We start from the raw sequence: 60,948 nt of genomic DNA on the forward strand, positions 1-60,948 counted from the left end.
AATTTGAAGTAAAAGATTCAAAAAGGAAATAACATTAAAATAAAATAAAACCAAATCTAAATAAAACGATACTAAATAATGCAATAAAATAGACTATTCTATGACTCATCAAACTCCCCCACACTTGAATCTTTGCTTGTCCTCAAGCAAAAGGCAATGGACATAGCAGCAACTAAAAGATTATTATGGCAATATTAAGAACATAAGTCTCAAAGAAAGGTTTTTCTTCGAGTACACTAATTAAAATTTCAAATACTTCTCGTGAACCTATTCTACCCAACATCAACTCTCAAGTGAGTGTGTGTGTGCAGTCCAACCCTTTTCTTGCTCCTGTATAAGACAGATATTATGAGGAATATGTTCTATCCTTAGTGCTAAAGTAACCGAGAAAAGTCCTTTCTTCATTTCATATAAGAGTGATGGGAATTTAAGTTAAAATTAGATTAGATTAACAATTAAGCACAAGGGGCTGCAGATGCTTAGGGGCTATCTATCCTCGTAGGAAGTCTTCTCGGATGTAATTGTCCTTTCCCCCTAGATTCAAAATCACCCTAAGTAGTGCTGCAAAATTTTCTTTTATTTCATCTCCGCGTAGGAAGTCTTCTCGGATGTAATTGTCCTTTCCCCCTAGCATTGATGAATTTGTTTCACTTTAAGTTCAAATTAGGGAGTCACCACCACAATTAGGAAGTTAGGGATTGTCCTTTCCCCCACATGTTGGTGCCATTCTCCCGCCCCATTATAACTTTAACAATTTAGCATATAACAATGAAGCACAATTGATTAATTTCCCACACAAACTTATACTACTTTTACTCTAAAGACTTTAAAGGGTCTAAGTTAACAGGAAAGATAGAACGTGGTCCTTAAAATACCTATTCATACACTTGCTCAAAGATTACAACCGGGTGCTTTTCTCATTGGAGAATTTTCACAATAAAACAAGATGTGGGTATAGCAAGAACACAAGAAACACAAGAAACTGCTTTCATGTACATGAAACAACCTTTAAAGAAGAGACAAAACAAAAAAAATTATGCCATATTTTACATTGAAAACAAGCTACTAATCATGCCTCTTGCTATAAAAACAAAACAAAAGAATAAAGTTCAAGGGAGTTTGGGAACACTACGACTCTAGACACTTTATTAGGCCCCCCCCACACTTAGGAGAAGCATTGTCCTCAATGATTCAAAAAGAAAAATAAAAGAAGAAGAAGAAGAGGAAGGAGAAGAAGAAGAAGAAGGAGTAGAAGTAGAAGAAGAAGAGGAAGAAGAAAGAGTAAAGGAAGAGGAAAGCTCACAATTTTATTGAAGTTTATAAAGTAGACCTTTGGAGGTGAAGGTGTTGTATCATGTTGTGGAGCATTTGATTGTTTTCTTCATTTATTTGATTGCTCCTTTGGACATTGTTCCTTTCAACACCTTATCTTTGTTGCTCGGTGCTTATTCTTTGAACTTTGGTTTGCATCCATGCCCGCCGTTCATCATTATAGCTTCCACCGGTTTCTTGTTCATGGTGCAAGTTTGCACCTACCTCCTCTTCATTACCATCATCATCACGATCATTATGTACATGTGGGTTAGTACCAACATAAAGCAAATTTTCCACCACCTCTGGATTAGTTATGTTCGGATTAGGTAGAATAATCAAACAATAAGCTCTAATAATTCTCCATTCATATTGGTAATTGTGAGTAGGTTCATGGGTTCTAAGGACAAAGTAGTGATAGTATATAAGTCTAGACAAAAGTTTCCCTCTATCCTCTTGATCCCTTGATTCACACTCACCCCAAACTTCCTAGCAAGAAAAGTGATGATTCCACCTACCATTATATCACTCTTATCATCCAGTTTCTTTTTAACAATTGAAACAAGTTAATCAAGCAAATAATAGCAAATGTTATATGATGGTTATAAAGCATAGCCCACAACAGCTTATTAATCCTCATCATTCCTACCTATATCCTACTTTATATGGTGTCATGGTGCTCTTCCTCTTGGTGCAAGTTAGCACCTTCTCCTACATCATGGTGCAAGTTAGCATCGTCTCCCTCATCATCATCTTGCTCACTAAGAACCTGCACATCATCAACATACAACAAATTTGCTTCCACCTCGGTGGTAGTCCGAGATGAGTTAGGAAGTAAAAACATGATAGGCACATTAAACTTGAGTTGGTGATGGAGTGGTGGACGAGGTTTGATGAAATTTATAGCAATGAGGGTGTCCATGTTAAGTCTATTGTTTCCCTCAATTTGTTTGATCCCCTCATCCTCACCAATGCCAAAATGCCTACCTATGTATGTAATGATGCCACCCACCACTATATCTCCTTTACCAGCCGGTCTAGTACCGACAACGTCTAGGGTAATCAATCAGATAAAAGCAAGTGTTGACCGGGTGGTTGTAGAGCATTGCCCATAACATGGACTGCTCATCGGTTCTAGTGTTCCCAAAAGGCAGCTGGTTGGTAGTTATCCGGTTTTAGGCTAGGGTTCCAAGAATCATGAATATACCCCTCGTTTGCAAAACCTAAGGTATCACAAAAGTGCTGTAGAGACATATCATAATTAACATTCATTAACCAGAAAGGAACTCTATGCTTAGGGTTATCAAAATCCAACTTAATTTTAGTAAAAATAATTGAGTTGAGAAATTCATAAGTGAAATTTTCATAAACCCGCATAGGTTTCAACAAATCAGTCCAACCTAGCCTTCTTATAAGCCTATAAACATCAGCACTAAGCTCTAACATATTCAAAGTATGAGAATCGGGATATCGAGAAGGATGCAAGGGTTTAGAGATTAGAATTTTATACCTGTCCCGTTGCTTGTTGTCTCGAAATTGGATTCCATGATTATTTGCTTGTGCTTGCTTCTTTGAGGGAGGACCTCCGAAAGAGCTTGCTGGTTTCTTACCACTTCTTCTTGAAGCCATATGACCTTTGGTGTGGATTGGTTTTGAAGGTTTAGGGTTTGGGAAGATATTTGGTGGAAAGGATTGGTTTAGGGTTGGAGTTTATGTTTTAGTAAGGTTGATGGGTTTGGTTATAGAGATTTGTTGAGAATTTGTGGTTGTTAGGTTTAATGGAGAATAAGGTTTTGGTGAATTAATTGAGTGGATTGGTGAAGATTTGATGGAGATATGAAGGTTTGAGGTTTGAAGGTTATGAAGGTTTAGAGAGAGATTTAGGAGATGAAAGAGGTTTGTGTTGGAGAATGAATGGAGAAGAAGAGAAAAATTGGGTTTATAGAAGGCTAGAGGTCGGGCACGGCCGTGCCACCTTTGGCACGCGCCGTGCCAAATTTCTGTGGGTCTTAGCCAATTTTGCTTCAGAAACACTGGCACGGCCGTGCCAACCTTAGCACGGGCCGTGCCAACCTTCTGGTCAGGGGGCTTCAAAATTTTCAGTTTTTCTTGAATCATACTTGGATAATTACCTACAAAACAACTTAAAACAAAGAAAAACAAACAAAACAAAAGCAATTAAATGCGTGGGTTGCCTCCCACGAAGCGCTCGTTTAAAGTCATTAGCTTGACGATCAAAAGTTTTCTCTATCCGATACCTAATCTCTCACTAAGGGACAATGGCATCAAAATAATATTCTCTCCCAAATCACATGCTGTTCTTTCTATAGTCTTGGATCCTATGTCACATGGTATGGAAAAACTCTCGGGATCCTTAAGTTTAGATGACAATTTGCTTTGAATGATTGCAATAGATTTCCTAAACTGTTCATCTAACTTGGACTCATCAAACCCTTGTGGGAAATGAATTTTTGGCTCATATGGTGGTGATATGTGAGGCTTTCCACTTTCTACTACAACTTTCTCACTTTGTGGCTTTTCACTCTCTACCTCAACCTCAATTTTCTTGGTTTCCTCAACGGGGTCTTCTAATTGCTTACCATCCCTAGGTGTAATAGCATTTATTGGGCTTTTGGGGTTGGTTTCAGTTTGACTCGGGAAGACTCCGGAGGGTTGTGCGTAAGAGGTTACTTGTTGGGCTACTTGAGGGATTTGAGTCTCAAGCATTTTGTTGTGAGTAGAAAGAGAATCCACATTTGCGGAAAGCCTATTGAGAGAGTCATTCAAAATTCCAGCTTTGACTTTAAACTCTTGGTTATGCCTAATGTTATCTAATTCAAAATTTTCTATCAAAAGTTCCAAGTCGGATTTTTGAGAGACTCTTTGGTTGTTTGCAAAACCGGGTGGTGATATTTGTTGTCCAAAAAGATTTTGAGGGGTTTGAGAAAAAATTTGATCATTCCTAAACCCATAGTTTACCTGCTCGGGACTTCTAACAACACTACCTAGTTGACATTCAACACCGGTGTGACCAAAATTTCATAAGCTTTACAAGGTGGTGAAAGGGGAGAAAAGGTCCATTGATAAAGGTTTTGAGCCATGCCTGAAATCAAAACAGTTAGAGATAGAATAGAAAAAGAGAAAGAGAGAGAGAGAGAGAGAGAGAGAGAGAGAGAGAGATATTTTTTTATTTTTTTATAAATATATATATATTTTTTTTTGAAACAAATATAAAACGAAAATAAAATAAAATAGAATAAAATAAAGATTTTTTTTTTGGTCTAATCACTATTAAAAAGTTAATCAAATTACAACAACTCCCCGGCAACGGCGCCAAAAACTTGATAGAGCCAAACCGCAAGTGCACGGCCTATCGAAGTAATAGTAGTAAGAAGAGTATCGTTCCGCTAGGGAGTTGTGAATTCAATTAACTTTTAGAGAATGATTAGAAGAGAAGAAAGATTATGAAATAGGGGGTTAATTGCTGAAGATAAATAACAATAATAATAAAAGAGCCTTGAGATTATTGGTTTATCATAATAACAAACCCTTCACTAAACAAGACTTAAACATCTAATTTCATGGTTTACACCTTAATTTCTAAAGACCGGTTTCCCTTAGCCCCTCACCTTTCCGATGAAATTCCGATGAGATTTTACTTCTAGTAACCAAGCCTATTTCGCTGACATGATTACTAGAAGATGCATAGAGGATTGAAACTACTCTTTGTCTCAATAATTGCAAAGACTATTTCACTGTTTTGCAATTATTGTCTAGGTTCACTTGTTCCAACATCAAGACTCCGCTCTCGCTTTATGAATTGATGTTTGGGATGATGGATTAACGATTATCAAACCCTCCGCCTTTGCTTCCACAGTTTGATAATTGTTAATCCACGTTAAGACGGTGAATCTAGATTAGAAATTAGGGTTACATAGAAATTAGGGTTTAAGCTTGGTTTGTTTAGGATTATGTCATTAGACTTACCAACAATCCCAAGACAAAGAAGTGTCTACTCACTAACGTTCATTGTAGACATAGGGGAAGAAGAGAGAAAGCAATAAAGTAAAAGAACAATAATATAAAAGTGAACTTTTATTCCAAGAACAAAAGATGAATGTTTATGATGGAGTGCTACTCTATTTATAGCTGTACAATTGACTTAGAAACTAAGCTACTATAAGGGCAAAACAGTAAAGCTGCAACGGAGTAACTTGGGCTTGAAGAAAAGCAGCAAAAGTGGTCCTGGAGGGTGGCACGGCCGTGCCACATGTTGGCACGGGCCATGCCAAGCTTCTGACTTGGTAGAGACATATTTTTGTCTCATATCTTCGTATTCTTGTATTGTATTTGCTCCAGTCCTCTTTCTTTTGCTCCAAGACACCTTCCACCATATATTCGTTCCTAAAATATAATAAAATGCAATTTGAAGTAAAAGATTCAAAAAGGAAATAACATTAAAATAAAATAAAACCAAATCTAAATAAAACGATACTAAATAATGCAATAAAATAGACTATTCTATGACTCATCAATTTTAAGTCAATTGTAAAGCTATAAATAGAGTAGCTCTCCATCACAAATATTCATCTTTTGTTCTTGGAATAAAAGTTCACTTTTATATTATTGTTCTTTTATATTACTATTTTCTCTCTTCTTCCCCCATGTCTACAATGAACGTTAGTGAGTAGACTTCTTCGTCTTAGGATTGTTGGGGAGTCTAATGACGTAATCCTAAACAAACCAAGCTTAAACCCTAATTTCTATGTAACCCTAATTTCTAATCTAGATTCACCGTCTTAACGTGGATTAACAATTATCAAACTGTGGAAGCGAAAGCGGAGGGTTTGATAATCGTTAATCCATCATCCCAAACATCAATTCATAAAGCGAGAGCGGAGTCTTGATGTTGGAACAAGTGAATCTAGACAATAATTGCAAAACAGTGAAATAGTCTTTGCAATTATTGAGACAAAGAGTAGTTTCAATCCTCTATGCATCTTCTAGTAATCATGTCAGCGAAATAGGCTTGGTTGCTAGAAGTAAACTCTCACCGGACTTTCATCGGAAAGGTGAGGGGCTAAGGGAAACCGGTCTTTAGAAATTAGTGTGTAAACCATGAAATTAGATGTTTAGGTCTTGCCTAGTGAAGGATTTGTCATTATGATGAACCAATGATCCCAAGGCTCTTTTATATTATTGTTATTTACTTTCAGCAATTAAACCCCTTTTTTTATAAACTTTTCTCTTCTAATCATTCTCTAAAAGTTAATTGAATTCACAACTCCCTAGCGGAACGATACTCTTCTTACTACTATTACTTCGATAGGCCGTGCACTTGCGGTTTGGCCCTATCAAGTTTTTGGCGCCGCTGCCGGGGAGTTGTTGTAATTTGATTAACTTTTTAATAGTGGTTAGACCAAAAAAAAAAATCTTTATTTTATTCTATTTTATTTTATTTTCGTTTTATATTTGTTTCAAAAAAAATATATATATATATATATATATATATATTTATAAAAAGTAAAAATATCTCTCTCTCTCTCTCTCTCTCTCTCTCTCTCTCTCTCTCTTTCTCTTTTTCCATTCTATCTCTAACTGTTTTGATTTCAGGCATGGCTCAAAACCTTTATCAATGCACCTTTTCCCCCCTTCACCACCTTGTAAAGCTTATGAAATTTTTGGTCACACTGGTGTTGAATGTCAACTAGGTAGTGTTGTTAGAAGTCCCGAGCAGGTAAACTATGGGTTTAGGAATAGTCAAATTTTTTTTCAAACCCCTCAAAATCTTTTTGGACAACAAACATCACCACCCGGTTTTGAAAACAACCAAAGAGTCTCTCAAAAATCCGACTTGGAACTTTTGATAGAAAATTTTGAATTAGATAACATTAGGCATAACCAAGAGTTTAAAGTCAAAGCTGAAATTTTGAATGACTCTCTCAATAGGCTTTCCGCAAAAGTGGATTCTCTTTCTACTCACAACAAAATGCTTGAGACTCAAATCCCTCAAGTAGCCCAACAAGTAACCTCTTCCCCACAACCCTCCGGAGTCTTCCCGAGTCAAACTGAAACCAACCCCAAAAGCCTAATAAATGCTATTACACCTAGGGATGGTAAGCAATTAGAAGACCCCGTTGTGGAAACCAAGAAAATTGAGGTTGAGGTAGAGAGTGAAAAGCCACAAAGTGAGAAAGTTGTAGTAGAAAGTGGAGAGCCTCACATATCACCACCATATGATCCAAAAATTCATTTCCCACAAGGGTTTGATGAGTCCAAGTTAGATGAGCAGTTTAGGAAATCCATTGCAATCATTCAAAGCAAATTGTCATCTAAACTTAAGGATCCAGAGAGTTTTTCCATACCATATGTCATAGGATCCAAGACTATAGAAAGAACCACATGTGATTTGGGGGAGAATATTAGTTTGATGCCATTGTCCCTTAGTGAGAGATTAGGTATCGGATAGAGAAACCTTTTGATCGTCAAGCTAATGACATTAAACGAGCGCTTCGTGGGAGGCAACCCACGCATTTAATTGCTTTCGTTTTGTTCGTTTTTCTTTGTTTTAAGTTGTTTTGTAGGTAATTGTCCAAGTATGATTCAAGAAAAACTGAAAATTTTGAAGCCCCCGTGACCAGAATGTTGGCACGGCCGTGCTAACCCAAAACCACCCAAAACTAAAAAACTGGCAGAATGTTGGCACTTCCCGTGCCAATGTTGGCACTGCCCGTGCCAAGCTTCTACACCACATACCTTCAAAAAAATTTCTTCTCCTTCCCCATTCACTCACTTCTCTCTAAAAACTCCATTAACCCCCAACCTCCAAACCTCCATAACTCCACCAAATCCAACAAATTCTTAACCAAATTATCCCAATTCATCATTCCAAACTTAACCACCGATCAAAAACAACCTTCATCCAACCAAACACCAAATTCATACTCCATTAACCCCCAACCCTTAACCAATCCTTTCCACCAAATATCTTCCCAAACCCTAAACCTTCAAAACCAATCCACACCCAAGGTCATATGGCTTCAAGAAGAAGTGGTAAGGAACCAACAAGCTCTTTCGGAGGTCCTCCCTCAAAGAAGCAAGCACAAGTAAAGAATCATGGAATCCAATTCCGAGACAACAAGCAACGGGACAGGTATACAATTCTAATATCTAATTCCTTGCATCCTTCTCGATATCCCGATTCTCATACTTTGAATATGCTAGAGCTTAGTGCTGATGTTTATAGGCTTATAGGAAGGCTAGGTTGGACTGATTTGTTGAAACCTATGCGCGGTTATAAAAATTTCACTTATGAATTTTTAAGCTCAATTATTTTTTTTTTTACTAAAGATAAGTTGGATTTTGATAACCCTAAGCATAGAGTTTCTTTCCAGTTAATGAATGATAATTATGATATGTCTCTACAGCACTTTTGTGGTACCATAGGTTTTGCAAATGAGGGGTATATTCATGATTCTTGGGACCCTAGCCTAAAACCGGATAACTACCAACCAGCTGCCTTTTGGGAACGCATCACCGGTCTAACCCAATTTGTCTCTAGAGCCAACAAAGCTAGCAACATTCACAACCCCGTACTTAGGTACCTTCAAAGGGTAATGGCTTGCACTATTTGGGGTAGAACCGAGCTTGGAAACACTAGAACCGATGAGTTGTTCATGTTATAGGCAATGCTCTACAACCACCCAGTCAACACTTGCTTTTATTTGATTGATTACCTAGACTTTCTCGGTACTAGACCGGCCGGTAAAGGAGATATAGTAGTGGGTGGCATCATTACATACATAGCTAGGCATTTTGGAATTGGTGAGGATGAGGGGATCAAACAAATTGAGGGAAACAATAGACTTAACATGGACACCCTCATTGCTATAAATTTCATCAAACCTCGTCCACCACTCCATCACCAACTCAAAGCTTAATGTGCCTATTATGCTTTTACTTCCTAACCCATCTCGGACTACCACCGAGGTGGAAGCAAATTTGTTGTATGTTGATGATGTGCAGGTTCTTAGTGAGCAAGATGATGATGAGGGAGACGATGCTAACTTGCACTATGATGTGGGAGAAGGTGCTAACTTGCACCAAGAGGAAGAATATCATGGCCATGAAGCCGGTGAGTTTAATGAAAACCAAAGATGGGCATGGATGCATAATAGAGTCGGAAAGAGGTAGGAATGATGAGGATTAATGAGTTTTTTTTTATGTTGTGGACTATGCTTTATAACCATCATATTAACATTTGCTATTATTTGCTTGATTATCTTGTTTCAATTGTTAAAAAGAAACCGAATGATAAGGGTGATATAATGGTAGGTGGAATCATCACTTTTCTTGCTAGGAAGTTTGGGGTGAGTGTGAATCAAGGGATCAAGAGGATAGAGGGGAACTATTATCTAGACTTATATACTATTTTGTCCTTCCTTAGAACCCATGGCCATACTCACAATTACCAATATGAATGGAGAATTTGTTTGACTATTCTATCTAATTCGGAAATAACTAATCCGGAGGTGGTGGAAAATTTGTTTTATGTTGGTACTAACCCACAGGTACATAATGATGGAGATGATGGTGGTAATGAAGAGGAGGTAGGTGCAAACTTGCATCATAAGTTGTTTTAAGTTGTTTTGTAGGTAATTGTCCAAGTATGATTCAAGAAAAACTGAAAATTTTGAAGCCCCCGTGACCAGAATGTTGGCACGGCCGTGCTAACCCAAAACCACCCAAAACTAAAAAACTGGCAGAATGTTGGCACTTCCCGTGCCAATGTTGGCACTGCCCGTGCCAAGCTTCTACACCACATACCTTCAAAAAAATTTCTTCTCCTTCCCCATTCACTCACTTCTCTCTAAAAACTCCATTAACCCCCAACCTCCAAACCTCCATAACTCCACCAAATCCAACAAATTCTTAACCAAATTATCCCAATTCATCATTCCAAACTTAACCACCGATCAAAAACAACCTTCATCCAACCAAACACCAAATTCATACTCCATTAACCCCCAACCCTTAACCAATCCTTTCCACAAAATATCTTCCCAAACCCTAAACCTTCAAAACCAATCCACACCCAAGGTCATATGGCTTCAAGAAGAAGTGGTAAGGAACCAACAAGCTCTTTCGGAGGTCCTCCCTCAAAGAAGCAAGCACAAGTAAAGAATCATGGAATCCAATTCCGAGACAACAAGCAACGGGACAGGTATACAATTCTAATATCTAATTCCTTGCATCCTTCTCGATATCCCGATTCTCATACTTTGAATATGCTAGAGCTTAGTGCTGATGTTTATAGGCTTATAGGAAGGCTAGGTTGGACTGATTTGTTGAAACCTATGCGCGGTTATAAAAATTTCACTTATGAATTTTTAAGCTCAATTATTTTTTTTTTTACTAAAGATAAGTTGGATTTTGATAACCCTAAGCATAGAGTTTCTTTCCGGTTAATGAATGATAATTATGATATGTCTCTACAGCACTTTTGTGGTACCATAGGTTTTGCAAATGAGGGGTATATTCATGATTCTTGGGACCCTAGCCTAAAACCGGATAACTACCAACCAGCTGCCTTTTGGGAACGCATCACCGGTCTAACCCAATTTGTCTCTAGAGCCAACAAAGCTAGCAACATTCACAACCCCGTACTTAGGTACCTTCAAAGGGTAATGACTTGCACTATTTGGGGTAGAACCGAGCTTGGAAACACTAGAACCGATGAGTTGTTCATGTTATAGGCAATGCTCTACAACCACCCAGTCAACACTTGCTTTTATTTGATTGATTACCTAGACTTTCTCGGTACTAGACCGGCCGGTAAAGGAGATATAGTAGTGGGTGGCATCATTACATACATAGCTAGGCATTTTGGAATTGGTGAGGATGAGGGGATCAAACAAATTGAGGGAAACAATAGACTTAACATGGACACCCTCATTGCTATAAATTTCATCAAACCTCGTCCACCACTCCATCACCAACTCAAAGCTTAATGTGCCTATTATGCTTTTACTTCCTAACCCATCTCGGACTACCACCGAGGTGGAAGCAAATTTGTTGTATGTTGATGATGTGCAGGTTCTTAGTGAGCAAGATGATGATGAGGGAGACGATGCTAACTTGCACTATGATGTGGGAGAAGGTGCTAACTTGCACCAAGAGGAAGAATATCATGGCCATGAAGCCGGTGAGTTTAATGAAAACCAAAGATGGGCATGGATGCATAATAGAGTCGGAAAGAGGTAGGAATGATGAGGATTAATGAGTTTTTTTTTATGTTGTGGACTATGCTTTATAACCATCATATTAACATTTGCTATTATTTGCTTGATTATCTTGTTTCAATTGTTAAAAAGAAACCGAATGATAAGGGTGATATAATGGTAGGTGGAATCATCACTTTTCTTGCTAGGAAGTTTGGGGTGAGTGTGAATCAAGGGATCAAGAGGATAGAGGGGAACTATTATCTAGACTTATATACTATTTTGTCCTTCCTTAGAACCCATGGCCATACTCACAATTACCAATATGAATGGAGAATTTGTTTGACTATTCTATCTAATTCGGAAATAACTAATCCGGAGGTGGTGGAAAATTTGTTTTATGTTGGTACTAACCCACAGGTACATAATGATGGAGATGATGGTGGTAATGAAGAGGAGGTAGGTGCAAACTTGCATCATAAGTTGTTTTAAGTTGTTTTGTAGGTAATTGTCCAAGTATGATTCAAGAAAAACTGAAAATTTTGAAGCCCCCGTGACCAGAATGTTGGCACGGCCGTGCTAACCCAAAACCACCCAAAACTAAAAAACTGGCAGAATGTTGGCACTTCCCGTGCCAATGTTGGCACTGCCCGTGCCAAGCTTCTACACCACATACCTTCAAAAAAATTTCTTCTCCTTCCCCATTCACTCACTTCTCTCTAAAAACTCCATTAACCCCCAACCTCCAAACCTCCATAACTCCACCAAATCCAACAAATTCTTAACCAAATTATCCCAATTCATCATTCCAAACTTAACCACCGATCAAAAACAACCTTCATCCAACCAAACACCAAATTCATACTCCATTAACCCCCAACCCTTAACCAATCCTTTCCACAAAATATCTTCCCAAACCCTAAACCTTCAAAACCAATCCACACCCAAGGTCATATGGCTTCAAGAAGAAGTGGTAAGGAACCAACAAGCTCTTTCGGAGGTCCTCCCTCAAAGAAGCAAGCACAAGTAAAGAATCATGGAATCCAATTCCGAGACAACAAGCAACGGGACAGGTATACAATTCTAATATCTAATTCCTTGCATCCTTCTCGATATCCCGATTCTCATACTTTGAATATGCTAGAGCTTAGTGCTGATGTTTATAGGCTTATAGGAAGGCTAGGTTGGACTGATTTGTTGAAACCTATGCGCGGTTATAAAAATTTCACTTATGAATTTTTAAGCTCAATTATTTTTTTTTTTACTAAAGATAAGTTGGATTTTGATAACCCTAAGCATAGAGTTTCTTTCCGGTTAATGAATGATAATTATGATATGTCTCTACAGCACTTTTGTGGTACCATAGGTTTTGCAAATGAGGGGTATATTCATGATTCTTGGGACCCTAGCCTAAAACCGGATAACTACCAACCAGCTGCCTTTTGGGAACGCATCACCGGTCTAACCCAATTTGTCTCTAGAGCCAACAAAGCTAGCAACATTCACAACCCCGTACTTAGGTACCTTCAAAGGGTAATGACTTGCACTATTTGGGGTAGAACCGAGCTTGGAAACACTAGAACCGATGAGTTGTTCATGTTATAGGCAATGCTCTACAACCACCCAGTCAACACTTGCTTTTATTTGATTGATTACCTAGACTTTCTCGGTACTAGACCGGCCGGTAAAGGAGATATAGTAGTGGGTGGCATCATTACATACATAGCTAGGCATTTTGGAATTGGTGAGGATGAGGGGATCAAACAAATTGAGGGAAACAATAGACTTAACATGGACACCCTCATTGCTATAAATTTCATCAAACCTCGTCCACCACTCCATCACCAACTCAAAGCTTAATGTGCCTATTATGCTTTTACTTCCTAACCCATCTCGGACTACCACCGAGGTGGAAGCAAATTTGTTGTATGTTGATGATGTGCAGGTTCTTAGTGAGCAAGATGATGATGAGGGAGACGATGCTAACTTGCACTATGATGTGGGAGAAGGTGCTAACTTGCACCAAGAGGAAGAATATCATGGCCATGAAGCCGGTGAGTTTAATGAAAACCAAAGATGGGCATGGATGCATAATAGAGTCGGAAAGAGGTAGGAATGATGAGGATTAATGAGTTTTTTTTTATGTTGTGGACTATGCTTTATAACCATCATATTAACATTTGCTATTATTTGCTTGATTATCTTGTTTCAATTGTTAAAAAGAAACCGAATGATAAGGGTGATATAATGGTAGGTGGAATCATCACTTTTCTTGCTAGGAAGTTTGGGGTGAGTGTGAATCAAGGGATCAAGAGGATAGAGGGGAACTATTATCTAGACTTATATACTATTTTGTCCTTCCTTAGAACCCATGGCCATACTCACAATTACCAATATGAATGGAGAATTTGTTTGACTATTCTATCTAATTCGGAAATAACTAATCCGGAGGTGGTGGAAAATTTGTTTTATGTTGGTACTAACCCACAGGTACATAATGATGGAGATGATGGTGGTAATGAAGAGGAGGTAGGTGCAAACTTGCATCATAAGTTGTTTTAAGTTGTTTTGTAGGTAATTGTCCAAGTATGATTCAAGAAAAACTGAAAATTTTGAAGCCCCCGTGACCAGAATGTTGGCACGGCCGTGCTAACCCAAAACCACCCAAAACTAAAAAACTGGCAGAATGTTGGCACTTCCCGTGCCAATGTTGGCACTGCCCGTGCCAAGCTTCTACACCACATACCTTCAAAAAAATTTCTTCTCCTTCCCCATTCACTCACTTCTCTCTAAAAACTCCATTAACCCCCAACCTCCAAACCTCCATAACTCCACCAAATCCAACAAATTCTTAACCAAATTATCCCAATTCATCATTCCAAACTTAACCACCGATCAAAAACAACCTTCATCCAACCAAACACCAAATTCATACTCCATTAACCCCCAACCCTTAACCAATCCTTTCCACCAAATATCTTCCCAAACCCTAAACCTTCAAAACCAATCCACACCCAAGGTCATATGGCTTCAAGAAGAAGTGGTAAGGAACCAACAAGCTCTTTCGGAGGTCCTCCCTCAAAGAAGCAAGCACAAGTAAAGAATCATGGAATCCAATTCCGAGACAACAAGCAACGGGACAGGTATACAATTCTAATATCTAATTCCTTGCATCCTTCTCGATATCCCGATTCTCATACTTTGAATATGCTAGAGCTTAGTGCTGATGTTTATAGGCTTATAGGAAGGCTAGGTTGGACTGATTTGTTGAAACCTATGCGCGGTTATAAAAATTTCACTTATGAATTTTTAAGCTCAATTATTTTTTTTTACTAAAGATAAGTTGGATTTTGATAACCCTAAGCATAGAGTTTCTTTCCGGTTAATGAATGATAATTATGATATGTCTCTACAGCACTTTTGTGGTACCATAGGTTTTGCAAATGAGGGGTATATTCATGATTCTTGGGACCCTAGCCTAAAACCGGATAACTACCAACCAGCTGCCTTTTGGGAACGCATCACAGGTCTAACCCAATTTGTCTCTAGAGCCAACAAAGCTAGCAACATTCACAACCCCGTACTTAGGTACCTTCAAAGGGTAATGGCTTGCACTATTTGGGGTAGAACCGAGCTTGGAAACACTAGAACCGATGAGTTGTTCATGTTATAGGCAATGCTCTACAACCACCCAGTCAACACTTGCTTTTATTTGATTGATTACCTAGACTTTCTCGGTACTAGACCGGCCGGTAAAGGAGATATAGTAGTGGGTGGCATCATTACATACATAGCTAGGCATTTTGGAATTGGTGAGGATGAGGGGATCAAACAAATTGAGGGAAACAATAGACTTAACATGGACACCCTCATTGCTATAAATTTCATCAAACCTCGTCCACCACTCCATCACCAACTCAAAGCTTAATGTGCCTATTATGCTTTTACTTCCTAACCCATCTCGGACTACCACCGAGGTGGAAGCAAATTTGTTGTATGTTGATGATGTGCAGGTTCTTAGTGAGCAAGATGATGATGAGGGAGACGATGCTAACTTGCACTATGATGTGGGAGAAGGTGCTAACTTGCACCAAGAGGAAGAATATCATGGCCATGAAGCCGGTGAGTTTAATGAAAACCAAAGATGGGCATGGATGCATAATAGAGTCGGAAAGAGGTAGGAATGATGAGGATTAATGAGTTTTTTTTTATGTTGTGGACTATGCTTTATAACCATCATATTAACATTTGCTATTATTTGCTTGATTATCTTGTTTCAATTGTTAAAAAGAAACCGAATGATAAGGGTGATATAATGGTAGGTGGAATCATCACTTTTCTTGCTAGGAAGTTTGGGGTGAGTGTGAATCAAGGGATCAAGAGGATAGAGGGGAACTATTATCTAGACTTATATACTATTTTGTCCTTCCTTAGAACCCATGGCCATACTCACAATTACCAATATGAATGGAGAATTTGTTTGACTATTCTATCTAATTCGGAAATAACTAATCCGGAGGTGGTGGAAAATTTGTTTTATGTTGGTACTAACCCACAGGTACATAATGATGGAGATGATGGTGGTAATGAAGAGGAGGTAGGTGCAAACTTGCATCATAAGTTGTTTTAAGTTGTTTTGTAGGTAATTGTCCAAGTATGATTCAAGAAAAACTGAAAATTTTGAAGCCCCCGTGACCAGAATGTTGGCACGGCCGTGCTAACCCAAAACCACCCAAAACTAAAAAACTGGCAGAATGTTGGCACTTCCCGTGCCAATGTTGGCACTGCCCGTGCCAAGCTTCTACACCACATACCTTCAAAAAAATTTCTTCTCCTTCCCCATTCACTCACTTCTCTCTAAAAACTCCATTAACCCCCAACCTCCAAACCTCCATAACTCCACCATATCCAACAAATTCTTAACCAAATTATCCCAATTCATCATTCCAAACTTAACCACCGATCAAAACCAACCTTCATCCAACCAAACACCAAATTCATACTCCATTAACCCCCAACCCTTAACCAATCCTTTCCACCAAATATCTTCCCAAACCCTAAACCTTCAAAACCAATCCACACCCAAGGTCATATGGCTTCAAGAAGAAGTGGTAAGGAACCAACAAGCTCTTTTGGAGGTCCTCCCTCAAAGAAGCAAGCACAAGTAAAGAATCATGGAATCCAATTCCGAGACAACAAGCAACGGGACAGGTATACAATTCTAATATCTAATTCCTTGCATCCTTCTCGATATCCCGATTCTCATACTTTGAATATGCTAGAGCTTAGTGCTGATGTTTATAGGCTTATAGGAAGGCTAGGTTGGACTGATTTGTTGAAACCTATGCGCGGTTATAAAAATTTCACTTATGAATTTTTAAGCTCAATTATTTTTTTTTACTAAAGATAAGTTGGATTTTGATAACCCTAAGCATAGAGTTTCTTTCCGGTTAATGAATGATAATTATGATATGTCTCTACAGCACTTTTGTGGTACCATAGGTTTTGCAAATGAGGGGTATATTCATGATTCTTGGGACCCTAGCCTAAAACCGGATAACTACCAACCAGCTGCCTTTTGGGAACGCATCACAGGTCTAACCCAATTTGTCTCTAGAGCCAACAAAGCTAGCAACATTCACAACCCCGTACTTAGGTACCTTCAAAGGGTAATGGCTTGCACTATTTGGGGTAGAACCGAGCTTGGAAACACTAGAACCGATGAGTTGTTCATGTTATAGGCAATGCTCTACAACCACCCAGTCAACACTTGCTTTTATTTGATTGATTACCTAGACTTTCTCGGTACTAGACCGGCCGGTAAAGGAGATATAGTAGTGGGTGGCATCATTACATACATAGCTAGGCATTTTGGAATTGGTGAGGATGAGGGGATCAAACAAATTGAGGGAAACAATAGACTTAACATGGACACCCTCATTGCTATAAATTTCATCAAACCTCGTCCACCACTCCATCACCAACTCAAAGCTTAATGTGCCTATTATGCTTTTACTTCCTAACCCATCTCGGACTACCACCGAGGTGGAAGCAAATTTGTTGTATGTTGATGATGTGCAGGTTCTTAGTGAGCAAGATGATGATGAGGGAGACGATGCTAACTTGCACTATGATGTGGGAGAAGGTGCTAACTTGCACCAAGAGGAAGAATATCATGGCCATGAAGCCGGTGAGTTTAATGAAAACCAAAGATGGGCATGGATGCATAATAGAGTCGGAAAGAGGTAGGAATGATGAGGATTAATGAGTTTTTTTTTATGTTGTGGACTATGCTTTATAACCATCATATTAACATTTGCTATTATTTGCTTGATTATCTTGTTTCAATTGTTAAAAAGAAACCGAATGATAAGGGTGATATAATGGTAGGTGGAATCATCACTTTTCTTGCTAGGAAGTTTGGGGTGAGTGTGAATCAAGGGATCAAGAGGATAGAGGGGAACTATTATCTAGACTTATATACTATTTTGTCCTTCCTTAGAACCCATGGCCATACTCACAATTACCAATATGAATGGAGAATTTGTTTGACTATTCTATCTAATTCGGAAATAACTAATCCGGAGGTGGTGGAAAATTTGTTTTATGTTGGTACTAACCCACAGGTACATAATGATGGAGATGATGGTGGTAATGAAGAGGAGGTAGGTGCAAACTTGCATCATAAGTTGTTTTAAGTTGTTTTGTAGGTAATTGTCCAAGTATGATTCAAGAAAAACTGAAAATTTTGAAGCCCCCGTGACCAGAATGTTGGCACGGCCGTGCTAACCCAAAACCACCCAAAACTAAAAAACTGGCAGAATGTTGGCACTTCCCGTGCCAATGTTGGCACTGCCCGTGCCAAGCTTCTACACCACATACCTTCAAAAAAATTTCTTCTCCTTCCCCATTCACTCACTTCTCTCTAAAAACTCCATTAACCCCCAACCTCCAAACCTCCATAACTCCACCAAATCCAACAAATTCTTAACCAAATTATCCCAATTCATCATTCCAAACTTAACCACCGATCAAAAACAACCTTCATCCAACCAAACACCAAATTCATACTCCATTAACCCCCAACCCTTAACCAATCCTTTCCACCAAATATCTTCCCAAACCCTAAACCTTCAAAACCAATCCACACCCAAGGTCATATGGCTTCAAGAAGAAGTGGTAAGGAACCAACAAGCTCTTTCGGAGGTCCTCCCTCAAAGAAGCAAGCACAAGTAAAGAATCATGGAATCCAATTCCGAGACAACAAGCAACGGGACAGGTATACAATTCTAATATCTAATTCCTTGCATCCTTCTCGATATCCCGATTCTCATACTTTGAATATGCTAGAGCTTAGTGCTGATGTTTATAGGCTTATAGGAAGGCTAGGTTGGACTGATTTGTTGAAACCTATGCGCGGTTATAAAAATTTCACTTATGAATTTTTAAGCTCAATTATTTTTTTTTTTACTAAAGATAAGTTGGATTTTGATAACCCTAAGCATAGAGTTTCTTTCCGGTTAATGAATGATAATTATGATATGTCTCTACAGCACTTTTGTGGTACCATAGGTTTTGCAAATGAGGGGTATATTCATGATTCTTGGGACCCTAGCCTAAAACCGGATAACTACCAACCAGCTGCCTTTTGGGAACGCATCACCGGTCTAACCCAATTTGTCTCTAGAGCCAACAAAGCTAGCAACATTCACAACCCCGTACTTAGGTACCTTCAAAGGGTAATGGCTTGCACTATTTGGGGTAGAACCGAGCTTGGAAACACTAGAACCGATGAGTTGTTCATGTTATAGGCAATGCTCTACAACCACCCAGTCAACACTTGCTTTTATTTGATTGATTACCTAGACTTTCTCGGTACTAGACCGGCCGGTAAAGGAGATATAGTAGTGGGTGGCATCATTACATACATAGCTAGGCATTTTGGAATTGGTGAGGATGAGGGGATCAAACAAATTGAGGGAAACAATAGACTTAACATGGACACCCTCATTGCTATAAATTTCATCAAACCTCGTCCACCACTCCATCACCAACTCAAAGCTTAATGTGCCTATTATGCTTTTACTTCCTAACCCATCTCGGACTACCACCGAGGTGGAAGCAAATTTGTTGTATGTTGATGATGTGCAGGTTCTTAGTGAGCAAGATGATGATGAGGGAGACGATGCTAACTTGCACTATGATGTGGGAGAAGGTGCTAACTTGCACCAAGAGGAAGAATATCATGGCCATGAAGCCGGTGAGTTTAATGAAAACCAAAGATGGGCATGGATGCATAATAGAGTCGGAAAGAGGTAGGAATGATGAGGATTAATGAGTTTTTTTTTATGTTGTGGACTATGCTTTATAACCATCATATTAACATTTGCTATTATTTGCTTGATTATCTTGTTTCAATTGTTAAAAAGAAACCGAATGATAAGGGTGATATAATGGTAGGTGGAATCATCACTTTTCTTGCTAGGAAGTTTGGGGTGAGTGTGAATCAAGGGATCAAGAGGATAGAGGGGAACTATTATCTAGACTTATATACTATTTTGTCCTTCCTTAGAACCCATGGCCATACTCACAATTACCAATATGAATGGAGAATTTGTTTGACTATTCTATCTAATTCGGAAATAACTAATCCGGAGGCGGTGGAAAATTTGTTTTATGTTGGTACTAACCCACAGGTACATAATGATGGAGATGATGGTGGTAATGAAGAGGAGGTAGGTGCAAACTTGCATCATAAACAAGAAGCCGGTGGAAGCTATAATGATGAACGGCGGGCATAGATGCAAACCAAAGTTCAAAGAATAAGCACCGAGAAACAAGGACAAGGTGTCGAAAGGAACAATGTCCAAATGAGCAATTGAATAAATAAAGAAAATAATCACATGCTCCAAAACATGACGCAACACCTTCACCCTCCAAAGTCCACCTTATGGACCTCAATGAACAAATGTGAGCTTTCCTCTTCCTCTCTTCCCTTATCTCTTCTCTCTTTCTACTACTCTCTCTCTTCTACTCCTTCTTCTTTCCTCTTCTTCTACTTCTTCTCTTTTAATTTCTTTTTCTTTGAATCATTGAGGACAATGCTTCCCCTAAGTGTGGGGGGGCCTAATAAATTGTCTAGAGTCGTAGTGTTCCCAAACTCCCTTGAACTTTATTCTTTTATTTTGTTTTTATAGCAAGAGGCATGATTAGTAGCTTGTTTTTAATGCAAAATATGGCATAAATTTTTTTGTTTTGTCTCTTCTTTAAAGGTTGTTTCTTGTACATGAAAGTGATTTCTTGTGTTTCTTGTGTTCTTGCTATACCCACATCTTGTTTTATTGTGAAAAATCTCCAATGAGAAAAGCACCCAGTTGCAATCTTTGAGTAAATGTATGAATAGGTATTTTAAGGAGCACGTTCTATCTTTAGTGTTAACTTAGACCCTTTAAAGTCTTCAGAGTAAAAGTAGTATAAGTTTGTGCGGGAAAATAATCAATGTTCTTAATTGTTATATGCTTAATTGTTAAAGTTATAATGGGGCGGGAGAATGGCACCAACATGTGGGGAAAAGGACAATCCCTAACTTCCTAATTGTGGTGGTGACTCCCTAATTTGAACTTAAAGTGAAACAAATTCATCAATGCTAGGGGGAAAGGACAATTACATCCAAAAAGACTTCCTATGCGGAGATGAAATAAAAAATATTTTGCAGCACTGCTTAGGGTGATTTTGAATCTAGGGGAAAGGACAATTACATCCAAAAAGACTTCCTATGAGGATAGATAGCCCCTAAGCATCTGCAGCCCCTTTGTGCTTAATTGTTAATTTAATTTAATTTTAACTTAAATTCCCATCACTCTTATATGAAATGAAGAAAGGACTTTTCTCGGTTACTTTAGCATTAAGGATAGAACATGTTCCTCATAATATCTGTCTTATACAGGAGCAAGAAATAGGTTGGACTGCACACACACACTCACTTGAGACTTGATGTTGGGTTGAATAGGTTCACGAGGAATGTTTGAAATTGTGATTAGTGTACTTGAAACAAAACCTTCAATGAGACTTGTGTTTTCAATTACATTGCCATGATTAATCTTTTATTGCTGCTAATGTCTATTGCATTTTGCTTGAGGACAAGCAAAGATTCAAGTGTGGGGGAGTTTGATGAGTCTATATTTAGTCTATTTTTATGCATTATTTAGTTTCGTTTTAATTAGATTTAGTTTTATTTTATTTAAATATTATTTCCTTTTTGAGATAGTTTACTACAAATTGCATATTTTATATTTTAGGAACGAATATATGATGGAAGGTGTCTTGGAGCAAAAGAAAGGAGTCTGGAGCTGATTTGGAACGAAAATACAAAAGATTCAGAACAAAAATATAAAGCCCCCAAGTCAGAAGCTTGGCACGGCCCGTGCCAACATGTGGCACGGCCGTGCCACCTCTCAGGATGCCTTTTGCTGCTTTTGCTTGAAGCCCAAGTTACCCTGTTTTAGTTTTACCGAATAGCCCTTGTAGTTGCTTAGATTTTAAGTCAATTGTAAAGCTATAAATAGAGTAGCTCTCCATCACAAATATTCATCTTTTGTTCTTGGAATAAAAGTTCACTTTTATATTATTGTTCTTTTATATTACTATTTTCTCTCTTCTTCCCCCATGTCTACAATGAACGTTAGTGAGTAGACTTCTTCGTCTTAGGATTGTTGGGGAGTCTAATGACGTAATCCTAAACAAACCAAGCTTAAACCCTAATTTCTATGTAACCCTAATTTCTAATCTAGATTCACCGTCTTAACGTGGATTAACAATTATCAAACTGTGGAAGCGAAAGCGGAGGGTTTGATAATCGTTAATCCATCATCCCAAACATCAATTCATAAAGCGAGAGCGGAGTCTTGATGTTGGAACAAGTGAATCTAGACAATAATTGCAAAACAGTGAAATAGTCTTTGCAATTATTGAGACAAAGAGTAGTTTCAATCCTCTATGCATCTTCTAGTAATCATGTCAGCGAAATAGGCTTGGTTGCTAGAAGTAAACTCTCACCGGACTTTCATCGGAAAGGTGAGGGGCTAAGGGAAACTGGTCTTTAGAAATTAGTGTGTAAACCATGAAATTAGATGTTTAGGTCTTGCCTAGTGAAGGATTTGTCATTATGATGAACCAATGATCCCAAGGCTCTTTTATATTATTGTTATTTACTTTCAGCAATTAAACCCCTTTTTTTATAAACTTTTCTCTTCTAATCATTCTCTAAAAGTTAATTGAATTCACAACTCCCTAGCGGAACGATACTCTTCTTACTACTATTACTTCGATAGGCCGTGCACTTGCGGTTTGGCCCTATCAATGATCACAAACATCATATTCCTCACTCAACAACCATTCATACATCATCTCATAATCATATTAATCCATTCATAAAAGGTTGATAAGCAATAGGTTCTCAAAAATCATTTTTAATCAAATTCGTCTCTCAAAGTCAAAATATTTCAAGTAATTGAGCATTTAAGTCAAAACCAAGTAAACAAGCTCAATTGCCTATGCCATGTGTTCTCACAAGTCACATATATGTGCAGTAGAGGTTACATAAGCATTTCATCGGCCAAATACGATGAATTCTTGAAAAACTCAAATTTCGTCTCACTTTATCACTTTTCACAAAAATTCTCATTTTCAAAGCAAAACAAGTTACTACTTGATGAAACCAATCACAACCAATTTTAGAAATCATATGAACAATATACAACTTTAATCCCACCTCAAACTCCGGAGAAAAACGAGTTTTCGGAAAAATCAACGTTTGGACCGTTTTTATAAAAGTTAGACGATTTTCACAAATTTAAGTCCAAACTAATTCAAATCATGTTCCAGTATGATTAAAGGTATAAACAGATGTTAATTAAGTCCAAAGAAACATTTTAGAAGTATTGGATTGGTCCCCAAAAGCTCAAAACAAACAAAACAGAAAAACTGTTTCTGGGCAATTTCGCTATTAGCTCAATTTTCGCTATTAGCGAAAAAACTCCAGACAGTTTCGCTATTAGCGAAATTCTGGCGAATTTCTTCAGCAGTTACGGGTTTTCACACCATTTTCACCCAAAATCCCATTTTTCAAATCCCCCAGCTCCCAAACCAAGTTCCAAAAAGTGTTTATGGGTCAAAAGAGGTTCAATACACTTAAACAAACATGATTCAAGCATTAGGAAAAACAATATAGCTCATTTCATCAAAATCACAAAATTTTCTCAAAATACCAACATAACCACAAATCTCCTCATGAATCCATAAACAACGATTCCAGTTATACCAATTCGATTCTAACAGTTCAACAATCATCAACAACAACTAATGAACACGAATTCATGCACAATTAAACATCACAACCTCATTTCTCATCAAATTTGCTCAAGAACACAATATACCCATATTTATTCATTTCGTCATGTTAATTCACATACTCACATACAAATATCATGCAAATCATGTTCTCAAACATAACAACAACAATCATGCACGAATTCACAACATTTAGGTTCAATTCATCAATTTCACAAAATGGGTAAAAAGAAAAGGTTATGAAATTATGAGTGAAGCCTAACCCTCATACCTCTAGCACCAAGAATCTCTAACCCAAGCTTCAATTTAGCTCCTAGATGATGAATCCCCTCTTCTAGCTCTAACCCTTGTTCTTGTTCTTCTCTCTAGTCTCTATCTCTTCTCTTCTCAAATGAACAAATGTGGTAAAACCCTATTCCTCTACTAACATTAGTTTATATAGGCTCCCTTAATTGGGCTTAACTCACCACACCTTAATGGGCCTAACCCATTTCTATTCTAACACCCAAAAATGGTTTAACTCACTTAACGGTAAAACATCACACTAACGGTCACTTACCGGTAAATAAAATAATTACTACGCCCTCTCTAGTAACTTGGTGAAATAATAACTCTCACTAAGCACTAAAAATAATCCTCAACCAAAATTACAAAATTACCCTTACTCTCAAAATGACCAAAATGCCCCCAAGTCCAAAATGACTAAAATACCCTTCTAACACCGAATTCTACAATTCCCAACCAAAAATACACACAGAGGCAAATAATCACACATGAGCACATATAATACACATAAATAAATAATAAAATAAAACTAGCGAAAATCGGGCTGTTACATTGATAATGATGTTTTTGTTGCATCATGGGTGACGACCTTGAGGAGATTTGGTACCACATGCATATATGTGTCGAGTATAGGCGCATATCATTTTGGCATGAGTCTTATTTGTTGCATGTGAACGATGATTGTTGGTGATAAGTGTGTTTGATGAGTACATACTTGTAATATTTGGAATGGTTGTGTGAATGTGTATATTGAAGTTAATTGCTTATGTAAATTATTTGAGACTTGATTTGATTCATTTATGTCAAACTGTTTATGTTGATTATGATTGCTGTGAAGCTAACCCTCAGTGGTTTTCACCGCCTACCTGTTTGTATGAATGGGTAGACGGAGTGCAGGAGTAGTTTGCTTTTGGTGAGTGCTTGGATAGCGGGAGCTAATCTCCGTTATCGTTTCTTGGAGTCTTAGATTAGGCTCTGATTAGGCGTCGGTCTTATGTTTCGTTGAACTTATTTTATTATTGAGATTTTAACCACTTGTCGGGATTTGGAGAATTTATATGATGATGTGTATTGATCGCATGGCATGTATACTTTGGAGATGTATGATTTATATTCGTTGCGACTATTGAGGAATTTTATATATGCATGTTTTTTTGGATTTTTGTTGAAGACGTAGCGTCTATTTCTTGAATATATTCTTTATTCGCGTGTTTTATCGCTTAAGTAGAAATAGGGCGTTACACTTGTTATCTTTGAAATCTTTTCAAAGTGATTGGAATCTACATTTTGATGAATGTAGAACAATGCCTTGCAATCTTTCTTTTTCTGCTCCTTGAATGCAGCACTTTGAACATCTGTTGCTTTTGGAGCAAGATCTTCATATCCATTCTCCACCAATTCAAGAACATCTTACACACCAAAGAGTGATTTCATCAATGCACTCCACCTCTCCCAGTTCTTCCCATCAATAACCACTATGTTTGTACCAAAACCTCCATTGTTGGCCATTATTGCATTGCACGAAGCCTATGAATCTTCACACTTCACTCGTGTTTCCCAGAAAATTCCCAGAAAATTCACCCCTCACAATATCTCTCGTGTTTCCCTGAATGGTAACCCAAGGATCTAGATGCCAATTATTAGCGCAACTATGGTTTCTTCATGCACAAGCAATCTAAAATTAGGGTTTCTAATGAAGGAGATGAAGTTAGTTATGGTGGTTAGGGTTTGTTATGGATTGATGAAAGAGAGAAGATAATATTGGAAAGTTGTTATTCTCATTGGATTGTGAAATTGAGTTACAAGCAAGTATTTATATGCAATGACTTAGAGAGAAAGTCTCTTGTAACTACCTAACAAGCTTATCCAAACAAAACAAGCTAAACTCTTACGCATTTGTTAATCATGATTATGGATTAAAACACACAAACTAATACACGTGACAATGTTGTGTTAGTGTCAAACACCAACATGTATCGGATACCGAACACGCATAGTGCTACGAATCAATATGATATGTTGACGCCTTGGTGCTATGTTGTGTTCGTGTCAAATACAGACATATGTCGGATACCGAACACTCCTTGGTGCTATGTATCCATATAATCTGTGTTGATTTCCTCCTGTCCCTCCAAACTCTCTTGCAAGGAAAGAATTTTCTCCAAATTACTGACCACCTCTCCCATAGTTGGCCTTTCTGAACTCTTGCTAGCCAAGCACTTAACACCAATTTCCACAAAGGCCATTAAGCATTCTTGCCCTATTTTTCCTTCTAAACAAGAATCAACCAATTTATCAATAGTTCCACTTTGGTAACAACTCAAGGCCCATTCTACCAAACCAACTTTCTCATTTTCCTCTTCCACTGCCAGAGAATTCACTGCTGGTCTTCCACTCAACACTTCAAACAAAACCACCCCAAATGAATAAACATCACTTTTTTCACTTACTTTTCTTCTCTTATAGTACTCAGGGTCTAAATATCCAAATGTACCTTTAACCTCGGTGCTAACATGAGTGTGGTAAATAGAGTTAACCATTCTAGACAACCCAAAATCTGCAACCTTCGGTACCAAATTCTGATCCAATAATATGTTCGACGACTTTATATCACGATGAATCACTGGATTCTTTCTACCTGTATGAAGGTAATGGATTCCTCTAGCTGCACCAACACAAATCTCTAGTCTTTTATTCCATGAAAGTGGTTGCTTCTGTTTCTTGTATAAATGATCACAAAGTGGACCTTGATCCATGTATTCATACACAAGTATAAGTTCAATGCTCTCTTGGCAGTAGCCCAACAATGACACTAAATTCATGTGATAAAATGAATGAAAATTGATCTCATTTTGAAATTCCTTAAGTCCTTGCCGTGAACTTGGTTTTGCGCGCTTTATCGCCACATTAGTCGCTCCATCAAGCATGATGATTCCTTTGTATACCTTTCCAAAACCACCTTCACCAATTACAAGATCATCACTGAAGTTATTTGTTGCTGATATAATCTCTGCTAAAGTGAATTGATAACAATTACCTGATATCACTTTTACTTGAATCTTTTCTTCACCTTTTGCAGTAGAATTCAAAGTTCCCCTTTTTATTACTGTCCACCCTTTTCTTCTAAGAATGAAAAATGTTATGAAAAGTCCCAAAGAGGAACCTAAAGTACTGGCTACAACAACAATAAAAATTGGAAATTTATTCTTATTGTGTAATCTTTCATTCTTCAATTGGAAACTTGCAGCAAGATTAAAATTGCTATCACTTAACTTGATAATCTCAACACCATTCAATATAGCATCAGCATACTTTGGTTTTGACTCCAAATTAGGATGAAGTGAGATCAACATAGTCTCTACAGAAACCATTACAACATAGTCTCTATACAAAGGAGTAAAAGGTTCACCAGCCAAAGCAACTAAATCCAATTTCTCCTCTGCTGTCTGGTTGTTTATATAAACACCAAACACCCTCTGATTAATATCTGTTACCGACATCGATATCTCACAGAAATGAAGCCTAACAAGGTACTTGAATCCAGAATCAACACTAAATGACCATGTTAGATTGTACCTCATGTTGGAATCACCATTGCTACCACTCATTGTTCTTGCAGACCAATATAATTCTTCAGGTGCTGAATAGTTATAGTCATTTGAATCGAGAAAACGTTGATTCATATTACTAGCACCCTTACAGTTAAGAGTAGTTCCAGCTTGTGAACCAGATATGTAGTTGATATCATCTAACCATGACCCAAATGCATTTTTACTATTACCCATGTTGACCATGTAAAGCTTCTCAAAAGCATATTCAGCGTTGATAATAAGCGATTCTTTGTGTCCAAGGTAAGGAACATGAACCTTGTAATTTGAAGCATGAGAGAATAATTTGTTAGGTACTGAGAATATTTCAATTCCATTTATAAAAGCAAAAGCTTTGTGAATTTGAGGAGATGGAGTGAAAGTAATGTTGAGTTTCTTTTCATTGATGTTAACAAAGAAATCCTTGGTAATATAAGGTGAGTTGATTTCTTCTGAAGCAAGTAATGGATTAAAATTGTTAACAAGAGTGTAAGGACCGGATTTGACCGAAAAATAGGAATTGGAATTTGAATACTCTATTGGTAAATATGAAGTTGAGAGAAAGTATAAACGAATGAATTTAAGGCCTTTGGAAGAGAAAGGGAATGAGTAGGTCAATGGAGAATGATGAATTATTCTTGCAGTTGAATATGGGATTTTTGGTGCTACTTCGTATGTGTTTGAGAGTAAGTTTGTTGTTGATGAAGTTGTGTCATATGGTTGAGGTAAGAAAGGTGTTCCAATGTCTCCTATCCAATTTACACCATTGTATGTTGATGATCCAGATGAACCACAGTTAAGGAGGATTTTGTCTGAAGGGATGTTTGTAGAATCATCACAAGATGTTAAATGAATGAAGAAAAAGAAGAAGAACAATATTAAGAGGTGTCTAAGGATAGTTGCAAATCTAGATGACACTGTTATGTGAGTTTCCTTCATGTTTGAGATTTAAGGGAGGAGTAATGTTTGGTTTACTTCTATGTTATCTTAAGATCAAAAAAATTCATTTTGCTTGGCCTAACTTTTTTGTATTGAAAGTTCTGTTTTTGTTTTATTTCTTATACTCAAGTAACATCATATCTTAATAATAAAAGACTTTATTAGGAAAAACTCAAGTCAAAAAATATTAGTAATAAGAGTTTTGATAAGAGTAAGGTGTCACATCTCGTCTTATAAGTCAGTTTTATAAGAGTGATCAACAATCGATGTAAAGTTTTAATATGGTATTAGAATTTATCGATTAAGATGTATTGAAAAAATCAAGTCTCACATGATATGATATCCCTCTTGCCTTACAAACTAGTTTTTGTAAAATTTAGTTAAATATGATATAAAAAACTAGCAGATATATGAAAGTGCAAATAAGTTCATACTTTTTTTTTTTTTTGACACAATTAGTTTATACCTTTTTTTTAGGAAAGTTCGTACCTTTTTTTTTTAAAGATAAAGTTCATACTTTTTTTTTTAAAGATAAAGTTCATACTTTTTGTTGAGTGTGTATAAATGTTCATACTTTTTTTTTTAAAGATAAAGTTCATACTTTTTGTTGAGTGTGTAGAAATGTTTGTATATTTATTTATTTTTATCTTTTGACTTTGACTATTTAATGGGTCAATGTTTTGTTACCCACCAAAAACCATGTCACCAAATCCAATCTATGAAAAATAATTTCACACAAGGTCTTGAAATTCTTAGTCTAACACAAAATAAGACCGATGTAGAATACAAACAAAAATGTTTAATTGGACAGTTAGTCACGTAACTAATTTATGAGTTTCATTTTGGTCTCATAATTTCTAAAACGTTTATATTAGTTCTTTATTTTCATTCATCTATGTTAGTCAAAATAATCTGTTCCATTAGTTTTTTGAATAAAATAAAACGTTAAGTCCAGGACACGAGGACGTTGAGGTGGTCTTTTCAACATTTTCTTTTGTTTGATGTAATGCCTAGGAGCTGTATACAGTTTAGTTTGATGACTTATTTTAATGATTTAATCTTGATGTAATGAATCAATAATTTATGAAGTTATGATTATCCTTTATCTGCAAAGTTGTGATTATCCTTATGTTCTGCACTTTATTTGAATCCTTAATTTGATCAACTGAAAACAAATTTCATTGCTTGTGGAGTTATTCATAAACATTGTTCAATTCAAAATCGGCATAACAATGGCATTCATTTAATAATGACAGTACATTACTCCCAAACAAAGTTTTGTTGATCTACTTCAAATACGTATTTCATGTGACACTGATAGTGTGCAAAGAAGTATCGTCCCTAACACCAAGCAAACGCAAACCCCAAAACATATTAATATGAATATCACCAAAATCATCAACCTCTTTCTTGTGTTCTCCAATTCATTCTTTAAGTCCAAAATTTTTTTTCTAAAGCTTTACAATCTTCAAATCCCTATCATCATTTACATCTTCATCAACTAATTTAAAGAAACTACAACCTTATCAGCATGGGCGGATCTAGCTTGAAACATGGTGTGGCATGTGCCACACCAGATTATTGCCCAACAAGGTAATATATAACATAATTTGACAACATTTTCACAAATTAAGGTGCGGCGCAGTGGTAGGATGCCTTTTAACCATTGTCATGTCTGCGGTTCAATTCCCTGTGCCTCCGTTTTTAACTTTTTTTAAGAAGAAAACCATATTTTAACAAGAAAATCATCAAAAAAAGTGGTGGACGGGATTCGAACATGAGACTCAGAATTGAAACAGTCTTACCTTAGCCCTTTGGCTGACTCAGAATTGAAACAGTCTTACCTTAGCCCTTTGGCTGTAGTGTTTTTGTTTTTTCTGTTTAATTTTCTCATTACCAATATATATATCGTATTATAAATTTTTGCCACACCAAATCATCATGTCTAGATCCGCCCCTTATCAGGTGGCATTTAGAGTGGGTAGAAGGAATTCTTTCCCACCATGGATATATGTTGTTGTAATATTGGAGTACTGTTAAGTTAATTGTTATAACTATAACGCATTCGAGCGTACTTGGTTTGTATTGAAGTTGTTCAAGAATATCTAGAGTGTTGTCAATGAACATGTTATATGTAATTTGGCTAGTTGTTGGATTAAAATTTGTTAAGGTTTCATGAATATGGATGAGTTTCCTTGAATATTGAATAAATAAGTTGTTGTGAAGCTTATGCATGTAAACTCTTTCCAGACTACAATATGGATTATTTTTCTTGTTGTATTGATGATTTTGTTGTTATTTACACCCACCCTCCGGTCACTATTATAAGCAACATTTTTTATTTTAGATTCACTCATTAAACATTATATGTGGTCTATAATAAAGATCATATACATTATTAATTGAACGAATTTAAAATACAAAGTTTTGCTTATAATAGTGACTGGAGGGTGTATTTCATTGACACCAAATGAAATTGCATTACATGTTTTCCTTTTTAATTTTCTTTTAAATTAATATGGTTGGTAAAAAAAGTATTCGAAAAATGTTTTTTTTAATAAAATATTTTTTAAAATAAAATATTCATCTTAAAAATATAAATAAATACAATAAAATATTTTTTAAAAAAAAGAAGACATATTTTCACTTCAACACATGAGCTATAAATATCATTTTTCTAAATACAATAGCCTTCTCATTCCAGACAATTGTTCCATCAATAACAGAACAACAGTAATAGGACAAGCTAAAAAGTACTGCACTTTATTTTTTCAAAGACTTTTCAGAACTTTTGACTGTCAATTATCAAACCACTGCCACGTTTCGAAAGCATACTGGTAGAAGAAGACACATGGATCATAGAAAACAAACTAGTTCTACTCTGGTTCGAAACCAAACTAGTGCCAATTTTCAAGCAGTGCAGCATTTTAAACTTGTGTCAAATTTCAAATAGGGAAATGATATTTGAACATCCATTTATTGACAACTTTTGCAACAACTTTCTCTCTCATACTCACATTACTTTTTACTTTATCTCTCTATTGCTATGGTTTCCGTGCCAATACCACTTTTTTCTTTGTAAAATATGATTGTCAAATAAGTTATCACCAAATTGATTGTTCAAATAACACTCCCCTTTCAAATAATTGAGTGAGATACTTGATTAAAATGATTAAGTGTTTCCTCTTTGCTTTTAAAATGAGTATCCCTTTAATAAAAAAATTATTTAAAAAATAATGTGATTTTCAGTTTTCAATACAATTTTTTTCCCAAATGTATATTTCAATTAATAATACACTCACTATTTCTAAAGTATACCTTTTTATTAGTGAAAAATAAATCAATAGTTAATAAAGATGATTTAGTAAAGTAACAATTCTCTTTCTTTTAATAATTGCATTTCTTAATATATATACGTAAATATCTTACATGACATTCATTTTAAACAAACCAATGAGTATTATGTACTAATATTAAAAAATTATAAATAATTGATGTGCATGCGTGGAAACCAATTAAATACCAAAAAATATATGTCTCTATTGTGAATGTTCTTGCTAAACAAAAATAATATATTAGTTTTCAATTTTAACAATCATTATTAATTTAAAAACGTAATTAACGATGTTTTCAATTATACCAAAAAATAATTGATGTTTGCATTCACAACCTTAACTTTGAAAAAATGGATCTCAACTATTAACACTGCATTTTCCAATTGCAATTTAAAACTTTAAAGAGCTTAACCATTTTTTTTTTAAATGAGCCTTTTAATTAACGAAAAAAATTTGATTAAGGAAGTGGTTTAAAGAAATCTATATAATATAAATTTACGACCTGTTTTATAGCCCTTTATGGAAATAATTTTCTTCAATTCTATTCTTGACATGTGTCACCATATTTCATTGTTTTCAATTTCATTCTACTAATGACATGTGGCACTCTAATGTTCTTCCATTCTCAAGCATTTGCACTATTACACCATAATGCTTCTCAAATGCTAACTCTCACCATAATCATTCAAGCCTAAATTGGTAATGTTATTATAAATGGTAGTTTTTTAATTTTAAATGACATATTAGCTTAATTTTAAATGGTTATTTTCAATTTCAAATTAAAATCCAATAATAAATAATCAAATTTAAATTGTAAATAAAAAGAATAAATTTTTTGAGAACATGTAAATTCATATCCCTTCGCAGTCTCACCACAAAAAAAATCAATTAGTTAATGGAGCGTTAAGAAATTTATTTATTTTTTTATGCAAGGAAAGTTAAGAAATGTTCTAACTCTTTCAATAAAAAAAAAAGTAATAGTTTAGGAAGAATATGATGATAATAATGTTAATAGTTTTGTTAGAAAAAAAGTAATAACAATAATAATAAAAATATGTATCATGGTATGCTTTTGTGATACCAGTATATGTTATGCTTTTGTAATAATTAAGTTTCCAAATTACAATAAAAAAAACCGTCTTTCTTTCATTGTTAGTTATATTAAGAATATAATTTTACAATAAAACATATTATTTTTTCTTTTTTGAGGAAACAATTATTGTTAGTTATATTAGGAATATATTTTTGTAGTGCTTCCTTTGACTATGATTAATTAAAATAGAAATGTATTGCTTAATGATAGTAGCATATTTTTAATAAAAAAAATTAAAATACATTGCTTAATGGCTAAGATAGGACCTCAAATACAATTGGTTAAGCTAAATATTGTAATTTTACGAAATTAGACAGTAAAATCTAATATAAATTAGGGGCTAGCAAATTCTCCACATCACAACTCCAATTTTCTTTTTTTCCTTCCTGTATCCTTACTTTTTCTATATGTTTGTCTTCGTGTCTCTCTTTACAAACCAAATGGCTCCGAAAATCGATCATGTTTCGATTGTTTTGATTTTATTTTTATTTCAATCAACTAAACAATGTTGTTTTAATTCCTTATTTATTTTCCTTTTTTTTCCATTTTTTCTATCTTTTTTTTTTGTTGAAAAAATACAGTTTTTATTTTTTCAACTCTTTCTTTGAATCAAATAGGGCACTCACTTAATGAATTGTCACCGATATCTCTCATTCAAAAAAAGAAATTTTGAGTATCATTGTTCGATTCATGTGATTACAGTGTTCTTTTAATTGCTTATCTTTTTATATTTTTTTTGTGTTTTTTATTTTATTTTCTGAAAAAGTGATGTTTTTATTTTTATCATTTTTTTTATTGAATCAAATATGACACTCATTTATTGAATCGTCCCCAATATCTCGCATTCAAAAAAACAAAATTGGAGTATATGTTCAAGTCATGTGCCTATGATTTTGTGAGATATTTTTTATATGATTTTGTGAGATCTTTTTTTATATAGTACATGAATTCCTCAAAGAATCAATTTTTAGTTTTTTTTTTCCTTTCAATTTGAATCAACTCACTGTGAATATAGGTTTTGATTCATTGATTTTTTTCATTGTTATTGCTATTTGATTCATTGAGTTTTTTCTTTTGACTGTTATTGTTGTTTTATAAATGTTTCGATCAACTCGCTCATCAATTGAATTCGTTCTCAATATCCCTATTCAAATAAAGAAATTTGGAGATTCGCTGTTTGAATCATGTGCCTTGTGAAATCTTTTTTATATAGTAGATAATTTTGTTTTTTTTTTTAGTTTTTTTTTGTTAATTTTTGGCTCAATCAATTATGTATGCAAATAGCATTCAAGACAAAGATTAAAGAATCAATTGTGTCAACTAATTTTAAAGGGATATATTTTGCATTTAATGACAAGGAAGAAAAATGAAATATGTGTTCTAAATTAGTAAAATTCAAAGAAAAATATGTTCCTCAAATATATTAATATATTATTATATCACTTTACTCATAAGTTTGTATTATTATTTCCTCAAAAAAAAAGTTCTTATAAGTTTGTATTATTTTTTTGAAGGATATAAGTTTGTCTTATTATTTCCTCAAAAAAAATGTTTCTATTATTATTCGAGTGGACTTGATTGTTTCTTGATCTAAGTTGGTATTATTATTCTACTGGACTTAACAGTTTCTTATCTAAAAATATATCAGACATTATCTTGATAGTGTTTTAATATGGTAGAGATCTGGTAGTATCTCTTAAATAAGTAAATAATATTTGCATTAATATCTTACCAAACAAACTATTCAAGAATTATAAAAACTTTACCATATAATTTAATTACATTTAATATTTTTTATATTTTTCTTCGGTCAACACGAGATACTATCCCCTCTCAAAAAACAATGGAAACTATTTTATTTTATTTTATTGTTGTAAACAGTAATAAAATCAAATTACCCCTGAAATATGTCTACAAACTTGATCTCAAGATTATAATAATTTTACTTCACACATTCCTATCACCCTTTTTCATTTGTTTAGGTGTCTATTGTTTCTTTTTTTTGCTGTTTACAATCAAATGACACTCAAATATCATTTCATACATTGGAAAAAAAAAATAGTTCACCTATGACTTGTGAGAGATAAAACAAAGATAAACATCCTTACTCATTGAAAATTGTTTTGGTGGATGACAATATTGTTTTAAGGTTTTTTTTTTTTTTTTGTGGAACTAATTATTTTGATGATTTTCTTTCTCTAGGTGGAAGTTTTCAAAGGGGTAGTAACATGATATATGTATGTATGAATTATATGTTAAGATATAGAAGGAAAATTGGTGATCGAGTAGAGAGGGAGAACATTTCTAATACTTTAAAAACAAATATCTCTAGCAATTTGTTGTCAACAAGTGATAAGGATCAATCACTAATAAAATTAGATAATTTTATCATCACAAAATTATTATATGTTAATTTAAGACACAACAGCGAGTCCATAAATATTTTAGAAATGTAAAACTGCATATTAGAACTTTCCAATTACACTCATGAAATTTCTCATGATTAATGCTTTTAAATTAATGTATATATGACATTAAATGTGTTTGATTGTTATTTCTTTAGTAATATCATTAAAATGGTTTATTGGTATATAACATAAAATAAAATAGGTAAATCTATATTTTTATTATAAATATTTGACTTGATGATTTTTGATAGTACACATGTCATGCTAAAATTTTAAGGAGTATTTAATGTTCTTTTTATTTAAGGCATTATGTATATGAGTCATCTCACTTATATGTTTCTCATATTAACTCTTTCCTACAATGTAGTATTTTAACTCACACTTGACACATTAACATTTCTCCATTAAGTGTCAGGATCTCTGTGTCTGTGATCCATCACCAAGAACCACTCCGGCCCCCCACAATATTGAACTGGGATGTGATACCACCGTTGGAATTTTTGAGAGAGCCTACACTGGTGTAAATCGAGAATTTGGAGAAAGAGCAACCACAAAAGTGAGAATTGTAAATCACAATGCTTATACTTTCTATTCACTTTTCTTTATCGGTTCTTTGCTTCTTTTTTCAATAGTTATTTGCTAATATTTTATGAAATTGAGAAATATCTTGATTTTCAAATGATATTCCAAGGTCCTTTAGGAAAAACAAAATGATATTCCATGGTTTAATCAATGTTTTTTTAAAAACCTTTATCCTTAATAATAATCATTAATAGTAGGTTATGTATTGTTGTTTTTTCTGTGCCTATCATGTTTCTAACTATGGAACTATCATGTTTTATTTTTCAGGGTGAAAAGATTCAAGTTTCTGTTAGGCTCGCTTACTCTTATACATAAGTATGAAAAAAACTGAGTTAGGGTTAAAAGATTCATGTCACTGTAACAGGAGATCACAAATTTGTATTTTAGTTGCATCTATTTCATATTCCAAACAATTCAATTGTTTGTTTCATGTGTTATAGTCTGTATCTATTTTTTGTTCTTTTCAATATGTTTGTTAGGTATATTATGAATCTCCTCTCCTACAGATACAATAAAGAATCAATAGAATGCAAAATATACATGGCGTGTCTTCTTTACATTCTCACCAAACTTTACATGTGGCATCAATTTGTGCAATAATTTTTATTAAATAATTTTAATCCATTGACAATTGTTACATTAACTCAGTCACTTGTTTTAATTAATTTCTTTAAAATGTTCCTTAAATAATAATAAATTTAAAATATGTTAATCCCTTGACACTTTTAAGATATATCAAAACAATTTAATAATTGTACAAAAAAATTCAATTTAATAAAATTGTGTTATTCCCTTGACATTTGAAAATATTAGTCCCTCTATACATAAGAAAAGTTACACACGACACTACAAAGTTGAGACATAAACATATAAAATAAACATATTCATGTCTTACAATTATAAAAACCCAAATTTAATCTAAACTATAAATAGTTGGGACTTTTTCCAAAACCAAAATATTAAACTTTTAATCATGTGTAGCTTAACCTTAACCTTCTAATTCAGGTGTCGAATTTTCAATGATCCACATTAAGTTAAAAAAATCAATAAAAATTAAAAATTAATTTTTCTTTTGAGGAAATAAATTGAAAATTATAATAATTACACATGAATTTGATTTTTTTTTCCTACAAGGAAACAAATGGATATGCAATAATGCAAGCATTTAAAGTTTGCAAAACTAAATGAAATTTTTTATTGGCCTTTAATATTGAAATATTTGAATTAAAATGTTTGCAAAGCCTTAAATGAGGATTACAAGAAAGCAAATCAGAATATATTTCTTTCTTCTTCTCTGCCAAAACAAATCGCACAACTTCTATTGCTTTCTTTCACTATTGTTCGTCATATTTTCTCTTTTCTTTTTTCACTTTTTTGAAGTTTTAATTTCTATGGATTTTAAATTTTCGCTATATAAAACACTTTTGACTTTCACTTTGTTTTGGTTTTTTTTCCTTTCACCATTCTAAATGCATGTAAAATAAGTGTAGAATGACAAGTTTAAAAAATTGGTCAAACCAGATGTGTTCATATATATTTGGATCTTCCCTAAAAAAGAATTATATATATATATATATATGGATCTTGGTGTTGTTAAACATGCTTTTGGATCCACACCTACAAGTGGATGTAAAGAGGATAGGAGATTGGACTATAGGCCACAAGTTTGTAGTTGAATAAGACATCATTAATATTATTAGTGTTTACGCACTTTAGGTAGGGTTGGAATAATATTCTAAAGTAAAATTTTGGAAGGATTTGAAAGGCTTGATTCAAGATATACCACTAGGAGAACAAAAATTATAGGAGGGGATCTAAATGGGCATGTAAGGAGTGTTTGATAAGTTTTGAAGGCGTGAATGATGGTATAGCCTTCGGGAGATAAATACATAGGGTAAATCCATCCTATATTTTTTTTTTGTCTGTTAATCTTACTTTAGGAAAAGAAGAAGGAATCTTATTACATACAAGAGTGAGATGTCATGTTCTCGGATAGATTTATTTTTAGTAGGAATTCTAACAGAAAGATTTGTTTGAACTTAAAGTTTTACCTGGAGAGAGTTTGACTATCCAACATATAATATTGGTTATGGATGTAAGTATTAAGAGAAGAGCGAAGAGGAGATGCCACAGTTGGTATACAAGGATCAAGTGGTGGCATTTAAAGGATGAAAAACAAAGTGTTTTCCTACAAAAGATTTTAAAGGAAGGTTGTGTGAAGCTACATAGAAGCGAAAATGCTACGTGAAACTAGATGGCACTAAGAGTATTAATAGGTTTTGGACCTAGCTAAGAGTTAAGAATCTTGGTGGAACCAAAGTGTGCAAATTAAAGTGAGAATCAAAAGGGAAGTGTGCTATAGGTGTAAAAGTACAAATATCTAGGAAAATTATAAGAGAGCTAAGAAAGGGGCCAAGAAGACATTGAACACAAAACGAACACAAGCTTTTGAGGGTTATACGAAAAGTTTATATATATTATTGCTAAGGGACAAGAAAGAAAGAAAATATATATGGATAAAGTGAAGTGTATTAAAAAGGAAGAGGGTAAATGAAAGTAGTATTTTCAAAACTTATTTAATGAAGGTTATGAGATATATATTACCATACTTGGACATGATAGACATTAGAGAGGAGGATAGAAAGTATAACTACTATCATCGGATTCAAGAACATGAGGTAAAAGAAGTGTTGAAACAGATGAGTAACGAGAAATTTCATCCTCAAACCCGAACCCGCCCCAAACATAAAATTTTCCCCAAACCCGAACCTACTACAAGAAATTAATATCCACCTTTTTTAATTAATCTACTCCATTTGAGGAAGGAAAATACCCACACCATATTTGCATCAACAGACCTCCCCATAAAGTAATTAGTCAATTTCAAACTAGGGTAACGATTGTAACACCCCGTTTTCCCAACATAAAAATTTCATTTAAAATCAGAGTATTTTGACCACAACGGTATGTCACATACTTCATTTAAAATCATAAAATGGATAATAATAATTATCCTTCAAATTCAACATCATGAAAAATCTTAAACTATTGCAGCGGAAAATAGTTCAACATTTAAAGTCTTGGCACGCATGCCTTATTGAAAAATCTCATAAATTAGTTCATAAAAGAGACACGTAAGGAATAGAAGTAAAAGCAAGCCCCCATCCCGTTACGTATCAGAGCACCTAGACACCAACTGAGAGTCCACTCATGAACGCCTCTAATCTTTATTACCTGCACATTACCCACGGTCGAGGCAACATATACGCAGAAGGGGTGAGATTTCATAATCAATACATTAAGCATATAATCCAATAAAATGCATTTAACAACTTAAACATTAATAACATATCAACAATTAACAATTAGCATAATTTTTCATTACATAACAAATACAATCATCAATACCATTACTAATTTTCATCACAAATCATAATCAACTTAACACTCAACTTGACGACACAACTCATCCTTGACCATGCAACTCTATCAACTCAACAACAACTTAACAACACGACTCATCTTTGACCATGCAACTCTATCAACTCGACAACATCTTGACAACTTAAACATCATGAACCTCTTGATATGCAAATGCATGTGGTACCAATCAACAACAAAATGAGCATAATAGGCTCTTCAACGTGTGAGCACAAAGGCTGCCGGGCCTAAAGCCCCCAACTTTAATGAGCACAAAGGCTGCCGGGCCTAGAGCCCCCAACTTTAATGAGCACAAAGGCTGCCGGGCCTAAAGCCCCCAACTTTAATGAGCACAAAGGCTGCCGGGCCTAAAGCCCCCAACTTTAATGAGTATGCAATGAACTCAACTTCCAACAACTTAGACAACGACGTGTACAACTCATACGACTCATAATCATGGACAACTTCTTAAATTCCAACAACATAGACCGACTCATGCAACCTCAAGACACTAGCAGTCGACAACAGAAAACAGCAGCAACATACAACAATTAACAACGCTTGAATGTGTTAACATTCACATAAAGAATTAATTACATCAATATAAATATCATAAAACATCATTATAGCATTCATGCAGCAACACTTCTAATTTCAGTCACCATAACAGACTTCTGGAGCTTATGAAAGCATCCTAAACAGCTCTCTAACTTACTTCTAAGGTCATCTCAAGACTACACGTGCGAAAGGATCGCATCGGGACAATTTTGGGCAACTAACAGCCTAACTCGCAGTGGCGAGTAACTTTGCTCGCAATGGCGAGCAAAGCGCACATTCTGGGATTCCTAAGGTCCTGCTCGCAATGGCGAGCTATCTTGCTCGCAATGGCGAGTGTTTGGTTACTCGCAGTTGCGAGTTGTTTTGCTCGCAATGGCGAGCGATGGCTCCTAGCTTGCAATTGCGAGTGTTCTTGCTCGCAGTTGCGAGCGATGAATGTCAGTACGGCCAGAAACCTAAAAATCTCAACTTTTCACCTATTCTCATGTTTCTTTCATCCAATTAGCATCTAATTATCATCTTAGGCAATATCTAAGGTCTGTACACTAATTTTGCATCATTCTAACATCTTTTCATGGTTCAATCATCAAAATCGATCTTAACCCTAATTCCCAATTCTCACCAAAACTTAACCTAATCATGTTAAATTCATTCTACAGAATTACACCCTTAATAATATTGAAAATTAGTCTCACCCTTACCTGATAATAGCAGAATCGCAGCCCTCCTTGGTTCTTCTCTCTTTCTGACTTTTCTCCCTTTTTCTCCAAAAACGTACGTACTACTTTTCCTAACTTATGTCTGTCTATTTATCTCTCCTTTTTACTCTTCTCACTACTAATTGCTCATCTCACCACGCAGCCCAATCTTTAATATTTTTATTTTATTTCTCATATCTTATTTTATTTAATAATAAAATAAGTCATAACAACATAGCAACTTCACCACAACAAAATACTCCACATTATGCAGTTATAAATCATATAACCCACTCAACTTCATGAATCATAAAATTCACACATATCAATCATGAAAATCACGTAAATCATATATATAAATATATTTTTAAATAATCGAATAATTAAGACGGGCGTTACAACGATTACAGTGATTAAATGTTCTAAAATATCTCAAAAGTCGGGATAATATTTAGAGAATTGCATGCTACATATCAATATATTTCTACATTTGATACGAGTTCTAAGTGTGTAGCTATATCTCTATTACCCGCCTCATACCCGTATTTTGAAATTGAGAAATTCCAAACCCAAACAAAGGGGTAAACCCGTCAAATCAAAATGAGCTCAATCAGGTATCCGCGTGTACAAGTTTTATTGCCATGCCTAAGTTCCACAAGTCAATCGTAATAGGAACATGGGCTACCATAGATCATATCAAAAACCATTTTCAAAGGGTGAATTTGACAATAGTAAATATAAGTTATTTTTAAAAAAATGTCAATGTAATATATTCTTGGTGCAAATATTGTTATGTTGGAGGGATTGAAACAATTGTCTTTTTTTCTTAATGACAAGTGTTAGTAATTAGTTTTTACATTAATATTTACTCATTCTAGGGTAGAGCATCGGGCAGGTTCGGACTGAAAAATTACATACTAAATGAAACTGATTGTGTATTTACAAGACCCAATCCCGACCGTATTTGGACTCGATTTGGGCAGGCTCGGGTAAAGCGGAATACGGGTCATACGGGCGGGTTAACTTGGTTATTAGCCACGCAGTTTCTTAGATCTGAGAAAATAGTTTACAAGAGAATGAAAAAGCAAAAATAACAAGCTAGAAAAAGGAGTTAATGTGAGCAAGATGTGAGTATTTGATCTTTCAAATTCATGTAGTACGAGAGAGATGTGTTTGTATCCTAATCAAGATTGAAGAGAGGAGAAGTACTCAAAGACATAAATGGGTATATTTGATGGTAGAGGTTGTATCGCAACTCAGAGTTGAGAGAGAGAGAGAGAGAGAGAGTGATGAGTTCTTTCTTTCATTGAGAAATTCTCAATTTAGACTTGAGTAAAATGTTGGGAGAGAACATGGGATAGAAAGAGGAGCATTAGCCTTTTGGAATTACGGTGTTTTATTCAATGTAGTACATGTACAATATATGGAGTATAATATAATGGGTTGCATTTAAATTATTAAAAGAAAAATCATTAAGAAAGAGAGCGTGAGTTGATGTGTTGATGCCTTTGATGAGTTGATGTTTTGACCCCAATACCTCCAACTCCTTATTCCTTAACTCAAACCAATTGAACTACTCTATTTCATAAACAATTTATTAGTTAGGATAAAGATACTAATTTAAAATAAAAAGTAGTTGTAAAGTACATATTGTATGTTATATTTGTAAAAGCAAATATCTTAATACAACTATATAATATTTTTTTTACAAAAAACTACACAATATTACGAGTCATAATTTTTGTCAGAAAAAACTTTATAATTTATACAAAAGTTATTTTAAATTTATATTGATTTATATATTAAATAACTTAAATATTCACTAACTTTGTATAAATTAATTTTCAATTTTTTTTATGATACATTAAAAAAGTACTTCACACTTGCATCACAAAATTTTATGATACATTAAAAAAGTACTTCGCACTTGCACTCGACGCTGACAGTCCCTATTGAGATTAATGAGACATCATCGCTTACGATGGAAAATGATAGTCCTAGGGCGGACCTGGTGCGTGCTGTAAAGTTGATAATTTGGGATGAGGCTCCAATGATGCACCGATGGTGTTTTGAGGCAGTTGACCGATCAATGCGTGATATCGTGTCCAAGAATGATCCCCTAAACGAGTTTATACCTTTTGGTGGAATGACGATAGTTTTAGGTGGTGATTTCAGGCAGATATTACCTATTGTCCGAAAAGGAACGAGGCAGGATATTGTTGAAGCCGCAATCAATTCATCAAAGATATGGGCTTATCGTAATGTGTTGAGGCTTACTGTTAATATGAGATTGGGTGCATCTTCGGTACCTGCAGAGCAGGAAGAAATTGCTAATTTTGGCAAGTGGATACTCTCAATTGGAGACGGTAACAACGCTTCGGATGAGAATGGTGAAATGAAGGTAGAAATTCCTGAAGATTTGCTCATATCGGACACAACAAATCTGTTGATGTCACTTATAGACTTTGTGTATCCTGATTTGAATGATAACCTTGGTGGCCCACTATTTTTCCAAGAAAGGGGAATACTCGCACCAACGCTTGATTCAATTGAGCATGTTAACGAATATATGATGTCACTGATTCCAGGTGAAGAGAAAGAGTATTTAAGCTCTGATTCTGTTTGTCGATCGGATGAAAATTCTGATGTCCAAAACGAGTGGTTCACAACGAAATTTCTTAATGGTATTAAGAGCTCTGAAATTCCAAATCACCGGTTGAAACTAAGGGTGGGATGTCCAGTTATGCTGATGAAAAACATAGATCAGGCCAATGGACTGTGTAATGGTACGAGCTGACAATTACACATCTAGGGAAGAGCACGATAGCTGCTACCGTAATTAAAGGAAAAAGGGCAGGCACCAGGGTATTCATTCCCAGGATGAATCTTATTCCGAGTGATCTAGGACTACCCTTCAAATTCAGGCGCAGGCAATTTCCATTGACACTTTGTTTTGCAATGACAATAAATAAAAGTCAGGGTCAATCTTTATCTCGAGTGGGAGTTTATCTTCCTGAGCCTGTGTTCACGCATGGATAAATCTATGTCGCTGTCTCTTGAGTTATTTCTAGAAAAGGTCTGAAGCTGCTCATCTTGGATGAAGATAATAATGTTTGCAAGGAGACCACAAATGTTGTGTATCGTGAAGTTTTTCGAAAAGTATGATCATTGGTTATGTTTTAGAATTGTTGTTGCTATAATTTAGAAAACTAAAGTTGCGTATTGTTTGGAATTCGTTTTATTTTTAATTTCTTTGTAAGGCGTACTGGTCATTACAGGACATGCAATTTCTATATAAGCAGATCTTCCTGCCATTGACTTTTAATTGATGCACTTTTCAGGTATAACAATACGCGAACCTTTTTTTTACATCGTTGTTACCCTAAAATACAATATTTACATTAGACCATTGGTGTTGTAAAAAATAAAAACAAATAACAATCGGCGTTTCTGTAGCCCAAACTATATTTATACACATCCGTAAAAAATTCAACGTTTGCATTCACAGACTAGGTGTATACATCTGACACTGACTATTATATTATATAAAAAAAATTTAACGTTTGCTAAGTTTAAGAATGACTACATCTTAAACTACAAATAATTAGTATAAGTATAACTCCAAATACTTTAATCATTATGTGCAATGTTTAGATATTTCAAAATATATACAAAATAAACAAAATTAAGATGATTTTTTTATCCATATCAAATTTAAATTATAACCACACTTATAACTTTAAGATAACATAATATAAAATATATACATTGATAAAAAAAAGTTTTTTATTTCCCGTGCTTGGCACGGGTCACTGTACTAGTTTAGTAAATTAATTAAGGTTGGTTGGTTGGAAATTGTTTATGTAGCCCATTATTAGCAGAAATTTTTTTTTAGAATTTTGCTCTTCACCCTGCACATTTTGCTCACACCTTGCAGCCGTTCCAAATATACTCTTGCGCAAGTTAACTAACACAAGTGTAAATTTATGCGTTAGTTAACATACGCTGCGCTACTTAAGTAACGCATGTGTAAAACACTGCGTGAGTTAACTTGCGCAGCCATTAGCACATGCGTGAGTTAACTCACGCACATTCTGTGCATACAACCAGAAGAGGCAGAAACCTCTATTTTCCCTATTTTTTCAATCATTCTTTCATACATTCATTCAAGAACAGATTTTTCATCATTCATTCAATAATACATTCAATCAAGAGCAACTCATAATTATATTACGAAAAATAACGGAATAAAATAACGAATAATGTCATAAAAACGCTAAAAAGCGCAAGTGTAATAGGATTACAACCAAATCCAACAAAATGTCAAACAAAAAAAACTACACAAGTCATAAAAGCTACACAAGTCATACTGGTCCATCCCGTGGACTCCTACTCCTCCTCCGCGGAGCTGGCACCTGCTTCAGCATGCTCCACTTAGACTGTATGCCTTGCATGATGTGAAGAACCTCTGGATTACCAAATGTAACGACCTCCTTGTTATTTAATTATTTTTCTTGAGATAGAGTCGAATTATATGATTTATTTAATTATGTGATATGTTGATATTTTATTGAGTGGCTTTATTTTATTATTTATTAGAGTAAATTTAGTGGAAGAATATATTTGGTGGGAGAATATATTTAGTGGGAGAATATACTTAGTGGGAGAATATATTTAGTGGAAAAATATAATTATTTAGAATAATGAGGCTTTGGGGCAGAATTGGAAATATGGGAAAATAAGTAGGTTAAGGATTTATATATAAAGAGGAGAGTCAGAGTTAGAAAATAAGGATTACGTGCAAACTGTTTTTGGGAGAAAGAGGAGAAACCTAGAGAAGAGAAGAACCAGAGAAGAGAAATCTGTAGAATCCTTACAATCAATCAATCTAAGGTAAGGGTGAGACTAATATTCAGTATTATTAAGTCTGTAATTCTGATAATTAGATTTAACATGTTGTAGGTTGAGTTTGTGAGAATTTTGTGAATTAGGGTTTGAAGTCGTTATAGGTTGTTAGTTGAATAGGAGTCTATCAAATTCATGTCCAGTTGATGTTTAGTTCATAGAATAATCATAGGTAGAGGTTTCTATAAATTTGGAATTTGGGTTGATGAAAATTGGGATTTAAGAGTGATTCTTAAGTGAAAAACGCATTGTTAAACTGATTTTTGAATTGTTGAGAAGCCCAAAATCGGCCACCGAATTATCAAAATCGGCCACTAATTTCTGATCCAAATTTCCAGTTTTAGTTCTGCAAAAATCGGCCCCCGATTTGTCAAAATCGGCCACCGATTTTCTGTCGGCCCAATCTAGAAAGCATTCACATTTTTCACCCTTTTCCGTTTTGAATTTGCCTCCGGTGTAAACATGAAAGTTTTAGATAATTGTGTTAGCTTTCTAATGGTCTTGGTTTGGCTCAAAAATGATTTTTAGATTTTGAGTTATGATGAAAATACTCCAAGTGGGTCTTAATAAAACTTTATGAAAATTCGGCATAACTATTTCTAAGTTAAACCAAAACTTATGGATTGTCTCCAAACTTCAAAGCTTGTGTACTATGAGTTTAATTAAGGTGTTTAAGAGTATTTAACCTATGCTGTGATGAATCTAACTAGTGGTAGGTTGCCTTGAATTGTTGCCTTGCGATCCTTTTCGCACGTGTAGTCTTGAGAAGACCTTGGGGTAGGAAATGAAAGTTATTGATGATGTTAGAAGCTGTCCAGAAGACCTGAATTAAGATGATTAATATTAATAGTAATGTGATGTTGTTAAATATGCATCTTAAGTATTACTTATGATGATTATGTCGATGTGATTCATTCTTTAATGATTATATGATGTATAAGAGCTGTTATTTGCTGCATATGTTGCTGTTTTGCTATTGTTGACCATTAATGTCATAAAGTTGTAAATGTCGGTCTAAGTTGTAGAGTTGTAAAATGTCGTCCAAATTATTGGAGTCATATAAGATGTTCATGATGTTCAAGATGTTTAAGATGTAAGATGTTGAGTCCATGCATACTCATTCAAAGTTGAGGCCTTGATGCCCTGGAGCTTTTGCTCAAATACGTTGGGGGCTTGATGCCCTGGAGCCTTTTTACGCTCAAATATGTTGGGGGCTTGATGCCCTGGAGCTTTTGCTCAAATATGTTAGGGGCTTGATGCCCTGGAGCCTTTTTACGCTCAAATATGTTGGGGGCTTGATGCCCTGATTGGTACCACATGCATTTGCATTGTCAAGATGATTTAAGATGTTAAGAGTTGCAGAGTCGAGTTGGAGTTGCATAGTCGAGTCAAAGTCGTCAAGTTGTTAAAGATTAATTTACGAAGTTGATTATGAAGTTGATGTTGATGATTGATTATGAAGTTGATGTCGATGATTGATTATGAAGTTGATGTCGATGATTAATATGAAGTTGTTTATGATGATGATATGATGTTACATGATTATTATTATGATATGTTGATGATGTTTTTGTTGTTAAATGTAATTGATGAATTATATGCTTAATATTGTTGTTTGTGAAATCTCACCCATTAAATTATACTTACATCGGCATCGACCCATATCCTGCATGCCACATGTCCATCAAAGTGAGGTAAAAGCCTGAGGTCAGAAGGCCCCCCTGCATAGCCGTCCGGGCCGGCCTCGTACACCACCCTCGACACCCTCTGAAAACGAGCCCCACCATCATACTGCTCAGGCTGCTCAATTTCATCATGCTGCTGAGGCTTCTCAATAACAGGCTACTCCTCAACAACAGGCTGCTCATGATGATCCTGATACTGATGTTGTTGATAAGCATCAAACTGATACTGGTGAGGCTGAGGCTCCTGAAAATGATACGCATGATCCTGCGGCTGCTGATACACCTCATAATGTTGTTGATACTACGTCGGGTGCACCGTCTGGGATAGGCCCATCTAGGACGAAGTCTCGTTCCCCCACCTCTCCCTCAACCAGTCATAGGAGGGTGTAATGCTTCTTTCTCCCTCCGTGCACTACTAGTAGGGGCAGGCCTCCCTGCCCTAAGTCTGTCACTCCTATCCTGAGGCGGCTCAGGCGGTCTCTGAGACATATTCCTCCGAGGCATATCTGCACAACATTTAACAAAACACAAATTCAATGATACATTTTCACACGCACATTGTGTCATTTCCAACAATTCAACAACAACACTAAAATTCCAACAATGTCATTTCAATATGTAAACTACCACATTGAAGTCAAACATATTATAATCAAAATTAACAAACCATATGCTAACTAATTTGATAATTCACAATCCAAAAAAACTAAATAATTACCATTGAGACATTTTACCAAACACATAGTGTGCAATTTTCAAACAACTAGGTAATTTAACAATTTGTAAACTCTAAACTACCACATTGTACTCTAAACAACTTCTAAACAACAATTCCTAAGTTAATTCATCACTAACAATCATCAAAACTAACATCCAAGCAAAATTTATAAAAACCTAAAAATGTTATATTTCTTCAAAAAAAACTAAAATTTCTACAAGTTAAATGTAATTAATTAGGGTAATCATCACTTACTTGATAATGTGGGAGAAATTGGCTTTGAATGGCGCAAGAATGATGAAAATCGGATATGGGGGGAAAAAATTCGAAGTTGGGAAGTTTAGGAAATGAGGGAAATGTGTTTCTGTTTTGCTGATATATGACTTAAGTAACGCTGCGTGAGTTAACTCACGCCGCACTACTTAAGTCACGCACATAATACAATGTGCGCAAGTTAAGACATGCAGCGTGACTTAACTTGCATAGGGGTAATTTAGGCAACGCTGCAGGACGCGAGTGATTTGTGTTGGGTGAAGAGAAGAATTCAAAAATTTATGGCCCAAAATCAAACACATAAAGCCCATGTGTAAGCCTAGATTGAATTATAATAAAAATGTATTACTTGTGGGGTCATCATTTTTGTTAAAGGTGCTGTTCCAAAAAGTTGTCAAGAGGTTGCAGGTAAAAATATTGAGTGGATCTGAACCATTCATTTAAAATAATAATATATCAATGGTAGAAAATGGAACTTTGTCATAGTGGGAAAGTATTCCTCCTACCCACCCTAAATGCCACCCCTTTATCAAAGTGATTTTTGTAGTTTCTACACCCCAAATTTTTTTGCCACGATACGAATTTATAGGAAGTTTTACCCTACACCCAACATTTATACCCTTACCCTGACATTTTATCCAAACTATCCATTTTACCCTTTTATATAAGGTAAACCTTTCATTTTTTTTCATCTGTTCCATGTTAAAACTTGAACCCATAAAACATTTTTCTTTCTCTAGAGCAATACTGAGAAATTGGTTGAACGATAATCAACTTTTTATTTCACATTTTTAGGAAAACATCAATGACATCCGTTCTTCTTCTCCTTTGTTGACACCAAGATTTATCAATTATCATTCAACAATACAAAATTAAGAATGATCATTCAACAATACGAAAAACCCATATCTCGTCCACTGCCACTGCCATGTCCAATTAACGCTGTCATTAAATTGATCATCCAAAATAAATCCATTTTTAAGTCCAAACACACCCATATCGTAATTGTGGCGTCATGTCTTGGCTGATGTGGGTCGTTATCTGCCGCCGCCGCCCCCGTTTGGTGAATCTGTTTAACATAACCATTTCTTCTGCAATGGAATGGAGTAAGAAATATGTAATTGGTACTTAGTTTATCAGTAATTAGTTTTTTCTAAAAAATTAAAGTAACCATCCAAATTCATTCCTAAAGAATTTGGTTTGGTATTTCGAAAAACATCTTGTTCCATTAACCTAAAAGATAACTCATGGGAAAAAGATTTTAAAGGTTATTCATTTTAAAATTGATCGTCCCGAAAATGTTTTAGAACGCTTTCTAAAATTAATGTGTAAATGGTTGCATGTGGGGGGTGAACTCATGTTGTAAATGAGGGTGAAAAATAAAGGGGTAATTTTGGAATTATAAGTGATTTATTGGGGTGAAAGTGTAGATGTAGGGGTATAGGGTATAATTTCCGAATTTATAACATCAGTGATGGTACGGATGAGAGTTTCTTCTCCACACCTATATTTTGTAAGAATTCTGCTCTTTACCCAACACATTTTGCTCACGCCCAACTGAAATACCGAAAATACCTCTGCGTGAGTTAACTCACGTGTTAAAATTTGCGCAACTTAACTCACGCTGGAATTAACACTTGCGTGAGTTAACTCACACAAGGGTATTTTGGAAAGTTCAGTTGGGAGCGAGTAATAATTGTTGGGTAAAGAGCAGTATTAATTTTAGTTTGAGATCAGGAATTGTAATTATTATTTTGATGTAATTTAATATGTTGACGAGTAATTTTTTCTTTAAAAGTAGCCAAGCTTAGAATTTTGTAACACAGCCGGGTGAGAAATGAAATTAGCCCAGTGACGTTAACAAAGGACCAATAAAAAGCAATAAAGAGCAAAATTGACAAAAAAAAAAAACAAATATTAGATAAAGGTATTCAAATCCATTTTTTCTCAAATCATTTAAGATTTCAAAAAAAAAAAAAGATTGATTAATAAATAACAAATACAATGTTAAAATCTAGAAAGACAAAAATAGCTTTAATAAGACATTAACATGTAGTACCAAGTTAGTAATATCACAGATCCCTTTGTTTCAATCCCTTTTGCTAGCCCCTAGTTCTTTCATATGACAGTAACATGTACTACCAAATACACGAAATGGATGAATTTTACAGCCCATCTTCAAAATTTGGCATTTCCTAAGTTATAACCTTTACATGTTCTTGTTCTTTAACCTATTATCCAGCCATTAAATTTGGGGGAAAGTAGGCAAGCAAGACTAAATCAATTAAAAATAATACAAAAATAAAATGAAGCATAGTGCGCTTCAGTAAAAATAAGAAAATAAAAAACAAACCATATCCAGTCCGACTATATAATTAATCTAGTGCCATGAAGTCGAACAAAACTTCTCCTTCATACGTGAGATGAGCTTGCACGTCTCCTCAGCCTCAACCTGCTCGCGAATGTCAGTTTTTGATGCACGATCTGGATGGAACTTAAGCATAGCCTGTTTATAGGCAGTATGCACCTAAAATGATGATCAGATGACAAAAATGTTATTGAGCATGAACACAGAACAATAGGCACTATATAAATCACGATCGTAAGTAGCTCACAAATTTATTGCAGGTAAAACTAAAAAATGAACTCAACCTTGAGAAGGGGACGACATCAAGATGTTACACATGAAGCATTTGGGGATTCAAATATATTTGAATTTAAACGTGGAAAAATAAAATTTTAAGTATAATGAATTTCTGATTTTCTCCCCACTTTATTCCATCCCCTTCTCTCCCTTTCTCGTAAGGATAATGTCTTTTTTATGTGTGCTATTAGGCATCCGAGTTTACAATACCACCATACTGGTTCACCTCCCAGCCCTATTTAATTTTTCATCAGCATCTTTAAAATTATCATTAAAGAGACGCCTAAAATAGTTGTCTCAAAATATGATAGGTTGAGTAATGGAGGAACTGTAGTAATTGAATCTGTTACACATTAGGAATTTTTCATACAACAGTCATCAAAGGAAGGATGATTAGTGGTTTACTTTCAATAGCATCCACAGCATCAGCGAAGGAAAGCGATTTAATAGTGGAACTTGTCAAAAAATAGAATTTTTGTTCAACTTTTGTCAAACTAGTGAAGTTTTAGTAAAGCTTTTGTCAAAGGAGTAATAATAGCTGATTAGTTTATTTTTTTAAAAAGAAAATATTTAATTGTAACAATGATAAAAAATTATACGAAGATTAATTACTGCATGTTGAATAAAATACCCAAAGATTGTAGCATAATATTGAAATGTTGTACAGAATGTAAAATATTAAGTGAGGTAGAGAATGATATGATATGGAAAAGCAATAGATAAACACAACTTGCCTCCTTTGGCGAAGGTCTAAGACTTGCCCCCACATTTACTCCTAAGCCACGAAGCAGTGAGGTCATATCTATGCATTGATTCTCCAAATGATTGAGCTTCTTCTTTATTTCGACCCGCATTTCATCTTTCGTGTTCATTAATTCTTTGTCCTGAATTTGGCATTAAAGTACAAGATTAACAGAAAAAACAATCAGCTACAACAAAGTTCTATGACTAAACTAGGTTCACACTAAATCATGAAAGAAGACATTCAAATGGTGAAACATTGATCTAGCTCCTCTGAAGTGAGGGGATATACTTAAGAAAATCCAAGTCCACCAAATTTAAATAAAGGAGGATAAAAAATCAAAGTAACAAATAATAATAATGAAAACATGATGTATAATTAGCATGAGAAACACCAATTTAGAAGAGATAATTGCAACCTTCTTTAGTGTCTCTCTCACTTCTTCAAGGCGTTCTTTTGACCTTCTTTCAATGTCCAGCAATCGGCTATTCTCAGCCTTTTTTCTTTTGCGCATTTTTTGTGCTTCCTCTGCCTGTAGTATGCGTATTCTCAGTTTACGGAACAAAAATTTGATCAAGCGAAAGAGCGACATATATAAACAAAGCTTAGTGAAAGAGCGGCATATCTAGTTAGCAGTAAGCACTTGCATGGAATAAATTGAAGTCTATAGGCAAAAAAGAATGTTGATAATGATAATATACAAGAAACCATAACATATTGGTTAGCCATAACAATTACAAAGAAAAAATATATATATTAAAAAAAGAAGCAATAACAAGAATACATTGGTGGCTTAACAGAATGACATTGATTCGCACTGAACGTAACTAATCTGCAAAAGACATGTCCATTTTATCATTTTTTAAAATTACTAGGCTGAAGCCCATTGCAGTGGGTGATAATTGTTTCAAACCTCAACCATCAATTTCAATCAATGGCTATAGCTTCATTCTGTCACTATCTCCTTCCGTCATGGTTCACTCTATCAATTTTCAATCAATGGCTTAGCTTCATTTTCTTTCAGAGGTGCTCAACAAGGTTGTAGAATTTTCCTCAGACTGGCCATCCTATGTTGGTGAAACCAACTATTTCCACAGTTTGGGCCATACCGACTTGTAGGTACAATACAGAACTTACGCATAACGGTTTCCTGTTCTAAATCGCTATCCCCCATTACTCAATTTGAAGCCTTTTAAAAAAAATCCATCACCTTCATGAGAACATAAACTCAGTGCATTATTAGCTTCTGATGTCCAAAACATCTCCAGCACCTTCGTCCATTAATATCCAGATGTATAACATTGGCCTAAACCATTCTGATCGTATATGGAATTAGATGAAATATACAAACTGAAGATGCACTGATATTATTGATCTTCTCTGTGGAAACTTTCCAACAGAGGTAGTTACAGAAAATAGGGGAATGTAAACTGACACAAACTGCAGATGGTAACTGCAGGAAACTAACATACCTCTAGGATATGGAGAGCCTACTCTCCCAAACCAAACCACTCAACAAACCGAATGAGGTGCTTTCTTGTTCTTATTCTATACATCACACTTATAAAATTTAGGCCTAAATTACAAGGCACTTACATACATTAGTAATAGGAGGTCTACTAACACATTGACTTAAGCCACACTTTGATGCATCTAACTTAGTGGAACTCAATTTGGGAACAATAGGAATTTTTCATCTATCTGCTAAAGGCTCATAAGATTTTCAATGAGGTTTCTCCAATAGATACGAGGGTATTCGCAGCTCTACTTCATTTAAGTTCTCTTTTTTCTTGATTTTTTTCCTGTTTTGTTCTCTCATTTAGTATATATTTTCTTAGCAAAAAAGAAACACATTCACAAATATTGTTCTTAGCATATTTTTCTTTTCATGGTAATATATTTATTCTCTTACACCCACACACATATCCATTTAATAATCATAAAGATGAATAACAATAGTAGATCTCAGGAGTCGATAGACATAATGCTTTACCCGCCTTGATTTGAAACTCCTATAGTTTCACATTATATCATCGAAGTCCTAAAACTATAAATGCTTCAATTGTAAACTATATAAGTCTAAACAATAAATACACATGCATTTACAAGGCAGGCAGCCCTTCAACATGTAAGAGAACTACGCTCCTGTTTAAAGAGCCAAAACATGTAAAGGCATAACAGAAAGGTAAAGAAAACATTTACAGCATGCCATATGTGAATCACCTGAATTTGCAATTGTCTCTGTCTGGATGCCATTTCCTCTTCCATGGCTTTTTTGTATAAATCAGTTTGCTTATGCTTTTCTTTTTGATTAATTATATTTTTCTCATTTGAAGCGGTAAGATCAGCATCTTGAGTATGTAAAGCAAGCTCATCATGACCATTGATATGCCTTTCATCAAAAGAGGCACCATTAGAATTCTCTTCAGAAATATTGTCATCTTTACTCCTCAATGGAGATTCATCATTGTCAACTTGTCCGTCATGTGCATTCAATGGAGATTCATCATCGTCAACTTGCATGTCATGTGCACCTTGGTTGGAGCTCATAAATTTAGACTCTTTATCACCTAGTCCTTTCTTCAAACTTGAAGAACCAGCAACACCGTTACAGAAATTAGAGTTTTCAGAGTTGGGGCAGGCAGAAACTTTTTCTCCATGCTGAATATCATCCTTAAATGTAGACTCGTCATCACCCAGTTCATTCCTGGACTTTGAAGAACCAATACCATCGTTACAGAAATTACAGTTTTTTGACTTGGGGCAGGGATTAACCTTTTTCTTAGTTGTCCTTTCTCCATTCCGAATATCATCCTCACCAGTGAAGGAAGATTGATTCTCCTTACTACAACTAGGACCATATAAAGGACCTTTCCCATGCTTTTCAGACCTATTTTCCGCTTCTATGTTATTGTAATTATTTGTATGTAAACCAGAAGAACTGACATGCTCATTAAACACACGGCCCTTTTTCATTGCGGTATCCTCTTCCCACTGTTCACGTTTTATGACCTCACAATCAGAACAATCGCTATCAGATGAGTCACTTTCAGACCCATATAAACCATAACGATTTCTTTCTTTAGCGTTTGGAGAGAATACTTTCTTCCGCACGTTAGAAGCAGAAGCTTTATTACTTTTTTGCCTCTTCGAAACAGAACCATTTTCATAGACATCACCGTCATCAACATCTACGTATACAGATTTCCACGCGGAACTTGAGGGCATAGAAAACCTTTTGTTTGAAGAGGCATCGCTATCCAACTCTCCAACACCATCAACATCAATTCCAGACTGATCCACATCATCACTTTCATCATCGTCGTCATCATCATCGTCGTCGTCGTCGTCGTCGTCAATGCTGATAACACTCTGAGGTGTCGATGTTCTATCTTTACTTGGCCCACTGGATCCTATGATTTCTACATCATCATATTGATCATTATCTAAGTCAATGAAAACAATATTCTCTAAATCCCCTTTCGCCTGACCAGTTTTGGATGCATTCTTCCCCGAAGAACATGTTCGGGGCTGAAAATGTTCTCTCGAAACACCTTTTCCAAGCATCTATACCTGCATCACAAAAATCACACCTAAATAACAACTCAACAAAACATCCTCAAACATATATACCATTATATAAAGGCAACTCCATAGTTAACTACCAATTAACTACTACTTTTTCGTCAGACCTTTTTCTAGAAAAAATTACCCTTAGCAATCCAATTCCTTTTCAAATTTCAATTTAAATCTAAATTTTTGCCTAAATTAGGAAGTTTGAAAATTAACTATCCGTAGTTGAATTTTTTTCCAACAAATTTACTCATAACAATCTAATATTTTTTTTTTCCAAATTGAAATGTAAAAACAACATATAATATAAGTACAACGATATACGATAGAAAAATGCGGATACACAGGCACGTAGTGCCCATCTTTCCGATACTATAAATTATGTAAACACTCCGGCAGCCTAAAGTTTTGTTGGGTACGTGCCATCATGCAATCATTTAATGTCATGTCATTTTTTATATTTAGTTACATTAAAATAAATCTAAATTTTGAATTAACTTTTCCTAGAGTACTATAATCCTTTTGTTTCATGATAAATTTAAATTTTGAATTAACCTTGCCTAGAGTATTACTCCCTCAACTATGATTAACAATTTCTTTAAGAACCGTACACAAACCAAAAACGACAATCAATCCGAGAGACGGAGGTAGTAGTACCCAACAAAACTCCATGGTACCGAAAAATTCTACTATAACTGGTGAATACAACTGTTTTCCAATAAAATATCACCACAGAATATGAATTATGCATAAACTTCATTCCGATCAAAATCAATTTATGTATCATGTTATTCACGAATATTATCAAGTTCAAAAACCTGAAAATCAAGAAGAATAACGAAACCCCATATTCTGAAAGCATAAAGCATACATCAATTTTGAAATCCGTGTCCCAATTCCTAAGAAACCCTAATCAATAACAAAATTAACTGAAAAAACAATAGCAATGATTAACGGTTATGGAACAATTGGGAGAAAATAACTGAAATTGAAACCCTACCTTGAAAGTGAAGAAGCAGAAGCTGAAAGATGAAGTGCGAGAGAAAGAGGGATTTTGAAATTGGAATTGAGATTTGGGAAATTATTATACGATGATGGAAAAAGAAAAGAAAAACCTAACGATTTTGCTTCGAATCGAAGGAGATGAGTCAAACGTGAAAGCACAGTCGTTTTGAGTTTTTCTTCTCTAGCACGCACGCTCTCTCTCTTTGTCCGTTTTTTCACACATTCAAGCACGTTTGGAACTTTTTTAATATCTTTTACATGATGTTTGATTTTATTTCATTTTAATTTAATTCTTTATATCTCCTAAAAAAAATCTTTATATGTTTGATTTTATTTCATTTTAATTTAATTCTTTATATCTCCTAAAAAAAATCTTTATAAAAAAAGATCATATTTAATGGACCTATTAAAAAAGGAAATATTTCAAATTCAAACATAATGAATAAGTTACCATGAATATTTTAAAAAAAATATATGAGAAGGAGACAAAAAAATCAGCAACGCGCGAAATGATATGGTGCGAAATGACATAACTATGAGCGCCAATTAAAAAAATCAGCAACGCGCGAAATGATATGGTGTAGGTATGGCAATGGGGCGGGGGTGGGGACGGGTTTTACCTTCCCCGTCTCCATACCCGATTTTCATATACTTACTTGTTACCTACCCATACCCAACGGGGATGAGAAATTGAATCTCATCACCGTCCCCGACGGGTTCGGGTATCCCCGCCCCATCCCCGTCCCCGCATTGAATTTTTTTTTAATAAAAAATAGAAGTTTTTTTGCCTCCCCAAGAGCAACGTTGTAATATATTATCCAACAATACGATCACTTTAACATTTGTTAGACGGAATGATTTAGTTGATCCTTTAAATATCAATGGTAGTTTTCATTAACATGATAATTATCAAACAAAATAACATGACATATCAATATAAAGTAATTTTTTACATTTGGGATGGGTTAGGGTATGGGTTCTGGGTGGGTACATATATACCTGTTACCCGTCCCATACCCGTGTTTTGAAATCGGGGAAAACCCATAACCATACCCAAACCCAGTCAAAACGGGGAAAACCCGTCAAATTGGTCTTGGTTCGGCGGGTAACCGTGGGTATGGGTTTTGTTGTCATGCCTAATATGGTGCGAAATGACATAACTATGAGCACCAATTATGGAGACATAGGTTATTGATACAACGGTAGCAAGTAACTGTAGCCTTCAGCAAAAACAGCTTCTTCCTTTAAAAAAAAAATATATAGAATATGATTTTAATCTTTAAGATTTTATATATTTTTATCCTAAAAAAAAGATATTTTTCCATTTAAATATCAAATTGATTGTAATTTTAAATTGAAATATCGAATTACTTTTTTACTAATTTTATACTATTTTGCTATTTTTAATAATGATATAATGGTCTGCAATTTCTTAGATTAACACCACAATATAAGTTTGTCAAAATCAAAACACAGTATAAAAATAACCGTGTTTTTTTTAAAGGAAAAAAAAAACTAAATATATAACTCATGTGTTGCACGGTTTTAATTGAATGTCCTCATATAATATTATTTTGGTTATTATTTGATCTTATCAAATTTGGGAAATATTAAAAAAATTGAATATTATTTAGGTTTAACTGCATTTGTGACCCCTTAATTAGGGGTGTTCAAATCTAAACCGATCCAAATTAAAACTGTAAACCAATCTAAAAAAATCGAAAATCGCACAAAACCGAATATTATTGGATGTGTTTGGATGACATTTTGTGAAAACTGGTCGGACTGGATCGGATTTTGGATTGATTTTTCAAAACCGAACCAAACAAAGATCATAAGCATTTTTCCCGAAGAGTTCTTTCCCGCGAAAAGCTTTCAGTTCTCGGTTCATCTCATCATATTTCTCTTGTAAGTCATCCACCCTATCATAGGCCCCCACACTCTTTGAATGGAAGATGGGTTCCTGGTCTTGATGAACTGTGTGGATCAAAGGAGTTGAATAAGTCATAGCAGCTTGAGGGAACAAAGGGCCCAATTGAGGGATATGCATTGTCTATGGCACAAAAGGAGCTTGGACCTCGGAGACAACAGGGCGGAGTACTTCACCAGAACCAAAGGGTGTGCTCCAGAGATATCCTTCCAGCATAACATGTTGAGGACTACTAGCAAACACTGTTGAAATGGGCATAGCAGATGTATTTGATTGATCCAGAGAAGTGCTGGCAGGCTGAGGGCCTGATGTCTGAATTTGAGTAGCCAACAAGGTAGTCATCATAACAGTTAGCTTCTCTATCTCGGCCTGCATGGATGTCATTCCTTCACGGACCTCTTTGTTCTCTTATTCAAGATGATCCATTCTGATTTGCTCGAGTGTTGTAGATGCGAGTTGACTGAATGAGGATGTCGGACCACTTTACTAATGGATTGACCTTTTATTAAAAAGACACACTGTGAGACACGGACTAAGAACGAAGAATACAAAGTGATGCATGACATGCTTATGCAAAAATGGAAAAAAAATTTGATACAATAATATAAATGATTGTTTCCTTCGCTGATTTATAGAGCAAGGAAAAGAATATAATATATAACTAATCAAATGATAACATATGGGACAACATATAATGGTTTAGGAATTAAGGTATATATTAATTAAGGTACATTTAAAAAAAATTGTCGTAGAATGGATTCAAGGTTGAAGTTCAAGATTTCGTCTATTTAACTGTAGACTTTAGAATCTATTACATTAGTGTCATAATGGTGACTCCAACATATTGTAATAGATTCAAATTTAAACTTCATCAATGCTGGACAAACTCTACTATATATATTGGACAATCTTGATTTGAGTTTTATGTATTATTTATACTAGTAGTAGATTTGTATTGGTTTGGAGTTAATACTAGTGTGTTTGGTTTGACTTTTGTCTTTAGTATTTGTATTGAGATTTATTTTACTTCTACCTGTCATAAAATAAGAGAAAGCCATCCTTGCGCCTTTTCAAGCCACCCCTTTTATTAGTATCCTTTGTTAATCAATTTGAGCCTTCATGCAATAATTTCACCCGAGGCGTAATCCCCTCGCATGTGGAGAGGGGCACACAAACACATCTCAACAGCGTGGTTTTACCTTTTTCTTGGTCTTTTCGAGATTGTTCTTCAATGAAACTTGTCATGAGACTTGGAATAGAATCCCTCCTCTTTGTAATATCTTAAGAGGCCTCTTTAATCATCATCTATTGTCTTCACAAATCCTCTTGAGATGTTTTGCTTTGCCTATTTATATGATTCACATTGAATTACATCAAAAACACCTTGGAACTACTTTGTTTCTGAAAAACTAGGATTACATGACTCGAAATAAAAACATTGCAAAATATCCCGAAAAACATAGGCAATTTTTCTAAAATTCCTCTAAATTGGATCAAAACCTAAACAAAATAACTGAAAAACATGCTAAAAATAACGTAAGATGGCATGTCATCTGCAACAGCCCGATTTTTCGCTAGATTTATTTTATTATTTATTTATGTGTGTTATATGTGCTCTTACGTGATTAATTGCCTCTGTGTGTATTTTTAGTTGGGAGCGTAGAATTCGGTGTTAGAAGGGTATTTTAGTCATTTTGGACTCAGGGGTATTTTAGTCATTTTGTGAGTAGGGGTAATTTAGTAATTTTGATGAGGATTATTTTTAGTGCTTAGTGAGAGTTAGTATTATTTTACTAAGTGCTAGGGAGTTGTAGTGAATTGTTTTATTACCGGTAGGTGACCGTTATTATTACATTTTACCGTTATGTGAGTAGTAACATTTTGAATTAGATTAGTAATGGGTTAGGCCCATTAAGGTATTGTGAGTTGAGCCCAATTAGGTAGAACTTATATAAACTCTAGTGTTAGAGGAAAATAGGGTTTACCATCATTTTTCATTTTGAGAGAAGAGGAAGAGAGAGAAAGAGAAAGAGAAGATAAGGGTTTGAAGAGGGAGATCTAGAGAGAGCTAGAGGAGGCTAGAGATTCAAGTCTTTGGAGCTAAAGTGAAGCCTTAGTTGGAGATTGTGAAGAATTAAGGTAAGGGGGTTAGACTTTAATCATAATTAATAGTTGTAGTTCTTCCTTAATTCTTTGCTTAAGTGGTTAATTTGAATTTTGATGTAGAAATTCGTGCTTAATTTTGATGACATGATTATGTACATGAATTGAATGATAATTATGTTGTTGTTGTTGAATTTGTATGTCAAAATGGATATATATGAACATGATGTGTTTTTGTGTAAAATTGATGATGAATGATGTTGTGGTTGTTAGATTGAGGATGAATTCATGATTAGATGTTGTTGTTGTTGTTGTCAAATGTGTTTTTGATGAATTGATGCATTGGGTATCATGAATTGGTGAATTGGTGATTAGAATTGTTGTTGTTGTTGAAAGTTGTGGAAATTTGATGAATTGATGAATTTTGTTGTGTTGATGTTTTAATCTCAAAACTTATGCATGTTTAAGTGTTTTGAAGTGTATATGACCTATAAACATCTTTGGGATTAAGTTTTGGGGTTTGGAATGATCAAAATTGGGATTTTGGGGTGAAAATGGTTGAAACCCGTAACATTTTTTTCTGCAG

General features: G+C 34.9%; 2 protein-coding genes and 1 long non-coding RNA gene across 4 annotated transcripts; 1 reads left to right on the forward strand and 2 right to left on the reverse strand.

Annotated features, from left to right (window-relative positions):
* Positions 1–25,920: 25,920 nt before the first annotated feature.
* LOC146921939 (receptor-like protein kinase FERONIA) lies at positions 25,921–28,794 on the reverse strand. Its single transcript, XM_085715151.1, has 2 exons — positions 27,202–28,794; positions 25,921–27,123 (listed from the first exon to the last, which is right to left on the reverse strand). The coding sequence occupies exons 1-2, from the start codon at positions 28,688–28,690 to the stop codon at positions 26,255–26,257; spliced, it is 2,358 nt and encodes a 785-aa protein (XP_085571277.1). The 5' UTR covers positions 28,691–28,794; the 3' UTR covers positions 25,921–26,254.
* Positions 28,795–33,474: 4,680 nt separating this feature from the next.
* Positions 33,475–36,596, forward strand: LOC146921940 (uncharacterized). The gene is made up of 2 exons (XR_015012282.1): positions 33,475–36,082; positions 36,376–36,596. It is a non-coding gene; the product is annotated as an uncharacterized LOC146921940 (long non-coding RNA).
* A 13,784-nt stretch (positions 36,597–50,380) lies between these two features.
* Positions 50,381–56,545, reverse strand: LOC146921941 (Chaperone DnaJ-domain superfamily protein). 2 transcript variants are annotated; one of them, XM_085715148.1, is made up of 5 exons: positions 56,325–56,545; positions 53,975–55,324; positions 52,170–52,283; positions 51,744–51,893; positions 50,381–50,892 (listed from the first exon to the last, which is right to left on the reverse strand). In XM_085715148.1, the coding sequence occupies exons 2-5, from the start codon at positions 55,316–55,318 to the stop codon at positions 50,746–50,748; spliced, it is 1,755 nt and encodes a 584-aa protein (XP_085571274.1). In that variant the 5' UTR covers positions 55,319–55,324; positions 56,325–56,545; the 3' UTR covers positions 50,381–50,745. The 2 variants fall into 2 exon arrangements, with proteins under 2 accessions (XP_085571274.1, XP_085571275.1); XM_085715149.1 differs by having other exon boundaries at positions 53,975–55,344.
* Positions 56,546–60,948: the final 4,403 nt, after the last annotated feature.

Source organism: Medicago sativa, chromosome 5 (assembly GCF_051527215.1).
Source record: "Medicago sativa cultivar Bolivia chromosome 5, Bolivia_mono, whole genome shotgun sequence".
NCBI classification, from domain to species: domain Eukaryota; kingdom Viridiplantae; phylum Streptophyta; class Magnoliopsida; order Fabales; family Fabaceae; genus Medicago; species Medicago sativa.

Coding starts and splice junctions, on each gene's coding strand:
- LOC146921939 (XM_085715151.1), bottom strand. CDS start 28,690: ATGAAGGAAACTCACATAACAGTGTCATCTAGATTTGCAACTATCCTT. Junction 27,124..27,201: donor TCAAGTAAAAGTGATATCAG/GTAATTGTTATC, acceptor TAATTGGTGAAG/GTGGTTTTGGAAAGGTATAC.
- LOC146921941 (XM_085715148.1), bottom strand. CDS start 55,318: ATGCTTGGAAAAGGTGTTTCGAGAGAACATTTTCAGCCCCGAACATGT. Junction 51,894..52,169: donor TGAGAGAGACACTAAAGAAG/GTTGCAATTATC, acceptor TGCCAAATTCAG/GACAAAGAATTAATGAACAC. Junction 50,893..51,743: donor TTAGACCTTCGCCAAAGGAG/GCAAGTTGTGTT, acceptor TCATCATTTTAG/GTGCATACTGCCTATAAACA.